Source organism: Asparagus officinalis, chromosome 4 (assembly GCF_001876935.1).
Source record: "Asparagus officinalis chromosome 4, Aspof.V1, whole genome shotgun sequence".
NCBI classification, from domain to species: Eukaryota; Viridiplantae; Streptophyta; class Magnoliopsida; order Asparagales; family Asparagaceae; genus Asparagus; species Asparagus officinalis.
The window spans coordinates 27151867-27223955 of record NC_033797.1 but is presented as its reverse complement, the minus strand read 5'-3'; the positions used below and the strand labels follow the sequence as shown (position 1 = coordinate 27223955).

The following is a 72089-nucleotide window of genomic DNA, read 5'->3' as shown; positions in this document are numbered from 1 at the left end:
GTTCTCTTGAGAGATTATGAAGTAACTCCAGATGATGATGTTGATGCAGATGGAGATATAGTGCACTTTGCAATATTTGCAGATTGTGAGCCGGTTATGTTTGAAGAGGCTATGCAAGATCCTAAGTGGATAAATGCAATGAAAGAAGAGATAAAGGCGATTGAGAAAAATGACATTTGAAACTCATATGGGTGTTTACCACCTAACACAAAGTGTCCAAAATAAGATTAAGCAAACATTCATAATAATCACAATTGCTAAACCAACATGTATATATGAGATAGATGATTGAAGATTTTAGAAAACTCAACAAGAATCTTACAAAGGTAATAAACTGCATGAACTTGCATAAATTTAAAGTCAATAAGGAATTTCACCTATCAACAATGATTTGGTGATTCAGATGATTTAAATATCACACTTCATGGTGTTAGTTTTTTTTTTTGGGGGGGGGGGGGGGGGGGGGATGAAAATTTTTTATTCATTACCAATTTTTTGGAAGTTTTCGTACACCTCTAGATACTCAGTTTTCACTCACAACTGAGAACAAAAAGAAACCTGTATATACAAATAAAACCCCTCAAAAAAGAAGTCGATCTTTCTCAATATTAGGACTATTGAGGACTATGTACAAAATCTCCATCTTGATCTCTCTAATCATAACACCTGCTTCTTTGCTTTTCTGCTGAAACAATATGCAATTCCTTTCCCGCCATATTGTGTATATTATAGTGACCATGACCATCCTCTTGAGCTTCTGATTAATACTCTTTCCTCTCAGGCAGTTGGAGAACCAGTTCAAACACTGATTCCAATTACCAGATTTCCATCTATACTTTAGCCAATCCAACACACCATTCCATACGTAGCAAGAATACTCATAATCAAAAAACAGATGATCCCTGGATTCAGCTGAAGCAGAGCACAAGCAGCAAGTGTTTGAACTTGTGATCCCCCATTTCAAAATTCTTTCTTGAGTTAATAATTTGTCCTGTATAGCCAGCCAGCATATGAAGGAGTGTTTAGGGATATTTAATCTCTCTTAAACTAACTTTGACCATGATACATTGTTTGCACTTGGGTATAAAATCTGATACAGGGCAGAGAGCCTGATTTTTCCACTTACATAGCAGGAGCTGATCATGTTCTTCAAAATTTTCACCCCACCACTGAAAGAAAAAGTTTTGTCCCTTGTCTTAATCAATTGTTTCTACATCCATGAGTCTCCCTCTCTTGCATTTACATGCCAGATGTCTCTATTTTTCAAATATGTACCATGGATCCATTTAATCCATAATAACTTTTTATTTATATGAATATACCATATACATATCAAAGCAGATGTATAGTTCCAAACAGGAGCAGAAAACAACCCTAATCCACCTTGATCCTTTCTTAAACATACTCTCTCCCACGACACAAGAGGAGTTCTGAAGTTCTGATCTGATTTACCCCATAAAAATTTCATGCATAATCCATCAACCCTCTGAAGAACCTTGACAGGCAGAACAAAGTTTGAAGTCCAGAAAATTTGGATACCCAGTATCACACTTTTGATCACTTGCAGTCTTCCAACATACAAGAGATTTCTTTGTTTCTGCTAGGTATTGAATTGTCCTTCAATTTTAGTGAATAAAGGATTACAATCCAAGAACGAAACCTCTTGGTTACAAGGGGGACTCCCAAGTATTTGAAAGGCAATTCACCAAAAGTGAAACCCAACAGATTATTGATAGAAGCCTTTGTTGATTCATCCACACCCCCAAAGAAAATAGAACATTTTTTAGGGTTGGCTTCAAGACCAGAATTCCTGCCAAACTCTTTAACACATTGATGTAGCTTATGCACTGAGTAATGATCTCCTTTAGAAAATAAGAGGAGGTCATCAACAAACACCAAGTGAGTAATTTTAAGATTTCTACACTTTGGGTGGAATTTATACATCCTATCAAGTTTTAGAAGACTCATCTTCCTAGAGAGATACTCCATTCCTAGGATGAAGAGATAAGGAGAGAGAGGGTCATCTTGCCTTAAGCCACGTTCACCTTTGAAATAACCATGGAGAGATCCATTTAGAGAGATTGAATAACTTGGTGAAGTGATACATGCCATAATCCATTTGATCATAGTATCTGGAAAACCCAATCTAAGAAGCAAGTCTAAAAGGAAACTCCAACTGATGGTATCAAACGCCTTCCTGATATCAATATTTATCATGGCTCTTGGAGAAATTTTTTTCCTGTTATAATTCTTGATCAGCTCATGAGCAAGCATGATATTGCTTAAGATTTACCTCCCTTTGACAAAAGCACTTTGTACTTCATTTACAAGATACCCCATCACTGTTTTCAATCTATTTGCTAGCACTTTTGAGATGAATTTGTAAACACAATTACAACATGATATAGTTCTAAATCAGAGGGTGTTCTTGGACAATTATTTTTTTGGAATAAGAGAGATGGAAGTTGAGTTCATCATACCTAGAAATTTTTCATTTCTAAAAAACTCCTGAACAGCCAAAATGAATAATAAAGATCTAAGGAAAAGTTTGAAGAACATGAGATAACTTTTCTTCATCTCAGTAAAGATGTGACAAAATTTTGGTCATTTCATATAAATTTTCTTTTCTTTTCTTTTCTTTTCTTTTCTTTTTTTTTTCTACTTCTAGAACCTTCTAAAGTATTTCTAAAGTATATCATAGAGTTTACCGATTAAGTATCTTTTTATAAAAACCAATAGAATATATAATGCAATGTATAATATAAGAAAATATAAATGTGAAATAGTAAAATTATTTTCTATATAATAAGTACAATAAAATGATAATTAAAATTTCAATATTATTCTAATATAAATATCATCAAAAGCATATATCTGAATATTTAGCTAAAAATAATTAAATAAAATAATATGACAAACATGAAATATTGGGGAGGGGGGGAGATTTTTCTTAATGACATCTAGAAAATTTATGCCATTGCTAAACTTGAAATATATGTTGTTATGGTAATTTACCATTTAAAGCTGAAAATGTCGAAAGATTGACTTCATATGATCCAAGCCAACTTAGTGGCCCAAAGGCCCAGCCAAGGGCAAATCTATTGATCCGCCGAGGAAACAAGTCCTTTTTTACCGACACGAAGTGCAGGATTAGTCGACCCCTTATAAGTCGAGACGACTCCCCAAATAGTCAGCTCGACCACCTTCTCGGAAGTTCACTCGACTAGAAGCTCACTTGACTAACTGGTCGGCAAATCAACATTAGGCAACTCATAAATCGACCAGTCTTTACTAAGGGGATAAGATCCAACTAAGCTACCTTCAGAGATACATTAATCAACACCCCAGTTTATTGGGTGATCCTCTCAAGATCGTAACTCTGACAAACCTCGTGCGAAAACAGATCCCTCTGCCCACAAGTCACTTCCCAGAGATCGCTAAGAGACTCTCCCGTGCTTGAATGATTTCCTCTCCAATCGTCAGCCGCCATCTGGAAAGGGAAGGAGGCCCAAACAGTCAGCCTATCCTCTGTTCTGACTCATCTATCGAATCTGGGATGTTTCCAAAATGCCCTCTTTTGTGCTCGAATGACTTCCCTTCCAGACACTAGCCGACATCTGTAAACCAAAGTATGACTCGGCAACCTATCTGCTCACCCCTCAACTGCCCTCCTGTGCATAGTTAAAGCCAAAGATAAAATCCTAGAGGCAAGGGACTATAAAATGAGGAAAGGAGGGAAAGAAAGAGGAGGAGAAAAACTTTTAACTCAGGGGAGACTTCTGAACCTTTTTTCTAACTCTGAACAATTCTAAAAAGCCACGCCTTCTTCTAAAAACTCAATAAGAGTAATGAATTCTAGGACCTCAATGATCCTCGGATCTTCCCTCAAACCACACTCAAACTCATCAGCTGATTTGACCGTCAGAGATACCACGGGGGAACCAGTCCTCGCCCTCTTATGGGTTTCTTCTTCTTGTTTGCGCAGAAAGATTAGGAATTCTAGTCAAGGATCAGGCATAAAGTCGGAGGAGGAGTCAGCCCCACCTTCCATCCTCTCCCTCTTAGCCGTCAGCGTGGAGATCAGGACTGCATCCCACGGCGGAAACCCCCCTCGACTGTGTGTTATCAGACATCAACATATGTCATAGCGGCTTCCAAATGAGGTAAGATAATATATCACATATTATATGAACAAATACTGTAAATAATTTAAAAATTAATAAATGACACCTTAGGGTATTAGAGTGACCAATTTTATATAAAATTTTGAATAATTAAGTACTAATGTTAGTTGCACTTGCAATAATTCTGATTATTTATATAATTATTTGGGTATTTTCTTGGAAACCACCTTTAAAATATGGTCATTCTATAGAAACCACTTTTATTTTTAATTAGTTGAGATGCACGTGCAATGCATGTTGTTAAATATCATGATTATTTAAATTGATAAAAATAGAATAAAAATAAAAAAGAAAACAAAGTTTTTTGTAGGATTGATTGTCAACTCAATAATCTCTCTCTCAAATGAAATATTGTCATTGTTTCCTTCAACCCAGACAGTGGCCACGTGATCGACTATTTGTGAGTTACAAATACATTAATCTAATACAACATCTCTGTTTATTAATATCTTGAAGTCTTCAAAAGATGTGTTATCATTCAATTCGCAAAGAAATTTTGCATATGAATTTACTTGCAATATGTCCATTGAACTTTTAGTTATGGTTTCACTCATATTCAAATTAACTTTTTATTATAGTTTTACTTATATTGGCGTTATCTAATATTCTCATTCAATTTTATAGCACATCTCCATACCATAGAAGTAAAATTGAAAGTATGAAAAATATTTGTTTCTCGTGAAATTAGCGTAGCGAGATTATGATATATTTCGCCATGTGCTCTAAATATAAAATTTTCTTTTTTCTTTGATGTAATATCCATATCAAATCTTGCCACAAACTATGTGCATGAGAAATGCTATTATAACTCACTTGCCTAGGGTAATTACATTGTATACAGGATATATAACTCATCTAGAATATCCACATCTGCTTAGTAGATTTTGCTATTGTGAGAGCAAAATGTTAGATGCTCGTATTCATACTTTTGGCTCTATAAAAGACATAATAATTTAGAGTGCATAACTTATATATCGTAAAGAACACAATGGTTCATGAAGAATTTCCCCTAATAATGATATTATTATAATGATATTACTATTCAGTATTAAATCAACTTTATTATATATGATTGTATGACCCTTTTTAATAAATTATAAAGTATATATATGAAAACCTCGATGCTTATAACTAGTTGTTAGACTCCACAAAATATGTTAATTTTACATGGTAGCTTTCTATTGGTAGTACTGTTGGCAATACCATTATCTTTCTTCATTATCTTATTATTCATGTTTTTCTAATGAAAGTTCTCTTTTTCTAATTACTCAATTGGTTATATTTAGTTTTTGTAATATCAGAGTTAGAATATTTTCTTCTGTTTAAAAAGTGTTGATATGAATTGGTTATATTTAGTTTTTGTAATATCAGAGTTAGAATATTTTCTTCTGTTTAAAAAGTGTTGATATGATTTTCTTAAAAAAATATATACACATAGTAGCAATAGTATTTATTTCAGTTCAACTCAAACATTGGCTTGAAACCATTTAGAGTGAAGTCCTTTCTACGCAAGAATGGTGATATAGTGGTTACACAATCCAAAAGTCAAAGAATAAAATTCTATAAATGAAAAGTAATTTAATATGTCAAATTAACAACTAATTTATAAAATATACATGGGCATTGCAGATAGCTATAGAAATTAAGATATATACCTTCATAAAAATTCCATAGTGAGTGACTAACTACAATCATCCTAATTTAAGAATAAATAATTATTATTTTAGTTACTAATTTGATACTCGTAACTATGCAATAAATCTCAAGCAAAAAAATAGAAATTAAGATTGTATTATTCTGTAAAAAATAAATAAATGTCATTATAGCTCCTCTTTATATTAAATTTAAAAGTAATAATTTAAATTATTAAGCGTCAAATATTAGTTCTTAAATTTAAAAGTAATAATTTAAATTATTAAGCGTCAAATATTAGTTCATGTGAGAAAGTAAAGTAATCTATGGTCTATATACAATAATTTAAATTATTAAGCGTCAAATATTAGTTCATGTGAGAAAGTAAAGTAATCTATGGTCTATATACATATATAGTCAATCAAACATACGTATTAAAATTATGATGGCCACAGTCAAAATTATATGGTGGGTTCACATTAAATATAAGTTATAAAAAATAGTACATTAAAGTCAAAATTTTTTTAACTAGTATATAGATTGTCTAAATTTTTTACATATATAAACTATACTGCCTAGGAATAGTGATGTGCATACTTAACTATGGCCTAATAATTTTAAGATCGACTTACTCTTCAATATCATTATTAATTGACATATCTGTGCATTACACTAAAAACACAATGAAAATGTAGAAAACTACAAAAGATACACCCTCAATAGTTTTAAAAATTATAAAAACACCCTAAAATTTTATAATTTACAAATAAACAACTATTAAACATTACATTTAAATCAAGGAATTATAAAAAATTATTAAAAATTTTCAAACTTTGGAGGGGTAATTTGCAATGTACTAAATTTTAAGGTTTTTTGTAAATTTCAAATTTAATATGTTTTCAATTAATTATGTTCATTGCAGAAAAGTTATGAGTAATATTTACCACGAAAAGTTTTTTCTAAACCTATACTTTTAAAAGGAATATGATATTTTTTTTGCAACTTTTTAATTTTCTAGGGGTTGTTAGTAATTTTTGTTAGTCCTCTTGTTTTGATGATGTTTTACAACCACCATTATCGGTACTAATTGCTTGTTGAGTGATAATATAGTTAATATATATATCAATCATGTTAGTGCCATATATGGAGGATTTGATGGAATATGCACTACAACGATGATATCCAAAGGAGGAGGAGGCATAGTGATGAAGCAACGTTTATTCAAGAACACCAAATGCAATAAGAAGCTTCATCAAACTCAAGCTATATCAAGACTCAAAGAATTGTATTCTATGTGAGGATATTAGCTAGTTTTTATTTTTTCTCTAGTGCTAGAATGTAGGCAAGTAGTTTAGATTTTATTTAAAGCTATTAGGATATCACACACACGTTTTCATACTTATAGTTTTGAGCGTTTTCACAAAATATCATTTTTCATAAGTATGAGGACCTATTCGCAAAATTTATTTTCCAGACAATTTGTTTTTAGTGTTAAAAACATTTTACAAAGTTTCATAATTTTTGAAAGTTAATTAAATATTTTACAGAATTTTTAAAAGAGTCAAAATCAGTTTTTTCGTATGTATCAGTTTGCGGTCGACCACCACGGTCGACCGCGCCTGAGTTCTTTTCGTCAGTGGGCAGCAGAAACTTTCACGGTCGACCGCCGCGGTCGACCATGAGCTCGAAAATTTCTACGGTCGCCCGCCACGGTCGACCGCAGAAATCTCTGAAAATTTTCTAAGTTTCTTAGCTGGCTCGCGGTACGTCGACCGTGAGAATTGTACGGTCGACCGCCGCTTATTTAAACGGTCTTCTTGGATAACGATTTCTCACTCTATATCCTTTACATTTGTTGTTTATTATTGTGATGTTTTGCTTGCCTTATTTTTATTGCACTATTATAGCCTTAAGACCATAATCACCCCCCCCCCCTCTAGGGTCCAACAATTTTGTATATTTATTTTAGTGTCTATAGGTTAGAAATTCTCATGGTGTTTTTTTACAAATTATGAATTTTAAGGGGTTTTTACAATATTTTAAACTTATAGGCCTTTTCTACAGATTGTAAATTGTTTATAGACTATTTATAATTCATATGTTTTTATTTACTAATGAGTTTGAAATTCCTAGGGTGTTTTTTGTAAAATTTAAAATTTAAGTTTTTGTATGTAATTTTTGAAACTTTAAGGGTGCTTTATAAAAATTATAAATTATGTAGGGGATATTTATAATTCCTATATTTTCAATGTATTGTTAGGTTGGAAATTATTAGGATTTTTAAAAAATTTACAATTTTAAGGTTTTTATTTTAAAATTTGTAAAAGATTCAGAGTGTTTATTCTAAATTCCATAAATTTTTGGGAGCTGTTTGTGTTATTTGTCGATTTTTAGTGTGTTTATAGGTTTGAAAGGTACAATATGTTTTTATAAATTTTAAATTTTTAGGGGTGTTTTTATAATTTTTAAAAACTTATAATATATTTTCTTCAAAGTAAAAAAACTTTTAGTTTCTAGTTAGCATATATTTTTCAAATTTCTCACTGAATTGAAATAAGTAAAATTTATAATTTTTAAGATATTTTAATAAAATTTTAAATTTGGAGGGGTATTTTTATAATTTAAAAAACTTGGAGGATATTTTTTTACAAAGTCCAAAAAATTTTAAGTGTATGCTAGCATGTGTTTTTTAGATTTCTCTAGGAATTGAAATAAATAAAAAAATTGAATTATATCAAACGTATCTCCTTTATCCAATAACACTTTAAGTCTCATTTTAAATAAGATAAATTATTTAATTACCAATTCAAAGAGGATAAGATAATTAGAATAGATTAGAATAACAATGTAATATTAAAAAAATTAAGGGTAATATTGACTATGAAAAGATTTTTCTAAACTCGTACTTTTAAAGGGAGTATATGATTTATATGTAAACCACCTTTAAGTTACTTTTTGTTGCAACCAACTAATTGAACTAATTTTTAAGTCAATTTTTTTTAATTTTGATGTAATAATTATTTGTTAAATACCAAGTATATTCGAAGATGATCCTTAGTCTAGGTGGGAACAATTCCTAAAAAAAAATTTAGCTGAAAAGTGAACCAGGTAGTTGGTTGCATTAAAAAAAATCCATAATTGATGTAGTGGTGTGGTCGGAGGTGTGCCTGTAGCATTTTTTATGTATAAATAAGTTATAAAAGGTAATTTCTATAAAATAATAATATTTTAAAGGTTATTTCCGGTTGGAAAAAAAACCCTAATTGTTTTTCTGTTGTGGTCTTTCAAGACTTGGTGTGGTGACAGCTTGCTTGGCCTGCAAGCCATTCTACAGCCTACCCCACTCATTTGCAAAAGACCAATTGTTGCTTGCATTTATTAAATATTAAATAAACAATTCATTAAATATTAAATAGACAATTCGAAAGCGACTTTAGACTAATATTTTTATTCATTGCTTTGACAATGATACCTTGTAACCTAAGTTATGTTGAGGGACCATCATTTTAGGCCGCCGAAAATCTCATTCCCACGAGAGATGTATTCAGTAAATCGCGTCCGTTGAATAATCTGTAGTCCAACAGTAATTTGTTATCCTTGGATTGTTACAAAATAAAAGATCGGTAATAAACGTATTGATCCGAATATTTTTCTTTTCTTGGATTATCATTTGTCCAAATATGAAAATTTTTCTCTGCATAAAGTTTTTCCTAAATGGATTATGAGTTCTTTCCTTATTTTTTTTTAATTTTGTCCTCGATAATGGACGGTGAAGTATATAAATTCCATAACCAATTATTATACTATTGAATCCTTGCATGTGAATCCGAAGTGTCTGGTAAAACAGCACACATGATGTTGCCCTATCCCAAAGTTTTTCCTTTTTCTCCACCTTGATACCCTAAGATTATTTTGACACTTTGATACCTTAAAGTGCATTTTAACACTTTGGTACCTCAAAGTTCCAATCCCATGCCCCCATCGAGAATCCTTTTGGAATTTTTTTAAATTTATATCACATGTTTAGCGCGTGATGGCCTTCCGATTTATTGTTATTGGAAAATTTGGTTGTATGTATCCTTTATATAAACCGGATCTAAATATGATAAACTTAATAGAAAATGTAGTGAAAACTGAGCAGGAGTATCAAAATGGAATGGAGCTGAAACTTTAGCATACCAAAGTGTTAAAAAAATACAGGTATCAAAATGAACAAAATGATAATTTTTAGGGCATCAAAGTGAAAATAGGCCTCCAAACGACAATCAAGATCCAATTTGAAAATTAGAGTAATTTCCAGATCCAAAATTCATGGAATCCTGTAAGGAATCGAGTATGGGACAACACACCATGTATTGTTCTTTTAAAATTATATTTAATATTAAAACTGACAAAGTAACATATTATGAATAAAGATCTTATCAGCACCTCGCACCATGGGAAGTTCTGGTAACCAAATAGAGTGCACTAAAATATATTAATTTTCCTTGCTAAATAAATTGGTTGGCTTAGAACATTTTACATTGTGCATAGCGTCCGATAGGATCGCTACTTCGTATTATAACTTAGATAGTTGTGTTTATTGTTTTAGGTCCAAAAGTAATTTTTTTTTTAAAAAAAAATTAAAAGAGAAACATTGTCATTGACTCATTGGTTAGTTGCTGTTTGCAACTGATCTGCTGATCCTACCCTCGTATGTTTGAATCAATAAATCAAAGGAGAAAAAGTATTTATAAAGATAAAGGAGTTAGCAACTTGGGTATTGGTGGGGTCCAGCGCAAAAGCATATCCATTGGCTAGGAGATTGATGAAATGGATATCCCCTGGATTTTGGATAAGCATGTGTCTTTTAGTTCTTATCTTTGATGTAACTTTGGCACATGAGTTTCAACTTCCACATGAAAATTGATTAACATCCGCATAAAATTAGAGCTTAATTTCTTGTTATATGGTTTGAGAGAGTTATACATTTGATTGCATAACGTACACAATTAAGTGGTCCACGTAGTTTAAATAAACCTGTTTTTATTTAATTAAGTTATATTAAATTAATTTGAAATGGGGACGTAAGTGATGCACTATTGTAGGTTCGTGCTTTGGTGAAGCTACCAACAAATTTTTTGCAAATAAGAGGTCTAGTGCAATTCAAGAATTATATGAAGCTTACATTAATTGATATTTTTTCTGAGAAATTATCAAGGAAACTGCTTGCTTATGAAAAATTATTTCCCCGCTTTGAACGAAATGTATGTTTTAACAATTACAGGCCGCAAGGCTATGACTTAGAAAAGTCAGATTTTCTACCTTCGTTTAACTATAAAAGTAAAGGCTATGACTTGTTCTATTTTTTATCTTACATGATCCCTCACACATTGTGATTTAAAATTTTCTTACTATTTGTCTAAAAACAATATTAATATTATTTAAACAGCTTGTTCGACCATAAATATATCATTATATATACAAACTATTACAAACAGTTGGATATAATATAATGATTTTTCTTGGTAAATATTTTGAAGTGGGGATGCAAGGGTTTATCCGGCCAATTTATCATGTTCTAAAAATCTTACATAAACCTCTCTAAAGTTATATTAGATATATAAATTTCATAACAAGTGGTAAATATATTCTTTACATATATAATACTATTATAATAAACTGACATGCAAAAAATAAATAAGAGAAGGCTTTGCACATTTTTCCTCTTCGACAAAAGAAAGGAAAGTGGTCAGTAACAAGTGGGTCCCAATATTTTCTATTTATTCTTTATTCTCTCCTCATCTCTCTATCGCTCTTTTCTTAATAACTACCTTTAGACACCAGTTAGAAAAAAAAACGTGTTCGAAGAAGATGATTCATGTAGAAAGACTCGTTACGCTTACTAAAATAAGCTTAATTAATGAAGTGAAAAAGAAGCTCAGAGAAATTAAAGGTGAAAAGAAGTCTTCATGAAGATCAGAAAAGAGCTCCTCACAATCTCACATACACACGGATTTCAATTGGTCTCTATAGATTTTTATTTTCTATTTTTTATTTTCGAAGGTCCTGATAATTGGTAATTCCTAGTTAGTAAGCTCCATGCCTTATAGAATTATACTATTTGCATATATAGATAATGAGCTGCAACTAGGGGTGCTAAACCGTATCCGTATCCGATGAAATATCCGTAACCGTATCCGTTAGGATACGAATATGGTTACTCAAATCTATAACCGATAGGATATGGTTATGGATATGGTTTTATAGTGAAATATATGTATCCGTATCCGAAATATCCGAATACATATTAGTCATACTCTTACGATAGTTTCGATTCTTAGATTATGGATTTGTGGTTAATTTTGATGATCAAGATGACTAATCTTAACTATTTAGTTATAATGGACATATTAACGAACTTTTTTGTATCACATGAACTATGTTTTTCTCAATACTATATAGTTTTCTCATATCTGTTTTGTATCCGCATGCATATCCGCTTATATATCCGCATGTATATCCGTAACCGTATCCGATTTTAGCGGATATGGTTATAAGTTTTTCTTACCGAGGTATATCCGTATCCGAGATGGGTAAGCGGATATGGATATGATAAGCATCATATCCGAGCCGTATCCGGACCGAATGCACCCCTAGCTGCAACCGTAGCTCCACGCATGTTTACTTCAAAATTTCTTTCGGGCAATGTAAACGAGAAGGTGTTCATCATTCAAATATGCTTTCATTTGATGAGAATACTATACAGTTTTTTTTTTCCTTTTCTAGTGAGGACACTCTGACAGTTTGACCATGCATTGACAGCCCCTTGGGCGTGTGGAAAAATTCCTTTGGAATTTCCTAAGACCCTTAATTAATTTAATTGAAAATATAGTGTCTTGACACCTCAGTAACCCACTGTGAATCGCAAAACTAATACGTGCGTGGTCCTGACTGGGAGTGTATTAGTGTTGGGGGTGTTTGTTTCAAAAAAATTTGGTATTTGGGTGGGATTTCAAATTCTAGGATCAAAAAATGGGTTTTTTGGGTTTTAGAATTCCATAAAACTTGTTTGTTTCAAAATAAATTTTAGAATATCAAATCCCTAAATAATAAAAAAGTATTATATTTAAGGATTTGTGAAATCCTTTTTTTGGGGGGTGGGATGTGGGGCGGATTTTAAAAGTGTTAGACAAATTAATGATTTTAAATTCTAAAAAGTTTGAAACAAACAAAAATATTACAAATTATAGTATTTCAAATCCTAAAAAATTGTTGAAACAAACAAAGTTTTAGGAATCACAGCTCATAATAAATTACCTATGGATTTCAAATCCCATGGTAAACTCCATAACTTAAAATTATAAGATTTTAAACAAACACCCCCTGATAAAAACGTTATTACGAGGGCCGAATAACCCATGAAGCCAACAACCCGAAGCCTCTTTTATCATCCTGAATCGAAGTCTCGGACCCCTGGAAGACCTTGTCCTGTAGTGAGGATTTAAACTTGAAGCAGGCCCAAATTTGGCCCCGCGCTACCGAAATGGTCCCAGTTTTGATTCGTAGAATCGTAGCTCTCTCTAGCTTTTCGTAGGCCACATCCGATTTGTGTCAGGCTAAAACAATTCTATTATTTATCCCATTCCAAGGGGCAAGTTGGTCCTCGTAGCTAAAATTGAATTGCAGAAGAGGTCAAAATTTCAACTCTACGTGTCAAAGATTTAAAAACAAACCGATCAAGATAAGATTTGCAATAAAGTTTCTCTTTGCAATAAAGAAGGAATTGCTTTTAGATGAACTAATTAAATAATAAATTGCATGGTGGTCCCCTCCCCCCACACGGCGGACCTCGCAGGGTTAACCGAGCGGTTGCGGTGCAGAGCTGTTGCGGAGTGGGTGCGAACCAACTTCTCCCCAAAGTTTCCAAGGAGGAACCCGTTCCAAGCTCAGACTAGAATGACCAAAATGTCCTCCCTCAGAGGATCGATTAGCAGAAATTGCCACGAATATACAACAGTCTAATTTCCGGTTACACGTTGGTCTCCGTTACGGGAAAAAAGCAGCAATGAGTTCGCTATATTAATCTCAATTGCTAATTATTTAGTGAATAATTGTAATTATTCTTCTTGACTGTGAAAAGAAATAAGTGTAATTCACGAGGTACGGTAAGTATTAAGCTCATAATGAATTGTAATTATCTATTAACACAATTGATGATTATGATTAAAAGTATGTATCTCTTCACTACTTTTTTATAATATAGAGGGTCCAAACCCTTAATTATTACCTTGTTTAAAAATTACTAGTGTTTAGGATTCAAATTAAGTTTTCCTCCAAGTAATCTTCTCGTTTATTTCACAGCACTAGTTGAGACGCACGTGCAATGCACGTGGTTGAATGTCATAACTATTTAAATTGATAAAAGTAGAATAAAGATAAAAAAGAAAACAAAGTTTTTTGTGGGTTTAATGGAAGTAAAACTTTGATAAACTTTTACCAAACCGAAGTAAAATTGTAAATTACAAACACCTTAAAAATATTATAAAGAAGTAGTTCGAGGAGCAACACTTATACTAGAAGGATTGATTAACTTTTATTCTTTGAAAAATATTACAAAGAATAATATCATCAATATATGGTTCAGCATTCTCCGTATCATAGAAATAAAATTGAAAGAATGAAGAATTATTTTCTTGCGAAATTAGAACAGAGAGATTATGATATATTTCCCCATATACTCTAAATATAAAAATTCCTTTGTTCTTTGATGCAAGGTCCCTATCATATCTTGCTCCAAATGATTTAAATAAAAAAAATACTATTATAACTTACTTGTCTAGGGCAATTGTATTGTATATATGACATATAACTCATCTAGAATATCCACATCTGCTAAGTGGATTTTGTTGTTGCGAGAGCAAAATGTTAGAGGTTTGTATTAAAAAATTTTGGCTCTATGAAACATACAAGAATTTAGAGTGCATAGCTTATATATTGTAAAGATCATACTGGTTCATGAAGAAATTTTCCTAATAACAATATTATTACAACGATACTACTATTCAATATTAAATCAATTTTATTATATAAAATTATATGACCCTTTTTAATAAATTATATATATATATATATATATATAGTGTGTGTGTGTGTGCGCGCGTGTGTGTGCGATGCTTGTAGCCAGTAGTTGGGCTCCACAAAATTGGGTTAACTTTACGTTATAGTTACTAATTTGATACACGTAACTATGGAATAAATCCTAAACAAAAAATAGGAATTGAGATTGTATAATTCTGCAGGTAAATAAATAGATGTTATTAGAGCTTCTCTTTATATTAAATTTAAAATTAATAATTTAAATTATTAAGCACCAAATATTAGTTCATGTGAGAAAGTAAAGTAATCTATGGTCTATATACTTATTTAGGCAATCAATCAAACATATTAAAATTATGATGACTATAGTCAAAATTATATGGTAGGTTCACATTAAATATAATTTATAAAAAATAGTACATTAAAGTCAAAATCCTTTTAACCACTATATAGATTGTCTGAAAATATTTATATATATAAACTATATTGATTAGGAAGAGTGATGTGCACCTATCTATAGCCTAATCCATCTTAAGAATAACTTACTCTTCATTATCATTATTAATTAATGAATCTATGCATTACACTAAAAACACAATAAAAATTTAAAAAACTACAAAAGAAATAACCTCAAAGTTTGAAACATTATAAAAAACACCCTAATTATAAATATACAAAACTATTAAACATTACATTAAAATAAGGAATTATAAAAAAATATTAAAAAAATTTAAACTTTGGAGGGGTAATTTGCAATGTACTAAACTTTAAGGGTGTTTTTTATAAATTTTAAATTTAATAGATTTTTAATTAATTACGTTCTTTTCCAAAAAGTTATGGCTAATATTAACCATGAAAAGTATTTCCTAAACCTATACTTTTAAAGAAAGTATGATATTTTTTATAAATTTTTAATTTTTAGGGGTTGTTAGTAAGTTTGTATATTTATTTTAGTGTCTATAGGTTAGAAATTCTCATAGTGTTTTTTGAAAATTATGAAGTTTAGGGGTTTTTTGTAACTTTTTAAACTTATAGGTCATTTCTACATATTGTAAATTATTTATAGAGTATTTATAATTCCTTTGTTTTCAATTTACTAATGAGTTTGCAATTCTCAGGGTGTTTTTTTGTAAAATTTAAATTTTAAGTTTTTATTTGTAATTTTCAAAACTTTAAGGAATTTTTCTATAAATTATAAATTATGTAGGGGATATTTACAATTCCTATATATTTAATATACTGTTAGGTTTGAAATTATCAGCATTTTTATAAATTTTATAATTTTGAGGGATTTAATTTGCAATTTGTAAAAAGTTTAGAGTGTTTATTACAAATTCTATAATTTTTTTGGGTTTGTTTGTGTTATTTGTAGGTTTTTAGTGAAGAAATGACGAACGCGACGAAGAACCAACTAGAAAAAATTGTCAGACAGACTAACAGTCGACCGCGAGTCAGCGGCGGTCGACCGCGAACGTGCACAAGGGTCAGGAAGAGCTGGGAGCTGAAGGCGGTCGTCCGTCACGGTCGACCGCGTGGACCCTGTAGGATTTTTTGATTCTATCGTTAGGTTTGGTCGACCGCCGCGATCGACCATGAGTTTCCTGTAGCCAAATTATTCTCTGTCGGGGGTGTTCGGTCGACCGTCGCGGTCGACTGCAGATGAGTTTGGGCTGGGCTTTGGGTTTTCAACCTGTTTCATTTTGAGTTAGTATATAACTCTAATCCTGATTAGTTAGGGTTAATGTAAGGACGTTTTTGAGCAGTCTTTAAGAGAGGATCGCTACATCCAATTGTGGGAGATTTGTGAGAGATCTAAAGCTATGTTTTAGGGTTTGATCGGTGAGATTTGTAGCTCTATTTGTATTCTGTTGATTTCTAATAGTAAGAACACCTCTCTCATTGCCCCGTGGATGTAGACAACTTGCCGAACCATGTTAAACTCGTTGTCTTGTTGTTGTATTGTGTTTGGCTTATTAGTTGTGATTTATCTCTTGAATTTTTCATGTCGCTTCGAAGCTTCCACCGCACACAGCAATTGGTATCAGAGCTTTAGTCTTGTTCGAAGGATTCAGTGAAGTATTCCTATATGAAGAGTTAGATTGATAACATGGGTGAAACAAGCACATCGGGATCGTCTCTTACGAAGACAATACATAGTTTGAGCATCAATAGCATGAAGATCGATGTTCTAAAGTTTGATGATAAGATTAATTTCGGTTTGTGGAGGTGCCAGGTGATGGATGCATTAGACGCTCAAAACTTGGAAGAGACTCGTGAATTGCAAGAGAAACCTGCTGATATGGGTTTGGAAGAAGATGAATAGTAGGGCGTGTGGAGTTATTCGGTCATACTTGACGCCGGATCTTATTTATAATGTGATGAATGAAACGTCAACGAAGAAGATGTGGGAAACACTCAATGAAAAGTATCTTACTAAGAGCATTAAGAATCGGCTTCGCTTGAAGAAGAGGTTTTATCAGTTCAAGATGAAGAGGGGAGTTTCCATCAGGGAGCATGTTAACAACTTCATGAAGCTACTTTCAGATATGGCCAATGTGGATATTATGGTTGAGGATGAAGACAAGACGATGCTACTTTTGTGTTCGTTACCTGAGGATGATTATGATACCTTTGTTCTTACTATGATTAATGGAAGAACTACTGTTAGTTACAAGGAGGTGACCTCAGCGTTGGTGAATTATAAGTTGAGTTTAAAAAGGCATCGGGAGATGCATTAGTAGTTCAAAGTCGTGGTTCAAACCGAAGCAAGAGGTCACAGTCTAGAGGTGCACATCGTGAGATTCATAGGAATCAGTGTGCTTTTTGTAAAGAGGATGGATATTGGAAAGCTAAATGCCCAAAGTTAGATCGAGCTGAGAAGAATAAGGGGAAAGCTGTACAAGCTTCAGAGGTGAATGTTATCAAGACTAGTGGTAACAATTCGGATTCGAATTCTTCAGGCTATTCGTTATCTGCACTACCATCATTTTGTGATGCTGACTCTACGGAGTGAATGTTGGATTCAGGTGCTTCTTACCACGTTTGTCCTAGGAGGGATTTGTTCTCCAGCTTTCAGGAGTTGGAAAGAGAGGATGCGTGCTCATGGGTAAGGGACATGCATGCTCTATTGGTAGTATTGGTACTGTTCGAATTAGGATGAGTGACAGGATGATGCGAGAGTTGGATAATGTAAGGTTTGTTCCACAATTAAAGATGAACATCATTTCACTTGGAGCTTTGGAGGCAACATGCTATAGGGTGATCTTGGTGGACGCACGCTTGAAGGTCACATTGGGGTCCATGATTGTGATGAAGGGCGTCAGAAGGAATAATTTGTATTATTTGCTCAGAAGCACGATGATTGATAAGGAGCTGATGACTTTATCAGATTCGGCTAGACCGTGATGTTGTTTGATGCTGGGTTATTTGATTGGTAATACCGTGCATAGGTTGTTGAGGAGCGTTTTGACCTGCAGGTTAAAGTCTTGTGAACCTATTGGTATGAGCAAGAAGACCGATGTGGAGTTTGACACTTCTATCCATCGATCGAAGGGTCTTTTAGGAGCTGTTCAGTCAGGTATTTGGGGTCTTCTAAGAAAGCATCATTGGGAGGTAATAGGTGTGTGGTTTCCACAGTTAGGGATTGTTCTAAGAATTGGTGGGTTGCAACCAAGTCCCGTTGGTGTGAAGTCCTAGAAGCCTGGAACAGATGGAGGAAGTGTGTTGGCAAAAGGGTAACCCGACGTTCTGTTTATGGTAGGGGTTCTTTCTTGCGTTTGTGCCTAGCTCAAGATAATTGGAGACATTTCATTGGTGTGGAAACTTTGAGGCGACATGATGAGATGGTAGATTTGGGGAGCTGTTCCTTTCTGTAGGAGGATAGACATTTGATGTCGAGCATTGACATTGGTGTGTAGGCTACGACATATTTGGGTCATCTTATGCATAGGTTGTCGACTGCTGCTTGTAGAGATTTTGGATATGGTAGAGCTATTTTAGATTTTGGGTTGCGTCAGATGTTTGGCTACCCAACACTTGGTCACATCGTGGATATAAGATTTGATCTGATAGCACATTTAGGATTCAGAGACGTGTTTGATTATCAGGTATTGACTTCTGACTTTGTTCTGAGTAGTTATGTCACGTTTGGATCTCAACAGGTGGAGAATGATGATCAGATTATTAGGACATCACAACGGGTGGAGAGTGATGCTACTCGACGTTGGGTGGAGATTACTCCACATACTTCAGATCATACTATATCATTTGGGATTCCAGCTGATATGATATAGATTGGGAATCATGTTGATTTGGATGCAGATGATAGGTTGATTGATTCGAGTATAGTTGATAGATGGAGTCTGGATATGGCCATTGGTTCATCTCAGGTAGAGATGTTTGAATTGTTTCAGTTTGGGGCCATTGGATGTGCTATTTGCCGTAGACTTGATCGTGATGTTAGAGAAGGGTTACGAACTCTTCTAGTGGATTGAGGCCTTTGGAGGCCATTTGATGAACTACGTTCGGCTTGATTCATTGCGCAAGAGGATACGTAGGCAGTCTTTCGATGCAGCCAATTTGATTCAGATGGGGGGGGGAATCGTTTCAGCTCATGTTTGGTTTCCCGACTTGCTGTGGATTAAGTCCGTTGTCGTGGGGTGTTTCCATGACGTCTTGGACGCAACAAGTGGGACTTTTGGATGATTTGGTGTCGGCTCAGTTTTGATAGAAACATTCGCCAAGGTGGAGAATTGAAGAAATGACGAACGCGATGAAGAACCAGTCAGAAAAAATTGTCAGGCAGACTGGCGATCGACCGCGAGTCAGCGACGATCGACCGCGAACGTGCACAAGGGTCAGAAAGAGCTGGGAGTTGAAGGCGGTCGACCGCCACGGTCTACCGCGTGGACCCTGTAGGATTTTTTGGATCTGTCGTTTGGTTCGGTCGACCGTCGCGGTTGACCGTGAGTTTCCTGTAACCAATTTTACTCTCTGTCGGGAGTGTTCGGTCGCCCGCCGCGGTCGACCGCTATACCTGCGCGGTCGACCACAGATGAGTTTGGGCTGGGCTTTGGGTTTTCAACCCGTTTCGTTTTGAGTTAGTATATAACTCTAATACTGATTAGTTAGGGTTAATATAAGGACGTTTTTGAGCAGTTTTTGAGAGAGGATTGCTGCATCCAATTGTGGGAGATTTGTGAGAGATCTAGAGCTTTGTTTTAGGGTTTGATCGGTGAGATTTGTAATTTTATTTGTATTCTCTTGATTTCTAATAGTAAGAACTCTCTTCTCCTTGCCCCGTGGACGTAGGCAACTTGCCGAACCACGTTAAACTCGTTGTCTTGCTGTGGTATTGTGTTTGGCTTATTAGTTATGATTTATCTCTTGGATTGTTCGTGTCGCTTCGATGCTTCCACCGCGCACAACATTTAGTGTGTTTATATGTTTGAAATTAGGTGTTTTTACAAATTTTAAATTTTTTGTGGTGTTTTTGTAATTTTCAAATCTTACAAGATATTTTCTCCAAAGTAAAAAAAACTTTTAGTTTCTAGCTAGGATATGTTTTTCAAATTTCTCACTAAATTGAAATAAGTAAAATTTATAATTTTTAAGGTGTTTTAATAAATTTTGAATTTGTAGGGGTGCTTTTACAATATAAAATACTTGGAGGATATCTTTTACAAAGTCCCAAAATTTTTAGGTTCTAGCTAGCATATATTTTTTTAGATTTCTCTGCGAACTGAAATAAGTAAATGATTTGAATTATATCAAACGTATCTCCTTTATCCAATAACATGTTAAATATCATTATGAATAGGAAAAATTATTTAATTACCAATTCAATGAAGATAGGATAATTAAAATAGATTAGGATAACAATGTAATATTCAAAAAAAAGTTAAGGGTAGTATTAATCATGAAAAGATTTTTCCAAACTTATACTTATGATTAACAATCTAATGAAGAGCTTTTATTCAACTTAAAACACAAAATTCAACAAGTGATGAGAGTGCCCAAGTGTATAGTTCCCACTTACTCACTATCACACAAATTATTTCACCATACCTGTCATATCAAAACTTACAAGATTCTTAGAAGCTATCCCCTTTTGGATCCAACAATTAGCAACTTCAAGCACTCTCACATGTGTGAAGTGATAGAATATTTTTACTAAATGAATTATAAAAAAATAAACATGTGACAATACGCACCCTGCTAATCGCATCGAGAAGTACCTATCTTATCACTTTTAATTTCTTGGTAACACATTTAATTAAATGAGAAGACAATTTATATTCATTATTCCCTATACATAAATACACCTCTGTGTGCAAAAAATGGATTTATTGGATTTACTTATTATTTGTGAGCTTATCCTATGGCTAAGCTTAAAAACTTCCGGGTCTTAAAAGCACAATTTGATCGGGTCGGATCGTCTTTGCAGATCGGGTAAAATGATTACCGCACCGCAATACTGCTAATCGTCCTCGATAATGATGAACATCAAAGGTTCATTTTCGTTATTTTGAACTAAAACGGGGGCATTTGAAGAATTATTAAATTAATATATAATAACTCCTCCTCCCCCTTATATAACCCTCTCCATCGAAATTTTCTTCTCTCTCCTCGATTCTTCCTCTTTCTCTCTCTCTTTAGAACGAAATTCTTCAAAGATCACATCTTTTCCAAGATCAAAACTTTAGCGATCCCTTTATGTTCGCTCTCATCAATGGTAAGCTCTCTTCCTTTCTCTCACAATTTGTTTGGGCTGTGTATTGGATTCGAATAGCATTGATGCGATCAAGCTCTCTGAATCGATCGCAATGTCCCCTTTATCAATTTATGAATTCTGAATGTTTTACATAATCTTTTTGTAGAAAATTTTGGGGATGACAAGTTTAGTTGGATATGTTCCCAGTATCAAGGATTGTCAAAAGAAGCAGGAGAGGGATTAACTTTTGTATTCCTCTCCAGTATTTCGCTATATTTCAATGAAAATTGCATCTTTTAATTACATTATTTTTCTTTGTAGGGTTATTCGTTTTTTCAGTTTTTTGTGCTTGCTCAGTTTTTACTCGAAAACTGTTGTTTTGATGTTTGGGATCCTCTAATGTGAAATATTATATTAGGGATTTCCTATTAAGATCATTCTCTTCAAATTCTCATGTACCTAATATTAATGGTCCCAGTAAAATCGGTTTTGTAATATCTTTATTTTAGATTTTGTATACATGCTAAAAGCTGAAATCAGGTTTCTTACAAAATTAAGCAGTGTGATGGTTTTGGAGCTATCAACGTTATGATTTTTGAGGCAGATGTTGGTTTGGATTTAACTAAATATATGTGATATCTGGTGAATTTAATTTAGGGAATTTATTAGGCGGGTGATATTTGACCCTGGTCTTGAATTAGGCTCTATAGTGGCAAGGCCGCAAGAGTAAGGTCATATGCTATGAGATGCTTCATTTAGTTTGCATATGGATCTTCATGAGGTTATGACGAACTGTAATTCTGAAATTGGCTTGTGGTGCCTTAAAATACTAACGTGGTTTCTGAAATTTTTATATTGATGGTACTTAGGTATGTGTTACGAGGTTTTGGTTGTATTTTGTATGACCCTTGTTTAATTGAGATGGCGAAGAATTACCGTAAAAACCTTCTGTGCAAGCCGGGGAAAAACATGGAAAGGGCTTAGCACGAGATAGGAGTAACAAGATTTGATTGGCTTTAATTATCTCTTGTTGTATTCTTTAGTTGCTCTGAGTTAATTAGTAGCTTGAGGGAATTTATATGTAAAATCAATACCTATAATTAAAGCAGACCAGATAAGGTGAAAACATATGTTGGTAATTATGGATTTTGTCTTTGATAAATGTCGTTTTTTTTAATTGCAGCTCACCCAGTTCAGTTTGTGACATCTGGGACGTATTACTGGTAAATGGAGGCAAATTTCACCTGCACCCAGTGTGTTGATGTTCAAATAAATCTAAAGTTTCACAAGAAGTGGTACCTGCTCAACTTGTAGCACAGAGATGATGGTACTCGAAGGCAGCTCCGTGAGGCTGTACTAAGAATGTCGATAATGTTCTGGGTGATGTTTAATCACTCATATCATGAAAGTACAGTTTTTCTTAATTTCATAGTTCATGTGCTGCCCTTTAGCTACATCCAAGTTAGTGAAAGGCACTGTACAGCCAGTGTAAAGGCTTATGTTAGAAATTCTTTGCCAGTGAAGTGAAAATAGGGGAAATCTTTCTTGTACAAATCCGACGATGGAGAAGTGAGTACATGATTACTAAATCTATTATATCTAGATATCATGCTTTGTTGGGTAACTATATTTTACGCCATCATTGATGTGTAGATATAGACTTATGAAGGAGATTGGAGATGGAACTTGCGGGAGTGTTTATAGGGCAGTCAATCTGGAAACGAATGAGATGGTAAGTACTGAATTTATACTTTGGAGACATGATTCAAATATCTTGTTAGTACTAAGAGCATCTCCAACCGGTAGCTAAACTGCTATTTTGACGCAAAAAATTCACCAAATCATCCTCCAACCGAACTCCATTCTCAGCGTCATTTTGGGGGGCTATTTTGACGCAAAAAATTCACCAAATCATCCTCCAACCGAACTCCATTCTCAGCGTCATTTTGGGGGAGAGCTACAGTGCTGCGCCAGATTTGGCGCATCCTCCAACCGAACTCCATTCTCAGCGTCATTTTGGGGGAGAGCTACAGTGCTGCGCCAGATTTGGCGCAGCACTGTAGCTTTGGTGCAGTAACTTTTTTTTTGTTTATTATTTTGTTGATGGTTTTTAATGTTTCTCTTTTAATTCATGATCAAAATATGACATTGTAGCTTTAATTATTTTTAATTATTTTGCTATGAACTATTATAATAAAATTAGAGTATAAAATAATTATTAAAATAAAATTCAACAATGGGAAAAAATAGATAGTTTAATCCAAACGCTTAAAATTTCATAATACTAGAACCAAATAGAACATTGAACATAAAGTATAAAGAAGCTCATATTGCACTTCGAGATGCATTAATTGATCATTTGTGGGATGAATATACTAATTTGGAGACTTAGAATTTTATCAATATGGACTGTGTCTTTGTGTTTTATTTTATGTTAAATGTAATGCCTTTTATTTTTATTTTTTTTGCTTGCAAGTGTGATGTTTTCTTTTGTGATGTTAAGTGTAATCTTTAGTTGAAGTTATGAAAGTAATATTTTAATTTGATTTAGTATTTAATTTTTATATTTTTATTTTATTCATAAAATATATTATTATAATTAATTATATGTATTATATAATTATATAATTAAATAATTTGTTAAATATTTTAAATTTCAAAAAATGTTAAAAGATAAGAATAATAAAAGGAATATTCTTTTTGATGTAACATTTGGTGTAATGGGTTGGAGATGGAATAGTGATTTGGTGTAAAAACTACACCAACTTGATGTAAAAACTACACCATTTTGAGTTTTATGGTTGGAGATGCTCTAAGAATGTATCTATACCGATATTCTACATCATATGCATTATTTGTTTCTTTTTTTTCTTTTTTTTCGTTGCATGCAAAAACTGCAACTGTACATGTTTAGCATGTTTAGATATATTATAATGAAGCTGATTCCTCTTAGCACCTAATTCTGACTTTATTTCAGGTTGCTGTCAAGAAAATGAAGAGAAAATTCTACTTTTGGGAGGAGTGCATGAATCTCAGGGAGGTTAAGGTATCTCTTCGTTCTTCTAATTGACGAGCAACTGATGTGTCGAACATTTATACTCATTTCTAATTGAGCCACCAACATCTTGTTCCATTTTGCAGTCTCTTCGTAAATTAAACCATCCAAATATTGTCAAGTTGAAGGAGGTTATCAGGGAGAACAATGAGCTATTTTTCATTTTTGAGCACATGGTAAGTACTGTCAATTCTAAATTTTGAATTTTTTTTCCTTATACAATGTAGCAGTATGTATATGATTTTTCTTTGCATAATGGTATCTGGAAGAGAATTTAACTTGGTATCTGGAAGAGAATTTAACTTTCTACTATGTTGATCTATGAACCCATGAAGATACACAAAAAGTATTCCTTATTTTGAGAGCTTCCACAATAAGATGTTCTCTGTTGAAAATGAAGGCATTTTTGATGTCCTATAGAGTGGTTGGATGCAATGGAAGAAGAAAGGAAAGGTCGTAAATATCTTGACTGTAAGGTGAAAACTACACTTCTGAAAAATGAATGCACTTTTGAAGTCCTATAGAGTGGTTGGATGCAATGGAAGAAGAAAGGAAAGATCAGAACGTATGACTAGTGAGGAAGGCCTTAAACATAATAGATGGAAAGGTGTAGCATCATCATGGATTAATCGGGAGAAAAGCTACATGAGACAATGGTGATGTTTAACAGAAAGAAGTTCAAACTTTCTATTCAGTAGTTTACTTACTTAGCTGGCTAAAATTTATTGCTAGTAACTCCCACTACCTCATTTGAAGTTGGAACGAAGGATAGGGTTTTTAAACAAGCCAAATTTTCTTGTGAGTGACTGGATAGATGATTTCCTTAGTAATTTTTCTTATTGATTTATATATGCTAACAAGTTACACCAATTATTAGATGTACTTTAAGAAACACGGGTAGATCCTCAAATAGCGGGGTAGTTCAGTCAGTGTCCCTCATGCTTAAGGGTTAGATTTTCGATCTTATAGCTGGAGATCTCATGGTGAATCTCATGTTTTTTCTTGATTTATATTTATAGGAATGCAATCTATATCAAGTAATGAAAGATCGGCAAAATGGATTTACAGAGGCAGAGATAAGGAGCTTTATGTCTCAAGTTTTGCAAGGACTTGCGCATATGCATAAAAATGGATACTTTCACCGGGACATGAAGCCAGGTTTGCTGGATCATACTTCTGTCATTTGTCACTCGTCTATAAATTACCAACAAAATAGCTATACTCACATGGGAGAAATTTTTGTTGCTTGTGTAGAAAATTTGCTGGTGACAAATGATGTCATTAAAATTGCCGATTTTGGATTAGCAAGAGAGGTAATGTCAATGCCTCCCTATACGGAGTATGTCTCAACAAGATGGTGAGTTGCCTTAACTGCTGCATGGGGTTTCATTTCATGTATATTATCTTATTGGTTAGATTTGTTTGTTTAGTTCCTGAGGCATGTCTGACACAGTGTTTTGTTTACAAGGTATCGAGCTCCAGAGGTGTTACTGCAATTTTCATTCTACACACCTGCAATTGGTATGCTACTTTTGTGATCTCTTCTACTCTTCCCCTAAAGGGCGAGTGAAGTTATTGTCTTAAGCAACATATGATTGTTCACTATTAAATCATGACTAGGCTCTTTAGAATTTATACCTTAGAGATCATGGCTAAATAATGTAAACTATGCCTTATGAATTCAAGAATCTTCTGATTATTTTGCTGCATATCATATTTCATAAATTTGATTGCAGGGATTCAACCATATCGAATTAATGCTAGCACAAATTGGATAAAGTCATTCCTATTTTGTGTTCTGGGTATCATAAATTTGATAATAGAATTCATTTTCAATTTATCAAGAGACTTGATTATTGTCTCAAAGCATTCTTGTTAATGACTTGGAATAAAAGGGTCATGAGCTGTTGTGGTTCTTATCTAGAATAAAAAATTCTTTTCATGAAACAATCGCTGACCATTTGACTATTTTACAGACATGTGGGCTGTTGGGGCTATACTAGCTGAGCTTTTTACACACTCTCCACTTTTCCCTGGTGAAAGGTAAAAAACATCGTTTAAGCAAATAGAAAATAATATACAATTCTCACAAGGCCAGCTGGATTGGTGATCTACATGTAATAGAATAAGCAAATATCTGCACTTTTTTTTGCTACCTAAAATTGTGATTACTTGTCTGTTGTTTGATTGTTGGTTGTTTTTTTGCTATTTAAATACTACATACCAGCTTTCCGCCACTTGCAAATGCATGTGCAGTTCAAATAAATAACTTTTAGTGTGGTAGAGATATGTGAGGGCTGAAAACTAATTTATATCATACAGGGAATTATCTTATGACTCATTTATATGCGAAAATAAAATGAAAGCATAGACACTTGGAGGTTATGCATAGTTTAAGACTTCTATTGTTTTTTGTCTTTTTTTCTTTCCTCGAGCTGTTAAAGATGTGATGTTTTCCTTGCATGATTAGTTGTTGTTTGCAATGTCTGATAAGTCATGACTCATTTTTGAGGAATTTTTGTAAGACCATGTGATGTTGTGATGACTTTCTTTCGGAGAATCACAAAGAAAGAGAAGAAGATGAAGAAATAAGAAAAAGAAAGAAATGACCTAAACTTTTTCAGGATTAAAATTTTAATGTCAGTAGAAAGTCTATTGTAGCCTTATCTATAAAAGAACGATTATTAGTTAGGAATCTTAATTTATCTAGGAATATATTTTAATAACCTAAAATACTGGAAATTTTTATTTTGAGAATGGTTAGAATAATTTCTTATCAAGGATTAGTTCCTAGGTAACTAAATTTTGTAAACCTATAACAGTTTGACGATGTTTATCAAAAAGTTGTGATTTCTGTAGATTTTGTAAAAATTTTTGATGTGTCTTTGATGCGGTGTAACCTTAGTTGGTGTGAAGCCATTGATCCAGTCACGAGGCCAAATTATAATTGAGATTGGTGTGATGTGATGTCAAAGGAGTGATCCAAAAAAGGAAAAAAAATTATTGCTTTTCCTTTCTCTCTTTGTTCCCAAACTTTTGTATTCTTATTTGTTGCCATCTCCTGCTGCCATCCCTCATCTCTATGGTGCAGATTTGCAGGCAATGAAGGAAAATCTTTATTTTGTAGAGATTCAATGATTTTCATGTCATAATAATTTTAAACATCCTACAAAACACTAATGTAGAGGAGTTTATTTGAGAAACTAGTTTGCAGATTTGCACGTGCATAATGTAAAATGTGGAGGCGTAATGTATAGATGTCGTTTAGGACTAGTGAATACAGGTATCCCATTCATGAAAAATCTCGGATTAAAATATAAAGCCTTTACCACTTGTGCCATTCCTCTGCACACTTCTCCAAAACTCGTTGTTTCTTTTTCTTCTTTTAAACATTTGCCCGGGCTTCAGTGGGTGACATGTGAGAGGCTAGCTATGATGGGCTCTCGGTTGTAGTAGAGATGCCTAGCATTCCAATATTTGGTTTTTCACTCATTCTGTTTGTCTGATCTGATTGTGTTTGTGCACGGCTGCACGCATCTTAATGCACGTGTGTTTATAAGTTTATTCTTATCTGTTAATGCTTCTTGCACTTTGTTTGATTACCTGTCACATTCTTCATACAATGTTCTTCTATTGGTATAACATTTTAACATACCTTAGGCACATTTATAAGTTTTAGCTTCAGGCTAGCGTTTGTCTGAGATGTAAACTGATTTGCAACTGTTGTTTCAGTGAAACAGATCAAATATACAAAATCTGCAATGTTTTGGGGACCCCTGATAGCTGTATTTGGCCTGAAGGGATGAATCTTCCTCGGTCTGTCAATTTTAGATTCTTTCAGGTAGAAAGAGATGTTCACTTTCAGTATATGGATTTCCTCCCCCTTTGTTTTTGTTTTTTTACGTCGACTTATTCTCATTCTTTCTTCTATCAGATTCCTTCAGCAAATCTCTCGAACATTATCCCCAATGCTAGCTTGGAAGCAATTGATCTGATCCTGGTGTGCTTTTAGATTCCCTGGTTCTTTATGATTATGTCATTGATTTAATTTATTTTTTGTTTTGTTCTAATGATACTATGTAATTAGAAACTCTGTGCCTGGGACCCACTGAAGAGGCCAACAGCAGAGCAGGCATTGCAACATCCCTTTTTCCATGTAATTGCCTATCTCAAGTTTCTTTGTTAATTATTTTTACAATATATAGCTCTCACCAACTTATGCATGTCCCAGGTAAGGTCATGGGTACCTTCTCCTCTCCATGATCCTTTTGCCTCGAAGAGAAAACGAACTAGTGAGTCGCAAATCTACAGCAGCTATATAAATCATGGTTATAAATATCCAGATATAACGTTAATTTGCATATTGGTGACAGATGTAAAGCCAAAACTTGAATTGAACTTGTGGGATTTTGGAGCTGAATCAGATGATTGCTTTCTTGGTTTGACACTGGCAGTCAAGCCTAGTAGATCTGGTTTAGGTAACATTATTTCTATATGTATGACATTAACATATGTGATAACTGATAAGAGTATTATATGACAGTTGATTCATGTTTCTGAATAATAATCCTCTTATGTGCAGATGTAGCAAACCACGCGACTAAAAATTCCAGAGAGGTGCGCGAAGTAGTGTATTTTATGCATGCATAACTATGTGCTGTGCTATGAAAGCTGATCATTTTAGCCAATTGATATGCAGGAACTTCTGTTTTGCTCTGGGTATCAGCATCATTCTGGACAACCAGGTTTTGTTATTATCTCTATTCTTTCAGCTATGATCTTTTTTTTTAATTTAAATTTTTTTATCGCTATGGTTTCTAGTTCATGTTAAAGGATCCTTTACCCATGATTGATGAACTCAGTAGTTGTTTAGTGCATTAACTCAGGTGTCTAGGTTTCAGGAAATTTCAAATTGACCCTTGCTGTCTTAGGTTTCCTGATTGTTTTTCCTTTGGTATAGGCTTTATGATTTTAGACACGTAGCAATAATTTGTAGAATTTTATTATGAACATGGGGAAAAAATCGAGGGCTTTGTTATACTAGGCACCCAAATATTTGCTTATTCTATATTAGACCCCAAATCTTTGTACTTTTAAATTAGACTCCAATTCCATTAAGTTGTCTTAAGGACAACCCCATTTCGAACTAGTATGAAGATTTTTGGGATCTAGTTAAAAATATGAAGATTTGAGGGGGTCTAGTACGGCAAAATGCCAAAAATCGATGGGGTTAAAATTGAAACTCGTAGAGGTGGTCAGGGAGTTTTGTAAATGAGAGCTCAAGGTTTTACTTTGTCTGCGTCTTACAAAAACGACAAGCACATGTAAGGATAAATTTAAAGGATATTGGCTCACGTAGGAACGTGCAAAACCAAAAATCCTTGTTGATTCTATTGCTATTGCTAACCTTTTGCCCGAAGTTACTAATTTTCTACATAGGATGCTCTTAAAACATGTTGTTTGAGATTAAATTAACTGGATTTTTTTTGGCAATTCTATTGTTTCAGTTTTTTGGCCACTGGTGTCCACTGACCACCGTATGAATGATGTAGCAGTTATGCCATCCTTATCATCTTCATATATGATGAACAGGTATTTTAAAATTTTTCCCTTCATATTTCCATATTAAAAGTGCCATAAATTTTTCTTACATATTCTTCCTCATCCGTAGCCAAGCATCTCGACCAACTGTTGGTGTACCAGAAACCTCTTCGTTCAGCATCCCTGCTCTTCAACCCAATGTGTTTGATGGCCGCTTGTTTGGGCAGATGATAACACTCTCCTCTCCGATCCAACAGGGCAATTTATTTCAGTAAATTACATTTTTGACATGAAAACAGAGAATCATCCATCATTTCCTTCATCTTATACATCCATAATGATTGACGTATAGCCAAATAAGTGCTGATTTTGGCATACTTGTGAATTATTACGGTATCATTTGCTTCACTTTTTAGTTTTTGTATAGGAACAGTAATTGACTGGGTCATCGAATAAGAGAACATTTTGTACATATCAGATTATTGTTTTTAAAGTGTCAATGGAAAGCAAAGTTTACCTCACTATTTTCAAGATCTTACATCTATGCGAAGACTACTTTGTGATGACTTGGAAGGGGGATTTTCTCCCTTATGTGAAAGAAGCATAGTGTTTCTCTACCCATGTTATATTTATCGAAAAAAGCTCATGTATCTGTCTTATGTGTGGTTGTTGAAAAGCTTATGGTAAATTAACCAAAATGGTACAGGCAAAGAAATGCACATTTTTGTTGCTTTATTTTACTCTCTTCAAAATATAATGCTAATTAGACCTATAATCTATATACGTACGAATTGTAGTTTTTTTCTGTATCAACTCTCTTTAGAGATGATAAAGAAAATTTGAATAATAAGGGAACTGTTGGGGAATATCCGGGGTTATGCTAAACCCCTAGAACAACAAAAACACAGTATGGAAAAAAGTACACCAAGATTTACGAGGTTCGGCAAACTTACCTACATACTCGGGAGCCACACAATTAATTTTTTATTAATTAACAAGAAATTACAATGCAAGAGCAGATCTCAAACTTGAGATCTCTTAATAAATACAAGTTTGTTACTGTACCTATAGTAATAACTCCTTTCTTTAAATCCTCTTTCAATAAATTCCCTCTTCTTTGAATTCTTCCCTCAAAATCTCGTGAGCTGAAAGAGAAAGAAGAGAATCGCGAGAGGAGAGAGAAGGAGCTCAGTCGCCATTGAAAGAACGCGAGAAGGAGGAGGAGAAGCAGCACAATCTCATGCTCGGGGTTTCCCTTTTATAGTGAAACCCTAGCGACAGGCTGTCGCCAGCCATGCGCGCGCTCGACCTCACCTACGGGCGCCTCGACCTCGCTACCCTAGCGACAGGCTGTCGCCAGCCATGCGCGCGCTCGACCTCACCTACGGGCGCCTCGACCTCGCTTGCAGCAAGCCGCCTTGAGCTCGCCTGGATTTTGCGTCAACCTTGCCTACTTTACCCTCGTTGAGCTCGCATGCATCGCCCCAAGCTCGCCTGTGGAGCTGCGTCGCCTCAAGCTCGCCTGACGCAAGCTTTGAGCTCGTCTGCAACTCGCCGACGACCTCGCCTGATCTCGAACTCACCTGCACAACGCTCAAGCTCGCCTGAAGGAGCTCGACCTTGCCTGAACTTCGACCTCGAGCTCGCCTGACAATCTTCTCAAGCTCGCCTGACAGGCTTGGATCCACACCCAAATCCAACAATCTCCCACTTGAAGACCAAACCGTTGACAGTAGGCTATCTCAACAAGCACCACCTCCTGTGTGGCTTCTCCCTCATCACTTATGCATGAAGGCCAACTGAAATTACGCACAACTCCAGTTTCTAAATGGTCACAGCCTTTGTTAACATATCTGTTGGATTTATTGCTTCCTGGAATCTTCTCCAGTTTTAACACGTCATCTTCCAATAGGGATATGATGAAGTGGTACCGAAGTCCAATATGCTTCATTCAAGAATGAAATGCGGAATTCTTAACCAAATGAATCGCACTCTAACTATCACTGTGCAAAACATTCTTCTCCTGTTTGAATCCCAGCTCTGTTAACAAACGCTGAAGCCATATCATCTCTTTACTGGTTTCAGTCATTTCTACATACTCAGCTTCTATAGTGGATAGAGTGACAATCTTCTGTATCTGTGACATCTAACTAACACCTGTAGTTCCGACAGTGAATACATAGCCGGTGGTGCTTCTTCGGTGATCGACTTCACCCCTAAAGAATGCATCTACGTACCCTTGCACTTCCACCTCTCCCTTACCAAAGTGCAAACAATTCAGTGTGGTACCTCGTAGATACCTCAGAATCCACTTAACCGTTTCCCAATGAGATTTTCCTGGATTCAACATAAACCGGCTGACCACTCCCACTGCATGGCTAATGTCTGGTCTCGTAGAGACCATTGCGTACATCAAGCTTCCAATGGCTGAGGCGTAAAGAACCTTAGTCATACTATTTTTCTTCATCTGACTGACGAGACTAATCATTTGATAGGCGAAAATAGGTGGCCAAGGGTGTGCTCACTGGCTTGGCGTCGCCCATAATGAATCTCTATAAAACGCGGTTGATATACTCAATCTGAGATAACTTCAAGAGACCTCTCTTCTTATCTCTCGTGATTTGCATTCTAAGGATATTCTTTGCTGGACCCAAGTCTTTCATGTCAAACTCCTTTGACAACTGCTGCTTCAAACTCCTGATATTCTCCATATCTGTACCTGCAACTAACATATCATCAACATACAACAGTAAGATGATATAACTGGATTGATATCTCTTGAAGTAGCAACAGTGGTCGGCGTTGCACTTCTGGAAGCCTTCCTTGTGCATGAAGCCGTCAAACTTCCTATACCACTGTCTTGGGGCTTGTTTTAGGCCATACAAGCTCTTCTAGAGTCCGCACACCATGTTCTTCTTCTTTTCTTCTGAGAAACCTCATGGCTGGTGCATGTATATCTCCTCTTCTAAATCTCCATGAAGAAACACCGTCTTCACGTCTAACTGCTCTAGATGAAGATCTTCAATAGCTACAATACTCATCACTGTCATGATAATATTTAGCTTTTTCACGGGAGCAAAAATATCGGTGTAGTCAATTCCTTTTTTCTGCTGGAACCCTTTGATAACTAGCCGAGCTTTATATCTTCTGAAACCATCCTGCTCCTCTTTTACCCGGTACACCCATTTATTATGGAGTGCCTTCTTACCCGTTGTGACGCCCCTGTTTTCACTCATGGCTGCAGTTCAAGGTGAACCCAGAGATGTCAAACCTGTCATGCACCCATACTATGTAACAACAAGTTTTACCAATCACAGTAATATCCTCTAGTGGGGTCAAATAAAAGCGTAGGTACAAAACAGGCAAAGAAGTAGAACGACAATAATAGACATGATAAAAAAAATGATATCTCATAAATAAAGGTCATGTCTCAACTGAAAATAAGCTAAAATACATTTGGAGTCTACAATAACATACGATGTTTCAACATGAATCAAAACGGAAAGTCGAACTAAGGCTCATTGCCTTTACAAAATGGAAATAAACTCTAAGTCTGAATAAAATTTAAAACTACAATAGAGCCTCTAATAAATCTCTCGGGACGGCGACTATGCAAGAACTCCGTCATCCCGCGGCTCTCCGGAACTCCGAGCTACCTGAAAGGGTATTTTTAAAAGAAAAAAAAAACAACAAGAGCATCAGAGCGCTACAGCAAGATTACCTCCATCCGCCCCCAGGGGAAGGGCTGCTAGATAGAGTGGATGCTCTATCTATTAAGCATAGTCTACCTAGATTCATTTTTCCCGTATCTAAGTGGGATTAACATTTAGAAACCTACAACACGAGACGTAGTATGTCGAGCGAAATAATCCAAGCAAGAAAACCCTCATGTATATACCATAAGTCTCAAATTATAGATATCTAAACATTAATACCGAACTAAGAAAAGACAATCTAATAAAACCAATAATTAGAAATCCATAACACGAGACTGGTACGTCGAGCGAAATAATCCAAATAAGGAAACCCTCATGTATATACCATAAGTCTCAAGTTGTGAATCTCTAATCATTGATCCCAACTAAGAAGTAAAAAGGACAGTAAAAAAAAACAAGATATCAACACATTGTATTTATAATATCTTCCACTATCACTGGAGAGATAGAATAAAATACTAACATATAATTTTGTATACTTTCAAAAGTAACATATCTCAGTCGTATAGTTCAATGATAGATCATATTCAAAATCGGCATCTGCCATACTTAGGCTATCAAGTAATTGTCTCAGTGCAACGGACTATCCTGTAGGTATTCTGAACTGTGTACACGGCCCATTAGTCTCATCGCGATCTCAGTGCATAACATGAGTGCGGGAGGGACTACCAAATAGGCATCCTAGAAATACGGCTCACGAGCCTCATCGCACCCTAGTGCGGGACGGATGACTAGATCAAACCTCCTAAAATCCGACTCAATGGCCTGTACATATGGAATATCGATCACTACCTCATGTAGTACTGAACTGAGCTCATCAACGATATCCACCTCATGTAAATCTTTGTATCTCAGGTATGTCGACGCACTATCCCATATAGTACTGAGCTATGCTCATCAACGACATTTACCTCATGTATAAACCGTGTATATCTGGTATATCGACGCACTATCCCATATAGTACTGAGCTGTGCTCATCAACGATATCCAACATGTATATGAACTATATCTAATTCAAATATGATCAAATCAAAATTCATCATAATCCCATTGGGATTCTTAAATGTATAACATAACATATTCATGACTATACGTATAACATCAAGCGGCTCAAAACTCCGCGAACGCACCTCAAAACGGCGCAACATAGCTCCACAAAACGAGCAGGAAAAACAGACGTGGCATCTGTTAGAAAAACAAGCATATCTTTCTCTAAGAAAACTATTTTTACAAATGATTTTTTTTTTGTAAACTAGATTCACATATCTTTCAAATGACATAAGTTTGGTTTAATTTTGAGTTCATTTGTTATCCCAAATCTCCAGTTATACATTATATATGTGCATCCGTTTTTCTACAGGATATGTTGTTAGTAAATATAACATATCTTTCTCTATACAAACTCTTTTTAAGAATGGTTTTCTGTTTTAGAAACTAGATACATATGTCTTTCATTTGGCACTAGTTTGGTTAAATTTGGAGTTTATTTTCTATTTCTAAATCTCAGTTAAACATGATACAATTGCTGCAATTTTCTGCAAAAAATATTTATTTAGTACATCTCTTAAATTTCTCATATATAAATAAAGTTATGAAAAATCCTAATGATCATGATCATGATACTATCATAGAAAGCAAGAAAAAAATTACTAATCTCGCATTGGTTTATGTTTTAACATAAAAAATTTAACTTTTATCACATCATGTTAAGATTCAAGCATGAAAACACATATTCATCATCATATTAAACATCTAACTAGTTATTTAACTATGGGGAAGGGTTTGGATGAAGATAATCTTGCCTTAGATATCGTTCTAAGCCTCTGAAATAACCAGCAACCAAAAAGAAGTACAACCAAGCCGTTTTCCCCTTGCTACACGTTGATGATCTCGCCCTCGTGTCGATATTTGCTTCACAAATCTCTCAAAATTCTCAATTTTAGGGCTAGGGATTCAGAGAGAGGAAGAGGGGCTGCTAGGGTTTGAAACTCTGATATAAGGATGTTAATTTTTATAAAAACACATGTTTATATATATGCAAACCCGAAATAAACCCGTTTGACCCGAACCAGGAATCCTAATCTGACTAGGAAAATGACCTTCGGTAGTTTGGCCATAACTTTCACGTACGACCTCGGAATAAGGTGATATAAGACTTGTTGGAAAGATCTTGAAGATACCTACAACTTTTGTCGTTTAAGTCTTTCCAAATTCCAACTAAATCTATGATAAAAATATAAAAATCTTTTCACTGGTCATAAATTTCCAGATTTATACATCGAGCTTGAATTGTGCATTTGCTCTTATATATATACATATATACATTGAATTGATCTCAAACCAATTCCTAGCATACTCAAACATTATAATATATTATTTATAAATATATAACATATTTATTATTATTTATCACAAAATATTCAAATTTTTGGGGTTTTACACCCGTGGACAACTCAGCTAGTTCACACGTCTGGTTTGAGATGAGAGACTTCATCTCATCTTTCATGATAAACTCTCACTTGCTCGCATCTCCACTCTGACAAGCTTCATTATTGCTTTTAGGCTCCCCTCCATCTGTCAGTAACAGATAGTTCATATATCTCTTGTTGGGTATAGAAGGACAAGAAGATCTTCTCAATACCGAGGCTTGTGCGTCGGGCTCCTGTGCACCGTTCTGTCCAACATGCTCATCTGGCTAAGGACCTTCTGCATTAGATTCTTCTGAGAGGTTACTCGGGACATCATCTGCATCTACAAATGTTGACTCGTTCTCTGAGTCATTTGTCTTGTGCATGTCATTGTACATCACTTTCTCATTGAATATCACATCTCTGCTCCTAATTACCTTCTTATTTTTGTTGTCCCAAATACGGTAGCCGAACTCATCTTCATCGTAGCCAATGAAAGTGTATTTCTTGGACTTGGGATCAAGCTTATTCCTGTCTTGATCACTAATATACACATAAGCTACACAACCGAAAACTTTGAGATGCGAGAGTTTTACCTCCTTTCTGTATCATACCTCCTCTGGTATTCTGTGCTCCAATAGAACAGATGGACCTCTGTTGATCAAGTAAGTTGTTGCGTTGACTGCTTCTGCCCAGAACTGCTTTGGTATGCCTGACTGTATACAAATGTTTCTGGCTCTCTCTGTCAACATTCTGCTCATCCGCTCAGCTACACCATTGTGCTGAGGCGTGCCAGACACGATTCTCTCCATTTTGATCCCGTGCTCATAACATAACTTCTTAAATCCGGTGTCTTCATACTCACCGTCATTGTCGGTCTTGAGCTTCTTTATTCTCAAACCGATCTCATTCTCGGCCATGGCTTTTCATCTCCTGAAAGCCTCAAATACTTCTGACTTATGCTTCAGAAAGTAGACCCACACTTTTCGAGAGTGATCATCGATAAAAGTCACGAAGTAGTATTTCCCACTAATGGACGCGGTGGTGGTTGGTCTCCAAACATCTGAGTGAACGAGATCTAGCTTCTCTTTCCTAGGGGTTCTGCCACTTGTCTGAAAGCTGACTCTCTTCTGTTTTCTAAGTATGCATTCTTCACACATGTCCATCTCCACTCACTATACTCCTGGGAGTTTTCCCTTTGTGTGCATGATTTTTATCCTCTTCTCATTCATATGACCGAGTCTCTAGTGCCAAAACTTTAAAGTCTCATTGCCAGCTGTAACTGAGATTAAACAACGTGTACGTGCTGTCATATATAGGGTATCAGCCTTCTTGTCTCGGGCAATCGTCATTGCGCCCTTTGAGATTTTCCAATCATCTCCATGGAAGGTCGTAGTGTATCATTCGCCAACCAACTGGCTTCCGGATATTAAGTTCTTTCTCAGGTCGGAAATATGCCTGACATCCTTCAGCTCCCATACTGACCCGTTCAACTTAATTTTCACTACACATTTGCCCATAATAGCACACAGTTGATCATTACTAATGTATACATATCTAAGATTTACGGGAACATGCTTCTCGAAGAATTCTTTCTGAGAAGTAGCATAGAACAACGCTCCAGAGTCTAACACCCAAGACTCTTCCTTGCTCTCCAAAGAGCATAGCAATGCGTCGTCTCCTCCTGAGGTGGAAGTGACATTCACCTCTGCCTTCGCCTCCTTCTCCTTCTATACACTCTTGCACTGATTCTTATAGTGCCCTGTTTTCCCACAATTCCAACACTTGATAGCCTTCAAGCTGTTGCTTGGATTCCTGGATTTGGACATCATGTCCTTTGATCTACCTCTGAAGATTGATTTGCCTCGTCCGTTTCCTCTGGTTGAATTTCTACCTCTTGACTCTATATGTAATACTGAAGAGGTTGTAGCTTCACCTGACTCTCTCCGTTGGATCTCCTCACTGAGAACCAGATCACGAACGTCATCGAACTTTAACTTGTTGCTTCCCGATGAGCTACTCACAGCCGCGACTGTAGCGTTCCAGCTTTCTGGAAGGGAAGACAAAAGTATCAACACTCGAATTTCCTCATCAAACTCAATTTTAACTGAACTCAATTGGGTTGTGACCGTGTTAAGTTCATTGAGGTGTTGTACTACTGACGCGCCTTCTGCCATTCTCAGATTGAATAACCGCTTCATCAAATGAACTTTATTTGCGGCTGATGGCTTCTCATACATATTTAAAAGTGCTGTCATAAGACCCACCGTGGTCTTCTCCTTCGTAATATTGAACGCAACATTACAAGTTAACGCCAATCTGATAACTCCGAGGGCTTGTCTGTCTAGAAGGTTCCACTTATCTTTCTTCATAGAATCCAACTTCTTCCCCGAAAGGGGTTGGTACAAATTTTTTTGATACAGATAATCATCTATCTGTATTTTCCAGAATCCAAAATTTGTTCTATCGAACTTCTCTAATTTCACATTTCCTTTATTTGCGGCTATCGCTCCCACTTGAATCCGACTTCCTCTAAATCGTTTCAGGCTCTGATACCCATTGTTGGGGAATATCCGGGGCTACGCTAAACCTCTAAAACAGCAAAAACACAATATAAAGAAAAGAACACCAAGATTTACGAGGTTTGGCAAACTTGCCTACGTCCTCGGGAGCCACACAATTAATTTCTTATTAATTAACAAGAAATTACAATGCAAGAGCAGATCTCAAACTTGATATCTCTCAATAAATACAAGTTTGCTACTGTAGCTACAGTAATAACTTCTCTCTTTAAATCCCCTTTCAATAAATTCCCTCTTCTTTGAATTCTTCCCTCAAAATCTCGCGAGCTGAAAGAGAAAGAAGAGAATCACAAGAGGAGAGAGAAGGAGCTCCGCTGCTACTGAAAGAACGCGAGAAGGAGGAGAAGCAGCACAATCTCGTGCTCGGGGTTTCCCTTTTATAGGGAAACCCTAGCGACAGGCTGTCGCCAGCCATGCGCGCACTCGACCTCGCTTTTAGCAAGCCACCTCGAGCTCGCCTGGATTTTGCGTCGACCTTGCCTGCTTTACCCTCGTCGAGCTCGCCTGCATCGCCCCAAGCTCGCCTGCGGAGCTGCATCGCCTCAAGCTCACCTGACGCAAGCCTTGAGCTTGCCTGCAACTCGCCAACGACCTCTCCTGATCTTGAGCTCGCTTGCACAACGCTTGAGCTCGCCTGAAGGAGCTCAACCTCACCTGAACTTCGACCTCAAGCTCGCCTGACGATCTTCTCAAGCTTGCCTGACAGGTTAGGATCCACACCCAAATCCAACAGGAACATAACTCGAAAAAGAAATTATGTTTCTGAGCATAACGGGTCTTTTGTGAACAGGTTTACAGGCTATATGTCCGAGTTCAATACTGATTGTTCGAAAGAGGCTCTAGTAGATCTGCAGTATATTATTGGCCATGGAGAATACTAAACTTTTAACCACTAAATATTAGTATATCTGCTAAGATACGTCTAAAGATTTGTATTTTGTAATTGAATAATAATATTTATTCTAGTTATTCATTACTTGTATGACTTGTTTTATTATTTTGGAAAATATATTGATATATAGCCAGAGCAAGCGGCATTTTATTGGGCCAATTTTCTTAATTTTGAGGCAGACTTGGATAAATTCACTGAATTGGATTTAAATCAATATGTGAAGTCAAGCCTCGTTGAATTTGACAGTTAGTACCCCATAAAAATTTCCGTGAAAATTCAATTGAACGAAGTTACAAGTTACAACTATGGTGGATACTTTGAGTAATAGAGAATGATGGAACAAACTTTGCAGACACCCAGCTTTTCTAAGGATTCAGATGTCACTTTTGTATTGAATTGAATAAAACTTACTTTTCAGGCCAAATAAAAAGAATTCCTGTGAAAAAATATCAGACAGTATCAAATATTATATCTTGGTAGAAAGTCAGTATAAATACTCGCGAGTACAAATACTAAAAAAAAAGTACAGAGAATGTCATGTCTGAACTTTTTATGGACTTTTGGAGAACAAAAGAAGAGGGCGAAGAGAAGCAACATCCTCAATACGTGTGAACTTACTGTAGATAAGAACCTCTAATGATTAAGGAAACAAGAAACAAGCCTACCAAAATGCAAATGGCCAAGATAAGTAGTCACTTGATAAGTAAATAGTGCTTCAAACTACGTCTGAACAGGTTTTTCTTTTTTTTGGTGAGTAATTCACAGTGAACTGACAAAATAAAGGGAAAAGCCACTTAAATGGCCAAAATGAACCAAAAATTCAAGTATATAACTCTTTTATCCTTCCCCTAAATTGATTAGAGCCACTCTTTCAGCATCATTGAAACATGTAATCAAGGAAATTGCATTTATGCATCTACAAAAAACCTGTTTAAGAAAGCTGTCAATCAAAATGATTCAATCTCCCAAAAAATGCCAAGTTAGCCAACTCTGGCCATAAATAAAGACAAACGAACAAAATTAAAAAAAAAAGTCTCTTTCCTCCTTTTCTTTCTTCTTTGTCCTTTTTTCTTCATCATCTCTATTATACATTTCTCGTAATAGAAAGCTTTACATAATACAAACCAAAATTGTGTAGTACAGCAGCAAAGCCACTCTTGCATTGCATTCTTTCCGGTAAGAATCAAGATCAAGGAATGAAAATGATGAGTGCTAAAAATTCATCTCCCTCTCGAGAAAAATGACTCAAGATCTACAACAAACAGTCATTTCAATACTTTCACAAATAAAATGCCCATTCTCCATGAAGCAAGCACGCAATGCGTAGCGAAATATCAGTGAAAGATTTTCAATCGCACCTGAAAGAATTTTAAAAACTTTGGTAACAATCCAACGCAACAAGAGAAAAAATTACCAGTTTTATCCTCTTGCTGCATACCTTAGAAAGGTAATTCAAGAATCAGGTATCGCCAAACAAAAGGTCAATAGGGAATGACATAAGGCAGGGCAAAGATATCTGCCGCCTCAATCTGTTGTCCTTTAGCCCACACCTGAGGAGTTGCTCCATCGGCCTTGAGTTTTGTACTAGAACGAGGGCTCTCACTGCTAAAGAGCCAATCTTGTTCGTCAGACTCCATCAATTCCACCATTTTAGGAACGGAATATATAGTGCTGAGATACTTAGTATCTGGGTGGGGTTTTATTGATGGTATTTGATCTTTCTTTGATGAATCCACAGTAATAGGAGGAGGAACTATAGGAGGCCTGCAAACATCTGATGGCTGAATTTTCACCTTGCCATTAAGATGGTTGCCATTGTTATCCAGGCCTCTCTCATTCTTGAAATGATTGATGGCTTCAAGCTTTGTATTGGGAATCAACTCCAATGGCCTTCCATTCTCCACTGTAGAGTTGGAGGATGCACTTGTTCTTTGTAGCTTGTTAGGTCTCCCATCAATTTGAGGTTCTGTAATCAAATGATAAATGAGAGCAACAATAGTAACATAAATCTATAAGCTCTCTGCAATAATATCGACGGACCCAGTGACTTTGAATGATTTATAGACAACAATAAACAACTAGTTACAAACATAAAAAAGTTGGCTCACCATGCAAGAAACCATTTCTTTCAAACTCTTTCCTCTTCTTGTTGATCCCATCAGCAGTAATAGTATTTATAGTTTCTACACGAGGGCCTAAGGTCTTATTGTTTAGGCTGCCGATTTGATCTTTTATTTCACTTTCTTTTAATTTATCATGTTTTTTATGTTTGTCTTCTTTTTCCCTCTTCTTCTCCTCCTTTTTCTTCTCTTTGTGTCGGTCTTTATCCTTCTCCTTTCTTTTCTTATGCCCCTCTTTCTTTTCATCCTCTGATTTCTTCTCTTTAGTTTTCTCCATCCCTTCCGCCTTTTTCTCAGTAGACTTACCCATTGGCAGTCCCTCTGTTCTTTGCTCAGTTCTAGTGATATTCGGGAATGAAGATCTCTCCTTCTCCGTTGCAGGAGCAGCACCCATGTCCTCAAATTTTCTTGGAACTGAAGAGGTGAGACTTCTTGTTGATTGTTCGATCCCATCATTTCTTTTTGTTGTTGATCTAATGGAGTTTGATACCATATTTATTACCGGGCCACTCTTTCCTTTTGCGCATTGAATTGACAGAGAATATGCCCTCAGTTCTTCGTACAGAAATGGGAACTTTATCCATGGGGTGACCTGTAGCATGGTTTCTTTTTTGCTCTGCAGAAGTAAAAGCTCCAATCTTCTCATTACTTGCAGCTCTTTGCTTCTCCATAGTAGTTGCAGTGCCCATACTCTCAATTCTTTTCTGCATTTGTGGGGTGAGAATCTCCTTTCTTCCTTGCTCTGAAGAATTGAATTGCAGAGCCTTTTCGCTATTTGGAACTTTTTGCTTCTGTGAATTAACTGCAATCCCAAAGCCCTCTGTTTGTTTCTTAAAAGGGGGTGTGAGTTTTTCATTCCTTCTTTGTACTGTACCAGTGACATCTGCAACCACTTTATTGCCTGTAGAATTTTCTTTCCCTGTACCAGTTGAACAGCTAATGTTCTCGACTCTTTTATGAGTTGTAGAGGATAAATCTTTGACCATGAGATTTGCTGCCTCTTGTTCATCATCTCTGATCCTTCTTCCAAACTCCTCCTTAAATTTGGAATCATTAATTTCCTCAGCCTTCTGCTTGTCAAATCCAAGTATATCTTCATGGCGAGCCTCAGATAGATGCTCAGTTTTTCTTCGAACCTCTGATGTTTTATTCTTGTCTTTGTCCTTTTTCTTGTCTTTGTGCTTTTCTTTTTTATCTCTTTTCTCCTTGTGTTTATCTCTGCTTCTGTCTTTGTCCTTCCTTTCTTTACCTTCTCTTTTTTCTTTGTCCTTCTTCTCCTTCTTATGCTTTTTTTCTCTGTGTTTCTCCTGTAAATATCATAGTTTGCATAAGTACTAATTGTTACATGACCAGAGAGATGACTGTAAACAGTGCTTCAAGCATGAAGCTTTGCTAAGAAATGACAATTGATAAAATAGACCAGCATGAGCAACACAATAACCAAAAGTAGAATGTTCACTGCCAGTATTGATCCCGTATTAAGAACCAACAAGAAAGGTAACTCAAAAATAAGACCTAACATCAGGAAAGCAAGACCACTATGATGTTATAAATTTTATCTCGACATATTAGATAGAAGAATTGAAAACAAAATATTTTCCTCGGAGAAGACTGCTTTTTTCATAATCCTCTATACAAAGCAATAATGGAACAGCATGAAAAAGTGATGATCGCCTTTTTCATCTAAAAACTACTGGAATTCTACCATCGGAACAACAGGATTATAACGGTATGTGTGAATCACATTTAATAGCCACTTCCCCTAATACATAAATATATGCTTACTATAGCTTGCAGAATTTATTAAAAGAACATAAACGTTACAAAGACATCACAATACTAAATTGACAATAGAAATGTCATAACAATTATCCAGTAGGACTGTCATGGTCCAGAAGGAAACTAGACTATTCCAACTTTTGCATTACATTATCGGAAAGTTGTACAAACAGTATGCAGATTGCCTCAAAACTTGTCTTAGAATTCACTTTATAACAGAAACCCAAAATCAATAATATAATAAAACATAGTCCTAAACCTCGTACCATTTATTAGTTACAAAGAAAATATATGAAGCTACAACACTCATATACATAACGACCATTACAGCAGCTGAAATTAATATATGAATAACCACACTTTTAAAGTGTATGAACTCATAAGATACTTGTTTTACTTTTTATGTCTTTGTACCTGAAATTAGCAACGGCCATTACATACATACACTATTTAAAATTGTATACCACATTTGTACTCATGCGTATATCACAAATGCATCCAATATAGGTATGAATCTCTGGCAGAAGAAACTATGTATCAAAGTTATGGTGTCATTATTAATAGCCTTTTGGTCCTTGTACATGGATTTATGTTGCTAACTATTTATATATCGTCACGTCGAAGGTGTTGCGTTTTAGAGATTTATACAGTTTCTCCCGATTTGACAACTTTGACCATAATAGTTAAATAAGTGAATCTAATAGATCCAAGTTTGCCAACTCGGTTAAAAAATGAAGCGAAGTAAGTGCTCATACTCTTCCATGAATCCAGAAGTATCATTCCGACAACCACAACGAGCGAGTGATCCCAACGAAGAAATACGATGTGCTAGATGTACCAACTGAATCCTGAAAACTGAAAAGAGTGCCTGAAGAGTGACGTGTCAAATTTTCTGTACTTGGGCACATTGGGTTCCTTAACATGATATCATGACTCTCTACAAGAAGACATTTGTATATAATCTCTAGCCTCATGTTGGAGATTGATAAGGGGAAAAAACACAAAAAGAAAAAAAAAAGGAAAAACTGTGCAAGTTAAATTTTGTAGGCCTAGCATAGTAGCATACAAACAGAAGAGGAACATTACAAATTACCAGAAAGTGGAAAATGGAAGTGTGAAAGTGACGCACTTTCATCACTTTCAGTGTATGTTTTTATTGAAAGTGTAGTTGAAAGTGAAATGCACAAAAAAAAAGGAAAAAAAAGATTGACATCAGATTTAAAGCATAGACGACTTTCCCTAAAATGCCAACGTCACCTTGGAAGTGTAAAACTGCAGACCACTCTTAACTAGGATAGTTATCTATTAACATATCGTTGGAAATGTAATATGATTTAAATAAAGAAAAATAATATTTCCACATCATCTTTACTTGCATCGTTTCAAGAATCTTTATTATTATTATTATTTCCCTTTTTTTTTTGCAAACAAACATCGTATTTCACTTGCATGCTGATGTAGACGCGCACTTACAAACTTATTAAAAAAAAATCACTTTTACACTTTCAGTTAGCTAAGCACTCCCTTAAGGCATATCCACAGAAAGCAATTCCCTGATTCCAGTGTCTTAATATCTTGTTACATAAATAACTATCATCACTCTTTCGAGAAACACCTTGAGAAACATGAAATATTTTGACCTACTCGTTCAAGAATGTATTCATCACCAAAGATATGGTCAACACACAGACCCTTGTACATGGGTACATGCCACCAAGATTTTTGCAGTGTGGGTTCCATGGGTTTACCATTATCTTTAGAAACAAGTATATTCTTAATCTTAAATGAATAGGTAAATCATTACTCAAGGAAAATACATGAAGCTACACTATGTTATTGCAAGTTACATATCCATCTAACATCAATTTTTGGAATGAATCATCCAAGAAAATTTTTCATCTATCACTCATATATAAGTTTGAGGCACTAGAACAATCCACTACCAATGTTACATTAAACGCTGGGCGCTTCTAGGCGTCGGACTTGGCGCCCAGCGCTTAGTCGCCTAGGCGGGCGCCTAAACGGTTTCTGGGCGTTTTTTTTCTTTCTTCATTTAAGTGGTGATCGATGAGGTTTTGCTGAAGGTCGGAGGAGGTAGTGGAGATATTCATATTTGGAGGTTAATGGAGTTTGGAGGACGTGTAGGCTACGTCACATAAAATCACAATCAAGGCCTACAGGGTGCAATCTACGTAAGCAGACAATGTTCCCCTAAACGCTCGTAAAATCTAGATGGGTAGCCTAAATACCGCCTAGGCGTTAGGCGCTAGTTAGGCGGCCTAGGTACCGCCTAGGTCTAGACGTACGCCTAAGCGAACTAGGCAGATGTTTTTTAAAACAATGCCCACTACGCTATGTTGCTACACAACTAGCTCCACTTTATACAATGGTTAGCTCTTCAGAAATTAAAGTCAAGATACCAATTAACGTTATAGAGCTGCAATGCCTAGAAGTTAATGCAGGAGCAAATAAGAAATTTTGATCATATTGATGGCACCAAGTAAGTACAAATGTATTTAGTACTTGGAAAGAGGGAAAAGCAATCAAGCTTGACCTACATTCCATGCAACATAAGCAATTAAACAAGAGAATCGTGTATTATAACATGATTCCATTTCCTTTCCCATTTTGATGTTTAGAAGATTTCAACAGCTAATTAGGTTGTTTCTTCTAATAGTTTTAAATAGACTGGTATGCAAATATCAGTTTTAGTTCGAAAAGGATGAATGGATTAGTTATTTAAAAATGAACAAATTTTCACCAAGTAGTTTTTATGTTAAACTAAGATTAGTGGTAACACAATCAAGGCTGTTTCAGGTGTCAGCTAGCAAAGGAAGTGGAAGAGAACCTAAACAGGGTTTGACAGTTTTTGCTTAACATATGGGTACATCATCTGAATCAAAAGTATCTAAAAGGGGTGTCACACATATCTTCTAATATTAGATAATAGAAATCTCAGTCATAGAAAATTCAAAAAGAGAAGTAATTGGTCCTCATTATTTGTAGTAACATCTTCTAAGTTTTAGACTCTGTTTTGATTGCTTAAGCCCCTAGGAAAGGTTTTTCAGTCTATTTATTTTCTGCCTTGGAGAAAAAACAACTTTATTTATCTAACTGCAGCTTCAGAAAAGAAATCAAATCTGGCACCTGAATCAGTTTCTATGTAGTTCTAGATCCGCCACCATAACATATATGTATCTCCTCAACTGTTTCTAATGCTTAAATCTGACATTTCCAGATTTATATGCATTTTAACACCGAGTCCCCATCCATGACACTCAATGGTATTCTTTTTCCATGATTCAGGCTATCTTCTATGCTTTCCATCAAAAAGTAGTATGTTATTTAAGATTAAGCATCAACATTTGGAACTTATAAGAGCATATCATGCTTTTTAACTTCCTACGCGTCAAGAAAAATAGAGTAGAACCGTACAGAAAAATAAGAGCCTAGTCTGAGTACAGCTCAATAAAAGCTATTATTTATCCATATTACATTCTAGCAGTCAGAGCCAGAAGCTGAGCAAAAAGAGAGGATATGGTGTGAGATGACCAAATTAATAGCAAATAGGAGACCATCGAATTATAAGCCGTCAAATTAGAATGCCCCAGAAAACTCTATTGAGACAAAATATTATTGAAAAGTTCATTAAAATTCAAAGATAAAGAGTAGGTATACTTCCTGTCTGAATTCTTACGAGTATAATAACATGTTATGAAGTAACTTAACCTGGCATTAGAAAATAGTTCATAACTTGAGTAAGAGTCAAGGACGAGTACCAGATACTAAGTACATATGATTATGATGAAGATGAAGCAAGTAGAAGGGGAAAGGAATAGGACTTTATGCATTAGTGTAGTCTATCAAAACTCACATTATACTACTTGGGATTTCAAAATCTCTTTATTTAAGTAATTACAGAAAGCCCTTGAAATTTTTTGAAATCCTATATCTGAATTTCTAAACGGTGTCAGCAATTTTAACTAAATAACCTACAAAGAGAGATCAAAAAAATAAAAACAAACCTTGATGGCAACCAGAAAACAAGAAGGCGGAACAAATTCTGGGGGGCTACGCAGTTCAACAGGACAGCTGAGCATTTAACGAATCCCCCCCCCCCCCCTTCCTTTTTGTGCCAAGGAATAGGTGATGAGACTGGATAGGGCTTTTAAAAGTAAATCCTCAGCAGGCCAGAAATACTATGAAGCCTGAGGCCGTAGATAAAGCAGATGCAGCTTTCAGTGAAAGTCAAGAGTTTGGAGAGGGTACACAGCAATACGAAGAGGAATTACAGACTCCCATACTTTTACAACCTCTTCATGATCTAGATTGGGACAATATAGTATTTCAATTTTTATGTTAAAAACAAACAATCTCTGTATAAAAGTGATGACTTCAAAAGGACATGTTACGTTATACTGAAGTAAGCGAAACAGCACAATGAAAGCCTAACCCACAGAACTCACCCTCTGAAAATTCTAATGGTTCAGAATTTGGTTCTGGAAGGGGAAGCCTCAGTAAATAAAAAAAGAAGATGAAAGATAGAGAGCAGAACCAGAAGGGATGGGTTGGGAAGATAAATTAGGTAATCCTCTGAAAAGAAATTGAGGGGGAAGGAGACAATTCACAAAACAAAGGAAATGTATAATAATAATAATAATATATAATAATATATATTGGTTGCCAGATTTAGTTCTGCATGCACACTTGAAAGTAAAATATATAATAATAATAATCAGCCAATTCTGGAGATATCCTCAATCCAAATGCAGGCTATTAAACAATTACCCTTTGTTACTATTAATAGTTAATCAGATCGTGAGGCTCATCCTAAACTACATGTCTGAAAGGATATCAATGAGCAAGTTCACAATTGCCCAAAGGCATACTAGACTACTAAGTTTGCCTTTTACTAAATCTCACGTTTAATGAATTATGCGATCTCACAGCACTAAAACTATAACGGGACATGGTAGCTAAGCTCATAAAGGAGTTTATCACCTGACTGGGGCTTAAAATATGGTCGAACAGTTAAGAGATAATTCGACTGAAATGAGCGTGCACCATAAGTGCATTCTTTGAGTATCCCTTTCATGTTCACAGAAAAGGACATTCTAGGGAGCACGAATATGCAAATATTTCAAGGCAAATCATCACGATTTGTTTGATGACAATGAGGTAGTATACAGCTTATAAGATCCTTATGATTAGTTGGTTACGGGTCTCTACTATCATTTAGTTTATAGGTTGACCCGAAGCTATTGATGTTAAACTAATCTAAACCACTAAATGAAATTAAGCAAAAAAAAAGTAAATGCCTCCAAAGACCAAAAGAAATAATTTGGTGCCAGAACTGATAAAAGGTTGACACAATTAAAAGGAAAAGGGCATATATGAAGGGTAATCCCCTATAATAACTAAGTTGACCTTTTTAACCTTATATTGTGAAGATAATCAACCCTAACTTATGCAATTATTCGGCTCAGTATACAATTATTCGGCTGATTGCAGGTCACATAATGCTCTTGACCCCTAATTTATCGTCATCAGGCACGAACGGAGAGTACAACTACCACTTATCAGTTAGCACAAAAACTACTTATACTGCAATATCGTTACAATATTACTAGTAAATAGCCTATATTAGATCCTCGAGTCCCTTCTATAAATTAAAATGTCATCCACCTAAAGACCAATATGCCAATCATTTCAATGTCACACGGTTTCCAGAGGGCCACACGCTCACAATTCATGAGAAGGATTGCATCTAAATGAAGAAGCAATGACAACATATCAAGAAAAAGGTTAAACCTTTGCAAGTATATCCCCTTGTTCACTGCTCCTCGGCTTCTTCTCATATCCCGGCGGAGGAAAAGGGAAGCAACGAGACATTGCACAGCGACCCCCAATCCCAAACTCCTACTCCTAACTCCAACCTCAAGTGCTCCAGTTCACCAAAGAACCAAAACCCAATCTCGTTTTCATGCACCATGTCAAATCCACACTCATTATCAGCCTCAATCCCTCTCCATTCCCCAAATTAACCAACACCCAAATCCCCAAACCGCCGGAATCAGCACCGGGGCCTCCCAATTCCAGCAGAAACCGAGAAATCCCAATTGTAACCGGATCTGAAACCCTAAAGGAGGGAGCTTTGATGCAGATTGGCGGGAAAGGGGAAAGGATGAGGGGGAATTAAAGGGATCGGAGGATCCTAAGCTTTCAATAGTTGTTTCGCAAATAGAAAGGGAGGGGAGGGTAGAGAGAGAGAGAGAGAGAGAGAAAAGGGACAACAAAGAGATGATCGAGTGAGATTACAAGGAGAGGGTAGTGAGAAACTATTACTATTCTCTCTCTCTCTCTAAAATCTAGAGAGGATTCGTGCTTGTGTTTCTCTCTCTAGAAATTTTGAGTGCTGTTTTTTTTTTCTGAGATTTTGGAGGGTCAGTTATTGATGGGTTGCTGCTGTTTCTCTCTTCTCTCTTTTTCTTTTGTTTTCGTTGGGGTTGAGAAAACCCGGAAAGGAAAGAGAAAAAACGAGGGCCGAGCAGGAAGGGGTATTTATAGAAAAATGGGCTATAGTGTTGGGACTTTTTTGCATCTGGACCCCTGTGTTTTGCCTTATCTGTGGGAATAGTTAACATCTTCACATATTTATTGATATATCGAAGGTCCTACATTTTTGTGTTTTACATTTATTTATTTTGAGGAGAGGGAGTTTTTCGGTTGTCTATGAGGACTTAAGAGGTATAAAAATTTTACATAGGTTTATTTTCCTTTTTTTTTAAATTGATAAAACAATATTTTGGTAGGTAACTCTTTTTTTTTTTTTAATACGAGAGAAGCTTTATTTCGTTACGTTGGAAACACAAATACATATGCAAAAACACGACAATGTGTTTATTGCATTTTATAGACTAAGAAAAAGAAACAACGAAAGAAGAGTGTCATTTATTAGAGGGCAGCGTTCACATAGTCAAGGATCCACCTATTTATTGTACAAGAAATGACTTTGACAAGAAAGAGTAACGACAGCTTAAATAGCAAAGTTGTTTGATACCAAATTAATAAAAAAAATGTTATAAACCTTGGCTCTTAAATCGAAAAGATAGACAATGTTTTTTAACAATAAATAACCTTAGCAGATGAAAAGCATAAATATAATAATTAATTAATAAATAAAGAGGAATTTGTGGGAAAATTAGTTAAGGAAAGAAATTTTCACATGCAAACAAATAAAGAAATGAAGTATATATATCTCCACTACTAAACACTGGTGAAAGACGCCATAATTTTTTAACGTTTTGTTGTGATTCATTTTAAATTTAGCATATATCATATCTTCGGCCTTCGGGTATTGTGTTCTTTCACACTTTCATTCAAAACAAATTCAGCTCAACAAAAACACAGCTAAAAGTAGATAAGGTCTAGTTTTGATTTGAGATAGGAGATTCTCTACATTTTTATTGTCGAGAATGCCTATAATTGGTTATGTGGATCAATTATATTGGCTTATTAATTGGATCCCACAATTAAAAGTTTTTTTAGATAATTTATGTAAAAAACATCATTCATTGGATTTACAGAGTGGGGATGTGTTACTGATGAGTCGTACAATATCTCTATGACCAAGAACGTCGAGGATCTCTATCCCTTTGTTTTCCAGACGTAGCAAACAGTTGAGTAGAAATCTTGTCAGAGCACCGATAACATAGGAGCCATGTAGGCACGTTCTGATGGGATTCCTGCTCCAAGTATTTAGGGCGCGTCCCCGAACCAAACAGCCCCTTAGTGACACATGCCACTGAAAAGCAAGTAATCTGACAAATAGTTAGGTGTTTAACATAAAAGATGACCTACTGTAGATAACTGGTTCCCATTCAACCCATAATTTTGCATGAGGAATCGAGGATAGGGTTTAGGGTGTTTGTACTTTGGCCCATGAATAAATAACATGCTTCATGGCTTTTCAATTGAATTGTCCTTTTTCCCCTTGGAGATAAAGCAAGGTTAGCATGACGTTATCATGCTTTGAGGTGTGATATTTTAAGAATTGAGGCTATTTTTCGCAACCAATTACAGTCCTATAATGCCAAGGGTTTATAAATTATAAGTTTGATGCGTTTTTAATAAATGGAAAGCAATGCCCAAGATTAACCAGCTTATTTAATAACTCGTAGAATTATGAAGTTTCTGGCGATAACATGCTGAATAATTAAGTTACAACCCCGTTATCATTTTTGCCGGCTTTGCATTTCTCATCAAATCAAACCGGGAATAGGTATAATCCTATTGTGAAACTAATGAAGTAGAGAAGAAAAGGTATACTAGAAGTAGAGAGAAATTTTATTTTATTCGTTCTTCATTGCTATTACAAAGTGAGGTAGGAATACCTCTATTTATATACAAACTAAGATGATGATACATGAATCATATTAATTACTCATTCATGAGCTTAGTCATTCAAGAACATGCATTGTGTTGTTCTAGGAAAAAGATTAATGTACTAGGGGAATATCAATTTCTTAGAAAACTAAATGGACATCCACATTATTTCATAACACTCCCCCTTGGATGTTCAACATTACTCAAAGAATATGCCTTGTTAAAACCTTACTAGGAAAAACCCAGTGGGAAAAAAATCCTAGTGAAGAAAAAATAATACACTATTCTTGTGTATTAGTTTCTCCCCCTGATTCAAATATCATATGAGATCTTTCAACCGACACATTCTAATATTTTTTACCAATTTCTCAAAAGTTACAGTCGGCAATGCCTTGGTGAATAAATCTGTCAGATTATCACTCGATTGAATTTGTTGCACAACGATTTCACAATTCTTTTGCAAATCATGTGTAAAGAAGAATTTTGGTGAAATGTGTTTCGTTCTATCTCCTTTAATATATCCTCCTTTTAATTGAGCTATACAAGCTGCATTGTCTTCAAACAAAATAGTCGGAGGATTTTTATTTTCAGGAAACAATCCACTATTCTTCCGGATATAGTGGATCATTGATCTTAGCCAAATACATTCTCGACTGGCTTTATGAATTGTAATTATTTCAGCATGATTCGAAAAAGTGGCAGCAATTGATTGTTTCATAGATCGTCATGAAATAGCGGTGTCACCACATGTAAATAAATAACCAGTTTGAGACATTGTTTTATGCAGGTCAGATAAATACCCAGCATCAACATATCCAAGCAATTCAGGTCGAGAGTTATAAGAATAAAATAAGCCAAGAGCAATTATTCCTTGGAGATAGCGAAAAATATGCTTTATACCGTTCCAATGTCGTTTTGTAGGAGATAAACTAAATCTTACTAATAAATTCACAAAAAATGATATATCTGGTCTTATACAATTAACAAGATACATTAGTGCACCTATTGAACTGAGATATGGTACTTCAGGATCAAAAATCTCTTCATCTCCTTCTTTTGGTCGAAAAGGATCTTTAGCAGGATCAAGTGACCTGACAACCATTGGGGTACTTAATGGATGTGCTTTATCCATATAGAACTGTTTTAATACCTTCTGGGTATAAACAGTTTGGTGAACAAAAATCCCATTTTCTAAATGCTCAATTTGTAAACCAAGGCAAAATTTAGTTATTACCAAAATCTTTGATCTCAAATTCTTTCTTCAAATATTCAATCACCTTTTGGAGCTCTTTAGGAGTTCCAATCAGATTAAGATCATCAACATATACAGCAATGATTACAAAATTTGACTCATTCCTCTTTATGAAAACACATGGACATATAAGGTCATTTGTATAATCTTCTTTGACTAAACATTCACTAAGACGGTTATACCATATTTGTCCGGATTGCTTGAGTCCATACAAAGATATTTACAACTTAATAGAGTACATTTCTTTATGTTTGCGTCAGGAACAAGTTCTGTTTTAAAATTCATTATAACTGTTTATCGATTATAATGAATACAAAAGAGTGAGCTTAGTGCTTTGTAAAACTACTCTTTATAATAAAAATCAAATTACAAGATTCTTAGAAATACACGCAGGATCGTTGTTTGGATCGTTGCTTGCGCGGGATCTTTGCCTGTGTCGGGGGTGCGTTAGCCCGTAGACCACCGATTCATAAATTTTGATTGAACCGTGAAGGCTATTTGAGATTCTTGCTTCGTTTAGAAGTAAGAAAAAGATAAGTGAATATCTTATCGATGTAATATGAACACTCTTCTCAAGATCAAGTCGAAGCTTAGATCTTAAGGAATCCCAAAGTTGCTGGTTGTACTCGAATTTGATGAAGACTCTCTCTTGAGATGAACGCTCCAAAATGCTCAAGTTCTCTACTCAATCTGCTCTCTCTGCTTGGATCCCGTCAGTAATGATCCTAAAGGGGTATTTATAGCTCTTAGGAACAATAACTGAAGTCAGAAGTCGAAAATAAATCACGTCGAAGAAGTTTCATTTCCGAGACAGTTGTAACTGTCTCGAAAGCATGGTTGGCTTTCCATTTTCGAGACAGTTACAACTTTCTTGGAAGCATGCTTCATTTCAACTATTTTGTAACTGTTTTAAACACATTTTAATGTCATGATTCTTGCGATTGCGGGTGTGATTCCCGCTTGTAACTACTCCTCCACGTTCAAACACGATTTTTGGCAGTTATGGAGCCACGTGGTACGCACAAATCTTAAGAAAATTGTCATTCTCTCCCCTTAGCTTCCGAGTTAGTTGTGAGTGTCTCAGAAGTGGTGACTTCCTTTATGCTTCTGAGACAGTTGTAAGTGCCTCGGAAGCGTGTTGGCTTCTTCATAGTTTTTAAGATAGTTGTAACTATCTCGGAAGCGTGTTGGCTTCTCCATAGTTTTCGAGACAGTTGTTACTATCTCGAAAGCTATAAGCTCATTTTATGCCTTGAAACTTGTGTGATGTGCTTCTTGTGCATTCTTTAGTTGATCTATAGCTTTGGATGATCCTCTGTAACTTAGATGATAACATTTATCGTCTTCTCTCTATCTTGAGCTACGTACGATGATCTATAGGCAATTTTTTGACGTCTACACTCTAGGATTTGATTTATATGCTTTAGGCATGCTAAAAATCCTTCAGGGATTTTCATATAGATATCATTATCTAATGTTTCATATAAATAAGCAGTGACTACGTTCATCAGACGCATATCAAGTTTTTCATATACTGCTAAACTCACAAGATATCTAAATGTAATTCCATCCATTACTGGAGAATATGTCTCATCATAATCAAATCCCGGTCTTTGTGAAAATCCTTAGGCTACAAGTCTTGCTTTATATCTCACAATTTTATTTTTCTCATTTCTTTTTCTCACAAATACCCATTTATATCCTACTGGCTTTACACCTTCAGGTGTTTGGACTACAGAACCAAAAACTTTTCATTTAGCCAGTGAATCTAATTCAGATTGGATCACATCTTTCCATTTTGACCAATCATTTCTTGGCCAACATTCATCAACCGATCTGGGTTCATGATCCTCGTCATCTTCCATAATATCAAGTGCTACATTATATGCAAATGTATTATTGACAATTACTTCTCTTCGGTTCCAACACTTTCCCATAATAACAAAATTTATTAAAGTTTTATTTTCTTCAGGAGTTGGCTCTTCAAGAGCGACCTCTTCAGGAGGTTGAATTTTGTCATTAGCAATATTTTGATCATTCGATCCTCTTTTCTTTCGAGGATTCTTATCTTTGGAACCAAGAGGTCTACCACACTTCAAGCGTGCTTTAGATTCGTTAGTACTTTTACTTTGTCCTTTTGGGATATCAATTTTAATCGGAGCATTAATTTTCTGCTGAAATATGCTATTTAGTAATTCTTCTAGAATCACTAAAAGCATCCGGTAATTAGTTTGCAATTTTTTGTAAATGTATAATCCTTTGAACTTCCAGTTCACATTCTTTTGTACGAGGATCAAGAAAATCTAATGATATTTTCCAAGTAATTTCCTTTTTCGGTTGATCTTTACCTCCCCCTAATGTCGGGAAATGTGATTCATTAAAATGACAATCTAGAAATCTTGTAGTAAATAAATCACCTGTTAATGATTTAACATATTTAATTATAGAAAGTAATTCATACCCGACATATATCCCCAATCTTCTTTGAGGCACATTTTAGTACGTTGAGGCGGTGCAATAGGAACATATACCGCACAACCAAAATTTCTTAAATAAGAAATATTAGGCTCGTGACCAAGAACTAATTGTAAGGGAGAACAAATATGATAACTTATCGGCCTAATTCTCACAAGTGTTGTTGCATGTAATATAGCATGTCCCCAAGCAGATAAATGAAGTTTAGACCTCATTAACAATGGTCTTGCAATTAATTAAAGTCGTTTAATAAATGATTCGGCTAGACCATTTTGTTTATGAACATGAGCTACAGGATGTTCAACACCTATCCAATAGCCATGCAATAATCATCAAAGGCATATGATGAATACTCACCAGCATTATCTAGATGAATTTTCTTAATGGGATAATCAGGAAATTGTGCTTGTAATTTAATTATCTGAGCAAGCAATCTCGCAAACTCTAGGTTGCGACTAGATAATAAACTTACATGTGACCATCTTGTTGATGCATTAATTAGCACAATAAAATATCTAAATGATCCACATGGTGGATCTACAGGCTCACATATATCACCATGAATTCGTTCTAGAAATGCCGGGGATGCAGTTCCCACTTTCGTTGGTGATAGTCTAACAATTAACTTTCCTTGGGAGCAAGCAACACTGAGAATTTATTAGAATTTAGTATTTTTTTTATTTTTCAATGAATGGCCATGTGAATTTGTAATTATTCGCCTCATCATTAGAGAACCAGGATGTCCAAGACGATCATGCCAAATCATAAAATCATTGAGATTAGTAGACTTCTGGTCTTCAAGGTGATACATTTTAGTTGCACTTATTTTTGTATAATATAAACCAAAAGATAGAGAAGACAACTTTTCTAATACGCATTTCTTCTCAGACACTTATTTTTGTATAATATAAACCAAAAGATAGAGAAGACAACTTTTCTAATACGCATTTCTTCTCAGAAATGGTATTTGTAATCAATAAGTATTCAAGATAGAGAAGACAACTTTTCTAATACGCATTTCTTCTCAGAAATGGTATTTGTAATCAATAAGTATTCACCATTTATCTCATTTATCGTCTCGATATGATATCCATTTCGACGGATATCTTTAAAACTTAGCAAATTTCTTTGAGACTTTATCGAGAGTAGTACATTATTTATGATAATTTTAGTTCCTTCGAGGAGAAATACAGTGGCTCTTCCGGAGCCATCAATCAATTTAGCACTACCACTTATTGTGTTAACATTTATTTTTTCAATTTTGTTTCTTCCATTTTTAAATGAGAAAAATACTTCATGTTTTTAAGTATAGTGTGTGTAGTAGCACTATCAATGAGACAAGTATTATCATCACCATTGTTTGATCCTAAATATTTGGCATCTATTTCTTCTTCAGGAAGAAACAACAAAGAAAATTACAAACAAAAGTAAATATAAATAAAGTACATAAATTACAAAATTCATAAAGAAAATTACATAAAAGATGCAAAAATAACAAAATTCAAAATGTCGGGTATTTATCATGGGATCATTTCGCAACTTCAGATTGCTCAAAGGAAATCAACTACATTGAGGTGTGTGATATCATCAAGATCATCATAAACATTATTTTGATCAATAAAATTTGTTTTGGCATTTTTGCCTTTCCATTTTAATGATGCCTGATAGAGATCAACAAGATGTTTTATCGTACGACAGGTACGGGACCAATGGCCTTCTATTCCACACCGGTAGCATATTTCCTCATAATGTTTCTTTTCTTCATTTTTTTATCATTATTGTCCCACTTCTGGGGGTTGTTTTGTCTTTTGCCATGGTTATGATCATTGTGATTATAAGGCACATATCTACCACGACCTCGTCCACAATAACGACTATGTCCTTGGCCTCCTTCACGGTCATGTAGGGCTGTCCAAAATACCCGCCGGCCCGGAGCCCGGCCCGGCCTCGGCCCGAAAATCCGGGCCAGGCCGGGTTCCGGGCCCGGGTCCGGGCTGGCTCAACGACGCCCGGCCCGGGCCGAAACAGGTGTGAGGTTATTTTGGTCATTTGCTTAAGGGGCTGGTTCTATAAATAGAGGGGGGGTTTTATTTGTTTTCTTCACACCAAAAACTCATCTCTTCTCTCTTATACTCTTATACTCTCTCTTATACTCTTATACTCTCTTATTTATACTTTCTAATCCTTTCATCAAATAGCTTCCGGATCTGATTATGAAGAGCAAAACCTATCTGCCGATCCTGAAATGAGTCCTCCTACTATGAGTCCTCCTACTGGGTCTACTCCTACCGAAGTTAATCCTGAATCCGGTGGCGACGAATCTGCACCAAGAGCTCCTAAAAGGCCAAGATCCGATGTGTGGATTTTTTACGAGAAGATCGACGTCACCAAGGATGAACACGGTAGGATCCTCACCCAGAAGGCTAAGTGTGCATTGTGCGGCAAGATTTTTCAAGCTCATCATAAGAGCGGCACCAACCATCTCAAACGCCATTTAGATAAACACAACAAAGGCCAGACTCCTCAAGGTGATATCCGATAATCTATGATTTCTCAATCCTCCTCTTTTGGTAGTCTCGGTAGTTGGAACTATGACGCTGCCAGAGCCAGAAAATGCATAATCAAGTTTATCATTCTTAAAAACCTTCCTTTTAAATTAGTAGAAGATGATGAATTTGAAGATATGTTTAGAGATGGTTTTTATCCTACATTTAAAAAAATTTCTCGTCAAACCTGTCAACGTGATATTTTAAAATATTATCAGCAAGAACAAGAAAAAATAATTTCTTATTTTAAAAATTTAAACTGTAAATTTTCTTTAACTTCTGATATTTGGACATCTAGAGCACAAACTGGATATTTATGTATCACAGCACACTGGATTGATGAAAATTGGCAAATGTTTAAAAGAGTTGTTTCTTTTATTGCAATAGAAGAGTCACATACTGGTGCTAATATTGCAAATTTAATAATTGAAGAACTTATAAAATTAAAAATTTCAGAAAGAATATTTTCTCTTTCACTAGATAATGCAAGTAATAACAATGTAGCTGTTGATTTTATCATATCATCTTTATCATTGCCATGTCATGGTGATCTTTTTCGTATTAGGTGCATCTGTCATATTTTAAATTTAATTGTTCAAAGTACATTTACTGAAATTAAACCCATGATAGAAAAGGTTAGAACAGTTGCTTACATGCATAGTGCTTCTGAACAAAGACTTAAAAGATGGAAACAATTTTGTAAAAAAAAAATGTAAAGCCTAGACTAATTCCAAAAGATGTTGACCATAGGTGGAATTCCACATGTTAAGTGTAGCAATAGAATATAAAGACATTATAACTGATTTTCTAAACTATTATGCTTCTAGTTCTAGTTCTGGTAGCACTTATGGAATAACTGAAGATGAATGGACATTTATATGTAATTTAAATAAAATGTTATAAGTTTTTTATGATGCTACAATATTATTATCTGACTGTTATTATCCAACCATTACTTTAGCTGCTTTACAAATTTTAAATATTCAAAATTTTTTTGATAAATATCGTATGGATGCTACTTTTGGACCTATGATTTTTGAAATGGAGAGCAAATTTAATAAGTACTTTAGGCCTATTCCTCATATTTTTGGTTTGGGGGTTCTTATTGATCCATGCTTGAAGGATATTGGCCTTCGAAGTTTGTTACAGTTATTGTATGGTGGACAGGTTATAGACTTAGATGATGGAACCACCCTTACTGCTACTACTCATCATTTAGTTATTAGAAATTATTTTAAAACCTTATATGATGAGTATGCAGCTAGACATGGTGTAGCTGCACAACAGTCTACAGGTTCGGTTTCTTCGAGCTCATCCCGAGCCCGAGGTAAAAGTGTAAGTTTTGATAGGTATGCAGTGGTAGCTGAGCTAACAGGTGGATCTGGACTTGGATCATCATCATCGGAGGTTTCTGAAATAGATGAATATTTTTCTGCTTCTTTAGTTAGATGTCAAGGAAATGCTTTAGATATTTTACAATGGTGGAAAGTATATGGATCAGTTTCATATCCTATACTTTTCACCATGGTTCGTGACTTACTAACAGTGCAGGTTTCGACGGTAGCTTCGGAATCCGCCTTCAGCACAGCAGGTCGTTTGATCGACGATCACAGGACATGCTTGGATCCATATACTGTACAAGCGGTGATGTGCCTACAAGATTGGTGGAGGTACGAGAAGCGAACGCAAGGCATCGATCGGATGGCTGGAATTGAAGATAAATTTGAAGAATTGGGACTAGCAGATAGATATAAAGAATAGATTGTAGTTTTTATATCTTAGCTTAAAATTTGTAAAGAATTATTTTGGAAATAATTGCAAATGATAGTGATATAGGTGAGTAGGTGCCAACCTAGTTGGGATTTACTTATCTATTGTGATGCGATTAATTCCAAAATAAATTTGTACTTGTAATTTGTAAATGATTTATTAGTTATTAATAAAGAATTTGTTTTTATCATTTTTTATTTGTAATTTATGTCATTTTAAGTAATTAATAAAATTATTATTTTTATTATTTTTCTTATCTTTTTTTTATAATTTAAAATTTAAATAAAATTAAAAAATTTTGGGAAAAAATAAAAAAAAGAAAATCAGCCGGGCTAGCCCGGAACCAGGCCCGGTCGGGCCTGGGCCCGGGCCCGGACCCGGCCCGGGGTACCCGGGTCCGGGTCCCGGGCCCGGACCCGGCCCGGGGTACCCGGGTCCGGGTCCGGGTCCCGGTTTTGCCCGGCCCGAGCCCGGATTTTCGGGCCGGGCCAGGCCGGGCCGGCCCGGATGGACAGGCCCATGGTCAAGTCCACGCCCACGACCATGATTTTGAGATTGAGTTGCATTCGCTTTAGGGAGTGAGTTAGCACCAGTAGGTCGGGATTCATGATTTTTTAATAATAATTTATTATTTTGTTCAGCCAAAAGAAGGAATGAAATCAATTCAGAGTATTTCTTAAATCCTCTCTCTTGATATTGCTGATGCAGGAGCATATTCGAGGCATGAAAGATGAAGAATGTTTTTTCTAACATATCATCATTAGTGACATTTTCTCCACATAATTGCAATTGAGAGGTAATTTTATACATTGCAGAATTATACTCATTGATTGATTTAAAATCTTGTAGCCTTAAGTGAAGCCAGTCATACCGGGTTTTTGGGAGAACGACCAACTTCAGGTGGTTAAATATCTCCTTCAAATTATTCCACATAGTAAGTGGATCTTTCACAGTTAGAGATTCAGTTTTTAATCTTTCATCCAAATGATGGCGAAGGAAAATCATAGCTTTAACACGGTCTTGATTTGATGTCTCATTTTCTTCCATAATAGTATTTTCAAGGCCTTTTGCAGCAAGATGTATTTCAACATCTAACATCCAAGATAAGTAGTTCTTTTCATAAATATCAAGTGGCGTAAATTCTTATTTTGTAAGGTTAGTCATAGTGAAAAATGAATTGAATTGGAAAGAGAAATTATACCTCGAAAGTTTATCCAAAATATCAACACGTGCCCAACGATGAATCTGATGGACTTGAAGAAGATTGTTTCAATGGTAGAGTCTCGTACTGATAACGTGTTGTGAAACTAATAAAGTAGAGAAGAAAAGGTAGACGAGAAGTAGAGAGAAATTTTATTTCATTTGTTCTTTATTGCTATTACAAAGTGATGTAGGAATACCTCTATTTATATACAAACTAAGATGATGATACTGAATCATATTAATTACTCATTCATGAACTTAGTCTTTCAAGAACATGCATTGTGTTGTTCTAGGAAGAAATGAACTTAGTCTTTCAAGAACATGCATTGTGTTGTTCTAGGAAGAAGATTAATGTACTAGGGGAATATTAACTTCTTGGTCTTTCAAGAACATGCATTGTGTTGTTCTAGGAAGAAGATTAATGTACTAGGGGAATATTAACTTCTTGGGAAACTAAATAAACATCCATATTATTTCATAACAAATCCCTTTTTATTGATGATTTTACCTATATGATATATAAATATTTTTCATAAGTCAAAAGAGTGAAATTCTCTCCATCTTAGAGAAATCTAAGAACGTCTCGAGAAGGAAAGTGGTTATTTGTAAAAGTTAAAATAGTTTGATTTTTTATTTCCGAAGATGAAGATAATGAAGAATATATATCAAAACAATAAAATAGAGTACCAGAAAGAAATAATGTAATTGTTGTGGAGATAACAAAAACATGGTACATCGACATGAATTAAAAAAAAAGGTTTTCAGACTGAAGCTGTACATATTAACATATCTACTAAGTGTTTTTAAGATCTTCACATCGGATTAAACTCTTATCCTATTATCTTAGGGCTGATTTGAATTTGCTCCTAATGAAGGGAAGTTAACTCAATATAATATAAGAGAAGTTAAGGAAACATACAAAACTTGTTTAGGAATTTAGTAAGAGGAACCAAGAAGAACTTATTTCACCCTATTTGTGAAGTTTAACAAAGTAAGAGGAAGGAAAATATATAAATTCACATAAATAACCTTACATGTTATTTCATCTCTTTAAAAACCATCTTGATAAAATGATAAAATTATCCTTATCTAATATTCTTTTTTTAGTAGTACCCTTCTCCTCCATTACAACCCCCCCTTAGTATTGGAAAAAATAGCAGGTTTGGGCTCAGGAATAGCAGTTTGACAGGTTGGCGATCGACTGCGGGTCTTTGGCGGTCGACCGAAGTCGTGCACAGGACCTCACTGTGCCTCTGGATCTCTGGCGGTCGACCGTGACGGTCAACTGTGAAAGTTTCTGCTGTTGTGGGGAAGTCTCTGGAGTTGATGCGGTCGACCGTGGCAGTCGATCGCGATACCTACGCGGTCGACCGTCACAGTCGACTGCCAAAGTGGTTTTGGGCTGATTCTAGGTTCCAGACCTGTTTCGTTTAGGAGTTGTATAAATACCCTTAACTCATTTTTAGGGTTTAAGGGAGAAGATTTTGAGCTGAAGAAAGAGGAGATTTGGGGCTTCTATTGTAGGAGCTATTTGGAGAGATTAAGAGGGCTTATTTGTGGGTTTTTGGTAAGATTTGTAACCCTAATTGTATTTCCCTTGATTTCTATTAGTAAAACTCCCCCCTCCTTGCCCCGTGGACGTAGGCAATTTGCCAAACCACGTATATTGTGTGTTCTTGCTGTGATTGAGTGTGGCTTGTGCTATTGTGGTCTATTATTGTTCTTGTGTGTGCTATTGATTTGTCGAATCGGCTTCCGCCGCGCACAACAAGTGGTATTAGAGCTCCGGGTTTGATTTGGGAGTTTGTTCGAAGGATTCGCTGTTGGATTCTTGTTTGGAGAGGTAGATCTACAATATGGGTGAAACAAGCAAGTCTAGCTCAAGTACTACAAGCATATCGGGGTCGGCTTTGACGAAGGCGATTCAAAGTTTGAGCATCAATAATACTAAGATTGATGTCCCGAAGTTCGACGGCAAGATTAATTTTGGTTTGTGGAGGTGTCAAGTAATGGACGTCTTAGATGCACAAAATTTGGAGGAGACTTGTAGGTGTAAATTTTGATCTCCCGAAAACAGGGAACTTCATTTGTATTGATAATAACAGCTTATTACAAATTAATAATCAAATGTTTACAACAGAAGCGGAGGGAATGCCCTCCTTGTTTAACGTGGGTTCCTCGGTAGCGATAGGATGCCTCGCTCGGTGCTCGTGCCGAGTCTGCTTCCCTTGGACGATCCGATCGAAGTTGCTGCCGGAGCTTCAGTTCTCAAATGAGGGAGCCTTTGGCAAAGGTCCAGGTTCAACCTTTGGGAGATTAGCCAGCAGAATATGCAACGGCCAATCCCCCCTTCTTCATGCTGCTGAAGATGGGTTTTAACAGGCAAGGGATGACATGGGCCATCCCTTGATTCATGGGATTTGACCACGTGAGGGAGACAGCTTGACTGCTCCTTGAATTATGGGATGTGACCACACGTTGTTCGGAGACGTCCTGCTGTTCATCCCCTGCAACAGGAGCGGTCATTCGAGGAGCCATGTTTTACATCACGCCACTTAGGAATGGGAAAACCCCTCCTCGTATGCGTGACAGCGGCTGTCAGATACTCGAGTGGATATGGCCAACTCACTGAGCGTCGGCGGCCCTCCCTTCTGCTTGGACAAGTGAGGTAAGCTGAATTTATGAGGGTGCAGGCTGTTTCGGCGCCTGTCCGCTCATTCGTACTGTGGACGGCCATCTGACGGGCCTGGAGTATTGTGCCCCCTACCCTCACATCACGGAAAAATAAGGAAGGTTTGTCCTCGCGAGCTTGGGACTGCAGGCAGACTTAGGTCTGCAGGCACACTTGGGTCTGCGGGCGAGCTTGATCGTGCAGGCGAACTTCGAGCTGTAGGCGAGCTTCAACTGCAGGCGAGCTGGGACCGCAGGCGAGCAGGCAGACTTGGGTCTGCAGGCGAGCTGAGTCTGCAGGCGAGCTTGGGACTGCAGGCATACTTGGGTCTGCAGGCGATCTTGCAGGCGAACTGGGTCTGCAGGTGAGCTCAGGAGTGCAGGCAGCGAGCTCTATAGCATGGATCGAAGAATAGGCCGTAACTTTCAAACCGTAAGTCGGAATTGGACGAATTATATATGAAAATTGCCTATCTCGACGAGATGGAGCCATCCGAACCCAGCCGAAGGCTTCGGTTCGCTTCCTCCGTTTCGCCAAATTCCTTACGGTTTGGGAGATATCTGCGTTTTCCCCTTTTTCGCTATTTCGGGTGAGGTTTTAGCAGTTTTGTTCTGAACTTCTCTGATAAGGATTTAAAGGCAATTTTTATTGCCTACAAAACCCCCTCCAAAGTTTTCAGACCTGAATCGGACCGCATGGGGTCTGGAACACTTTGGATATGAAGACCCGTAAAGTGATCCCCGCTCAGATGGAGTGAGGAGCCCTCCAACAAGCTTGGTGAAGCTGACCTCTTCGCTCGCAGCTGATGATCGCCTTCTAGGATTTTGAGCAAACCCTCAGCTATCAACGGACTTGATTTGTCTTTACCAACTGCCGTTTGAGTTGGACTAGCCATGCTCTTGCCCTTAGCATGGTAAGTTGTCGAGGAGTCTCTCTTAGGCTCAATGCTAAAATTTCTCCTCTATCCTTAGCCTTTCGAGGCGTTTGGATTTAAGGGAGCAGTTTAACCTCGTATACCAGTCGGAGGGTAGGAGCAGTTTAGACTCATGCACCAGTTGGAGTGTAAGGGGGCAGTTTAGACTCATGCACCAGTTGGAGTATAAGGGGGCAGTTTAGACTCATACACCAGTTGGAGTATAAGGGGGAAGCTTATCTTAGGGCAAAGATGAAGACGAACCCTGATTTGTCTTCTCTTGGGGCAAAGACGAACCCTGAAATAGCAGCACATCGCATAGTAGGCCACTATCAAACAACAACGCCTTTTATGGGAAAGACGGTGCTGGGAGAATCAAATCGTTCAGGGACGTATGAGTGTGACGATTGATTGGACAACATCATTTGCGGGAATGATGGTGTCGGCTATCAGAGGTAATCGTTAACATGATAGGGATTGCCGCGATCGGAGCGACTTTGAGGACCTACCATCCTTTTGAAGAGGATTGGTAAGTTGATTTTGTCAGAGGTGACCGTTAACATGACAGTGGGGGTCCCGCCATCCTATTGAAGAGGATTGGCGGGGGATTGTGGCTTTGGTCCTAACTATCTGAAGGTTTGACCAAGTGGGAGTTTGATGCAGCCCACCTGAACTGCTAGTCTCGCCTGTTTTGACAAGAAGTGGAGCTCGCCTAACTGTTAGGCTCGCCTGATTTGAGCGGTTCGCCCGTACTAGGAACCTGGCTCAAGAAGTGGAAGTATAGGGAATAGTTTAACCTCTTATACCAGTTGGAGGATCAGAAGAAGCAGTTTATACGCGTGTACTTGTCGGAGTGTAAGGGAACTATCAGAGGTGATTGTTAACGTGATAGCTTTGTAGGCCCGTCGTCCTATTGAAGAGGATCGACGGGAGATTGTCAGAGGTGTAGTGTTAACTTTGACAAGATTGTCGCGATTAGAGCGACTATTAATAGTTAACTTGATAGTTTTAAAAGATCCATCGTCAAGTTAAATGAGACTGATGGAGAAATGACTATCAGAGGTAACAGTTAACTTGATAGTTTTGTGGGCCCACCGTCCTATTGAAGAGGATCAACGGGGGAAATCGTAGGATATGAGGAAATGGTCTCCACTACCAAGGCATCTTGGTCATCATCTCCTCGAAATTCATGCGGCTCTTCGTCACCCATATGCTTGAGCATGCTCTCGACTTGTTCTCCTTGGCGGAGTAAGTCTTTCCATGAGCGAGCTTCAACAGCGCCCATATTGGACAGAACGCTGATGGAGAGATTGTTCCGGCACATCTCGATGAGTGTGGCCTCGGAAACTCGATCGCGGGAATGCAGCGATCGGTTTCTGAATCTCTTGACAAAGTTGCTTATAGACTCTGTCCTCCTCTGCTTCACAGTTAGCAGGGTGGCTATAGATACTTCTGTGTCATCGTCGAAGATTCTGGCCACGAAGAGCCTTTCCATATCCTTCCAGCAGGTGATGGACCCGGGCTTCAATCTGTGAAACCATTCAAAAGTGACCCCCTTGAGGGTACCAATGAACAATCGAGTCATAATGGGATCGTTTCCCACTATGTGTCCAGTTTGCGCCTGGAAGTAGTAGATGTGCTGGGTAGGAGAACCCTTGCCATTGAACTGTAGGAGGTCCAGCGGCTCGAACTTTGCCGGGTAGGAGACCACATCCCATTCAATTGGATACGGTCTGACAACCCCCAGCTTGTTCACATGCTTCTGGAGCTTCAAGGCGTCGAGTTGACTTTGGAGATCGTCAAACCTCTTGTCTCTTGGGTTATGGCCCGAAGATGACGCTCCTCTAGATGACTCGGATGAGGAGTGAGAAGGAGTAGGCACCCGCTCTTTGTGCTTCAAGGATTTATGCGAAGCCCGCGAAGTCCTCTCTCTTCCTCTTCTTCTCGCTCAGGAGAGGCGAGATTGGTACAGTGTGCCTGCGCCTATCTGGCGAGCTGTTGCTTCGCCTTTCTGGTGATCTTGGGCCGTCAGGCGAGCTTGGTGAAGTCCGCTTGTTTGACGAAGCCCTCTTGAACTGCAGAGTTCGCCAGACGCCCTTGGTTCGCTAAAATTGAGCACCTTGCTCACAGAGTGGGGCTTGCCTAAACTGCTAGGCTTGCCCGATTTGAACGGTTCGCAAAAAATGGGAACCTTGCTCAAGAGGTTGGGCTCACCTAAACCGTTAGGCTCGCCTGATTTGAGCGGTTCGCCGAAACTGGGAACCTGGCTCAAAGAGATGGGCTCGCCTAAACTGCTGGGCTCGCCTAAACTTCTAGGCTCGCCTGATTTGAGCGGTTCGCCAAAAATGGGAACCTGGCTCAAGAGGTTGATTCCTCTCCAGCCTGAATAATAATTCAGGCTGTCGTAGGGGATGAGGGATTGTGCCTCGAGACGAGTGAGTGCTTTTCGTCGCCGCTGTTTGGATCTTTTTGAACGAGGAGCGTTCATGTCGACGGCGGAGGCGTAGTCTGCGTCGACACGAATGGTTGATTCCTTTTGCACAGGGGTCTGCGAGGATCGTTCATCGACCTACCCAGCAGCTCCTAGACCCGCATTCTCGAATCTCGGCTCGGCCTCAACTGGTTTGGGGGGAAAAGAACCCCCTGCCTCGGCTTGGGCAGATCCCTCAGGCTTGGTTGCCTCGGCCCCTTGGGGCTGGGCCACCTGCACGACTCTGCAGCCATCGCGAGATGTACTGTCGCCAGAAGAGGACGATTGTAAGTACCCCTCGAATTTGATCACAAGGGACTCAATAGTAGTTCCTGCAACAACTTCGTCAAACTGCGCCACCACCAATTTATCTGAATGAACGGATTCTCCCACTGTGGTCGCCATCTTCTGTAGGTGTAAATTTTGATCTCTCGAAAATAGGGAACTTCGTTTGTATTGATAATAACAGCTTATTACAAACTAATAATCAAATGTTTATAACAGAAGCGGAGGGAATGCCCTCCTTGTTTAACGTGGGTTCCTCGGTGGCGATAGGACGCCTCGCTCGGTGCTTGTGCCGAGTCTGCTTCCTTTGGACGATCCGATCGAAGTTGCTGCCGGAGCTTCAGTTCTCAAATGAGGGAGCCTTTGGCAAAGGTCCAGGTTCAACCTTTGGGAGATTAGCCAGCAGAATATGCAACAGCCAATCCCCTTTTCATGCTGGCTGAAGATGGGTTTTAATAGGCAAGGGATGACATGGGCCATCCCTTGATTCATGGGATTTGACCACTAATAGAGGTGAGGGAGATAGCTTGACTGCTCCTTGAATTATGGGATGTGACCACACGTCATTCAGAGATATCCTGTTGTTCACCTGCAACAGGAGCGGTCATTCGAGGAGCCATGTTTTACATCACGTCACTTAGGAATGGGAAAGCCCCTCCTCGTATGCGTGACAGCGGCTGTCAGATACTCGAGTGGATATGGCCAACTCACTGAGCGCCGGCGGCCCTCCCTTCTGCTTGGACAAGTGAGGTAAGCTGAATTTATGAGGGTGCAGGCTGTTTCGACGCCTGTCCGCTCATTCGTACTGTGGATGGCCATCTGACGGGCCTGGAGTATTGTGCCCCCTACCCTCATATCACGGAAAATAAGGAAGGTTTGTCCTCGCGAGCTTGGGTCTGCAGGCAGACTTGGGTCTGCGGGCGAGCTTGATCGTGCAGGCGAACTTCGAGCTGTAGGCGAGCTTCAACTGCAGGCGAGCTGGGACCGCAGCGAGCTTGGGACTGCAGGCATACTTGGGTCTGCAGGCGGAGCTGGGGATTGCAGGCAGACTTGGGGTCTACAGGCGGATTTGAGACTGCAGGCAGAGTTGGGGATTGCAGGCAGACTTGGGTCTGCAGGCGATCTTCAAGCCGTTAGGCGAGCTCTATAGCATGGATCGAAGAATAGGCCGTAACTTTCAAACCGTAAGTCGGAATTGGACGAATTATATATGAAAATCGCCTATCTCGACGAGATGGAGCCATCTGAACCCAGCCGAAGGCTTAGGTTCGCTTCCTCCGTTTCGCCAAATTCCTTACGGTTTGGGAGATATCTACATTTTTCCCTTTTTCTGCTATTTCGGGTGAGGTTTTAGCAGTTTTGTTCTGAACTTCTCTGATAAGGATTAAAGGCAATTTTTATTACCTACAAGACTCTTGAGCTACAAGAGAAACCCGAAGATGTTGAAGATAAGGTTTGGAAGAAAATGAATAGTAGGGCTTGTGGGGTTATTCGGTCATGCTTGACGCCGGATCTCATTTATGATGTGATAAACGAGACGTCGGCAAAGAGATTGTGGGAAATGCTCAATGAAAAATATTTGACGAAGAGCATTGAGAATCGGCTTCACTTGAAGAAGAGGTTCTACCAATTCAACTTGAAGAGGGGAGTTTCCATTCAGGAGCATGTTAACAACTTCACAAAGCTAATTTCGGATATAACCAATGTGGATATTATGGTTGAGGATGAAGACAAGGCAATGTTACTATTGTGTTCATTACCGGAGGATGATTTTGGTACGTTTGTTCTCACTATGATAAATGGACGAACTACAGTTAGCTACAATGAGGTGACCTTGGCGTTAGTGAATTATGAGCTGAGGAAGAATGGTGGTGAACCCTCCGAGAGAGCATCAGGAGATGCATTAGCAGTTCGTGATCATAGTCCAAACTGTCAAAGGTTTAACCGCTCAAAATCTAAGAATAGGGGTGGCCATAAGAGTGTTGGTAGAAATCAATGTGCCTTTTGCAAAGAAGAGGGACATTGGAAGAATGAGTGCCCAAAGTTAAAGGATAGAGCCGGGAAGCAAAGGGGGAAAGTTGTACAAGCTTCAGAGGTGAATGTTGCTAAAGTTGTTGGCGACACTTCAGATTCAGATTCTTCCAGTTATTCTTATCCCGCACTACCGTCTGTTTGTTATACCGACTCTACGGAATGGATGTTAGATTCTGGAGCTATATTTCACATTTGCCCTAAGACGGATTGGTTTACCAACTTTGAGGAGTTGGAAAGGAGGGACGTGATGCTCATGGGGAACGATCACGTTTGTCCTATTAGTGGGATTGGCTCAGTCCGGATCAGAATGCATGACGGGGTGACTAGGGAATTGAAAGAAGTGAGGTTCGTGCCACAGTTGACAAAGAACATAATTTCTCTTGAGACTTTGGAGGTAGCTGGTTATAGAGTGATCTTAGAGGATGCTACATTGAAGGTTATGAAGGGGTCCATGGTGGTGATGTGAGGTGTCAGGGAAAACAACCTATACTACTTGAAGGGCAAGACAGTTACAGGGGGTCTGGATGTTTTTATCACCACAGAGGAGGACACTATCACCCTATGGCACATGAGACTTGGACACAAAGGTGATAAGTCCCTACAGCCATTGGCAAAATAGGGGCTATTGAAAGGTGCAAAGACCTATAAGATGAAGCTATGTGAGCATTGCATACTTGGGAAGAAGACTAAAGTGAAGTTGGGCACCGCTATTCACAACACTCAAGGTATATTGGATTACATTCACACAGATGTTTGGGGTCCTTCCAAGCACACATCGCTTGGTGGGGGAAATTATTTTGTTACTTTCATTGATGATTATTCCAGGAGAAATTGGGTATATACAATGAAGCATAAACATGGGGTCCTGGATATATTTGTGAAGTGGAAGAAGAAAGTGGACCTGTAGACAGGTAGAAAGGTGAAGACTCTTCGTTCAGACAATGATGGAGAGTATAAGAGTGATCCATTTCTGTAGTTTTGTCGGGATCACGGCATTAAAAGACACTTCACCGTTAGAGAGACACTGTAACAGAATGGGGTGGCTGAGAGATTGAACTGTGCCTTGCTGGAGAAGGTGCAATGTATGATGACGCAGAGTGGATTGTCTAGATCCTTTTGGGTCGAGGCGTTGGTTTATGCGAGACATCTCGTTAATAGGTTATCGTGCACTGCGATACAAGGGAAGACTCCTATGGAGCGTTGGTATGGTTCCATGGCTAGTGACTATGAGATGTTTCGGATATTTGGGTGGCCAGCTTATTTCCATGTCAGTGATGGAAAGTTGAATCCGAGAGTGAAGAAGGTCATCTTTGTGGGATTTAGAGAAGGTGTCAAAGGCTTTAAATTATGGGATCCACAAGACAAGAAGATGATCATTAGCAGAGATGTCACATTTGATGAGGCGTACATGATAAAGCCTCGAGTTCCTTAGCAGGTGGAGGAAGATCGGATAGGAGGGATATCACAGCAGGTGGAGGATGATGTGACTCCACCCACTCCAGATAGCAATGTGTCCATTGAGGCTCCTACAGATGTGATACTGGGAGGAGATGAGATGACAGTTAGGCATTTGGAGGATACAGTGGATGGTGAGGCTCAGAAGCAGGGTCATACTCTGGAGTCCATTGTAGCAGATAGACCGAGGAGAGTGATTCGTCGGCCAGCTAGATATGATGATGTCATGGTGGAATATGCTTTATCAGTGGAGGTCGTTGATGATTTGGTTTCTTCCATATTCAAGGAGGCAGAGTCTAGCCCTGATTCTATTAGGTGGAGGAATGCTATAGAGGAGGAGATGCAATCTCTCCAGAAGAATGACACTTGGGAATTTACAAAGCTACCTAAGGGTAAGAAAGCTATTGGTTGCAAGTGGGTGTATGCTAAGAAGGAGTGATCTTCTATTGGGGACATTCGGTTCAAAGTCAGATTAGTTGCTAAGGGATATGCACAGCTTGAGGGCGTTGATTACAACGAGGTGTTTTTACCCGTTGTGAAGCATTCGTCGATTCGGATTCTATTGGCATTAGTGGCACAACTGGATTTGGATTTGATCCAAATGGACGTGAAAACGGCCTTTCTACATGGAGACTTAGATGAGGAGATCTACATGACCCAACCCATGGGGGTTCAAAACTGCAGGAAGGGAAGAATTGGTGTGCAAATTAAAGAAATCTCTTTATAGACTGAAGCAATCACCGTTACAGGGGTACAAGAGTTTTGATAGCTTTATGATTGGCCAAGGGTACACGAGAAGCCCTTATGACCCGTGTGTTTATATGTGCAAGCTGCAAGATGGTGAGCACATTTACTTGTTATTATATGTTGATGATATGCTCATTGCCTCGAGGAACACTTCCGCTATAGGGAAATTAAAAAAATGAGCTG

General features: G+C 36.9%; 3 protein-coding genes across 4 annotated transcripts in view; 1 reads left to right on the top strand and 2 right to left on the bottom strand.

Annotated features, from left to right (window-relative positions):
- On the top strand, positions 21495–30726 carry LOC109837045 (cyclin-dependent kinase F-3). 2 transcript variants are annotated; one of them, XM_020405126.1, is made up of 18 exons: positions 21495–21627; positions 22790–23175; positions 23260–23338; positions 24584–24652; positions 24748–24837; positions 25681–25819; positions 25916–26018; positions 26130–26182; positions 26638–26704; positions 28394–28502; positions 28596–28661; positions 28749–28817; positions 28893–28953; positions 29035–29139; positions 29244–29278; positions 29361–29406; positions 30169–30253; positions 30333–30726. In XM_020405126.1, exons 2-18 carry the CDS (start codon positions 23168–23170, stop codon positions 30475–30477), a joined length of 1329 nt encoding a protein of 442 aa, XP_020260715.1. In that variant the 5' UTR covers positions 21495–21627; positions 22790–23167; the 3' UTR covers positions 30478–30726. The 2 variants fall into 2 exon arrangements, with proteins under 2 accessions (XP_020260715.1, XP_020260716.1); XM_020405127.1 differs by lacking the exons at positions 21495–21627; positions 22790–23175 and having other exon boundaries at positions 23252–23338.
- LOC109837044 (TRAF3-interacting protein 1-like) lies at positions 40822–50206 on the bottom strand. The gene is given in 4 exon segments (XM_020405125.1): positions 40822–41767; positions 41910–42486; positions 42488–43228; positions 49512–50206. Coding segments are annotated over 4 exon segments (1884 nt in total). The 5' UTR covers positions 49593–50206; the 3' UTR covers positions 40822–41282.
- LOC109838393 (probable splicing factor, arginine/serine-rich 6) overlaps positions 55089–72089 on the bottom strand; it is a 21097-nt gene continuing 4096 nt past the window's right edge. Inside the window, 1 exon segment of the mRNA XM_020406843.1 lies at positions 55089–55546. Within this exon segment, the coding sequence (XP_020262432.1) occupies positions 55089–55546 (458 nt within the window).

Excerpts from the sequence above, each read along its gene's own strand:
- LOC109837045 (XM_020405126.1), top strand. Across the intron at positions 26,705-28,393 it reads CCACTTTTCCCTGGTGAAAG|TGAAACAGATCAAATATACA; the intron begins GTAAAAAACATC and ends CTGTTGTTTCAG. Across the intron at positions 28,818-28,892 it reads TGCAACATCCCTTTTTCCAT|GTAAGGTCATGGGTACCTTC; the intron begins GTAATTGCCTAT and ends TGCATGTCCCAG.